General features: G+C 37.6%; 2 protein-coding genes across 2 annotated transcripts; both read left to right on the forward strand.

Annotated features, from left to right (window-relative positions):
• The first annotated feature begins 36,997 nt into the window (after positions 1–36,997).
• LOC145111070 (uncharacterized) lies at positions 36,998–37,405 on the forward strand. Its single transcript, XM_079047372.1, has one exon. It carries the CDS (start codon positions 36,998–37,000, stop codon positions 37,403–37,405), a length of 408 nt encoding a protein of 135 aa, XP_078903498.1.
• A 2,234-nt stretch (positions 37,406–39,639) lies between these two features.
• On the forward strand, positions 39,640–40,524 carry LOC145111071 (uncharacterized). The gene has a single exon (XM_079047374.1). The coding sequence runs from the start codon at positions 39,640–39,642 to the stop codon at positions 40,522–40,524; it is 885 nt and encodes a 294-aa protein (XP_078903500.1).
• The last annotated feature ends 31,565 nt before the right edge of the window (positions 40,525–72,089 follow it).

A 72,089-nucleotide genomic window follows, 5' to 3' on the forward strand; every position in this document is an offset into this window, starting at 1 on the left:
ATTTGCATGGTTATTCACACCTTATTTTGTGATCCTCGGCATCCCAGTCACAAAACTTGAAGGGCACAATCGAGATTGAAACATGCCATTGAAAAGTTCAATGAATCTCAAAGGAATCTAGGAATTTCAAAACCAATTAAACCTAATAATTCATTTCGTTTTCATGGTGGAAATTGGTGAATCGTCATTCACCTACCTTCAAATATATTATAGCTTAGATTACGGCATCCCTCTTCTAAGTTATAATATATTGTGTTGGATCCTAGCCTTAATATTACATTTGGTTGTATTATTAAGGATTCGATATATATAATCTAAACTTGTTTTCTTCTTTTCAGATGTTTTCCAACAACAAAGCTTCGGGCTCTAACCCTACTGGCTCCTTTTCCCTCATGAACCTTTGTGGGAGGGTCATCTTTGATGGTTCCAACTTCATGGATTGGATCCGGAACATCATGATGGTTACTCGTTACGAGGACAAGGAATATGTCCTCGATAAGGAGCTAAAGGAGCTTGATGAGTCCACTGCTACTCCTGAGGAGGTCGCTGAGTATCAGGCACATGAAAGAGATGCCACCAAGGTGGCATGCATCATGATGGCCACCATGACAGCTGAACTCCAAAAGTCCTATGAGGACTATTACCCTTTTGAGATGCACCAGGATCTGATGGAAAGGTACCATCAGAGTGCTCGTCAAGAGCGGTATGAAATAATCTCCTCCATGATCACTACTCGTATGAAGGATAACGAACCAATCACGAGCCACATGCAGAAAATGCAAAGGTATGTGGACCGTCTAATGAAACTGAATGTGAACTTCCCTGAGGAGTTGGCAATTGATATCATTTTGCACTCCTTGCCATCGTGTTATGATCAATTTCGTATGACATACCACATGAACAAGGAGGAAGTCACACTGAGTAAGCTTCAAGGACTTCTGAAGACTGCCGAAAGTGGTCTTAAGAGTAAGTCGGTTGCTACTCCTACTCCTACTACTACCCCTGTTTTGGCTATCGGGCAAGGCAAAGGGAAGAAGAGGAAGCACCCTTCGAAGGGTACCAAGGGAAAGTCCCTTGAAGGCTCCTCATCTGGAACCAAAGGTGGTTCTATCACTCCTTCTGCCATCCCTAAGGATGCTGAATGCTTCTACTGTCAAAATAAGGGGCACTGGAAGCGAAATTGCCCAAAGTACTTGCAGGATGTCAACGATGGGAAAGTGAAACCATCCCATGCAGGTATTTACACTATATTGTCTAATAACTCACCATATTCTAATTCTTGGGTTCTTGATACTGGTTGTGGTATTCACATCTGTTGTGACTTGCAGGGCCTAAGAAGAAGTGAGGATGTGGAGCACAGAAAGATAAACTTAATCATGGGGAACAAGAAGGTTGCACCTGTTACCAAGATTGGAGTTTATACTTTGTTGCTAGATAGTGGGTTAAAGTTAGATTTGAATAAATGTGTGTACTCGTCTGAAATGGCGAGGAATATTATTTCCTTTCATGCTTTGTACAAACAAGGTTTTACCTTTTCTTTTGATAATGAAGTTGGTAGTATTAATGCTTTCTTTAATAATGTTCTTTATTTTAAAGCATTACCTTGTGATGGTGTGTATGAAGCTGTATCGGTTGTAGATAATTTAGGAAATAATGTATTGTGTATTGATTCTTCTACTAGCGTGGATAAAGCATCTTTGTGGCATTGTCGTCTTGGACATGTAAGCAAGAAACGCATAGGTCAGCTCCAAAAGGATGGAGTCTTGGAGTCGTTCCACCTCAAGTCGGATGATAGTTGTGAGTCTTGTCTACTTGGAAAAATGACAAAATCACCCTTCACTGGTACTTGTGCAAGGGGTGAGGGTTTGTTGGACCTTATACATACTGATGTATGTGGACCATTCAAAACCGCCACAAGGGATGCTAATCGCTATTATGTGACTTTTATTGATGATTTTAGTAGATATGGTTATGTCTACTTAATCAAACATAAGTCAGAAACTTTTGAAAGGTTTAAAGAGTTTAAACAGGAAGTAGAAAATCAATTGGGCAGGAACATTAAGATGCTTCGATCCGATCGAGGTGGTGAGTGTCTTAGTACTGAGTTCCTCGACTATCTTAAGGAGTGTGGGATTGTCTCACAATTGACACCTCCCAGGACACCACAGCTGAATGGTGTAGCTGAGAGGCGCAATCGAACTTTGTTGGACATGGTTCGCTCTATGATGAGTCGAGCTTCGCTACCAATCTCTTTTTGGGGGTATGCCTTAGAGACTGCAGCCCACATCCTTAATGTAGTCCCTACAAAGAAGGTTGCCAAAACACCTCATGAAATGTGGACTGGGAAAGTTCCCAATTTGGACCGTATCAAGATTTGGGGTTGCGAGGCTTTCGTGAGGCGCGAAACTCATGAAAAGCTCGAACCTCGAAGTGAAAGGTGTATTTTCATCGGCTACCCACAAAAATACTCTGGTTACCTCTTCTACAGACCCAGTGAGAATGTGGTCTTTGTGGCTAGGAGAGGGGTCTTTCGAGAGAGAGAATTTATAAGCCAAGGAGACAGTGGGAGGCAAATTAACCTTGAAGAAATTCAAGACTCGATTGGTGAAGGAACCTCAGACACTAGCAATCAACTTGAGGAGGAAATTCCTGTTGATCTAGCTGACGAGTCTATACTTCCGAGGCGTTCCACAAGGGTTAGGAACACACCTGAGTTTTATTATGGATTTCATATTACTACGGAAGGTGATACATTTATCAGTGACAGTGCACTGGTAAATCTGGATGAACCTAACAGTGTTAAGGAAGCCATGGCAGGCCCAGAGTCTGCTAAATGGAAGGAGGCTATGGACAGCGAGATACAGTCCATGTATGACAATCAAGTTTGGAACTTGGTTGACAATGTACCAGGCCGTAAGACAGTCGGGTGCAAATGGATCTTCAAGAAGAAGACCGACATGGATGGGAAGGTGCACACTTATAAGGCTCGACTGGTTGCGAAGGGGTTTACTCAGACTCAGGGAATTGATTATGATGAAACCTTTTCACCAGTAGCAAAGATTAAGTCTATTAGGGTTATGCTAGCCATTGCTGCATTTCATGATTATGAAATATGGCAAATGGATGTCAAAACCGCTTTCCTTAACAGAAAGTTGGCTGAGGATGTTTACATGAATCAGCCAGAAGGTTTTGTCAGTGCAGAGTACCCCAATAGAGTGTGCAAGCTTGAGAAATCCATTTATGGATTGAAACAAGCATCTCGAAGTTGGAATCTTTGTTTCGATGAGAAGGTCAAAGAGTTTGGTTTCTCAAGAAGTGAAGATGAGTCATGCGTGTATGTCAGAGCTAGTGGGAGTATAGTTAGTTTTTTGGTACTGTATGTGGATGACATACTGCTCATAGGAAATGACATCCCAACCTTGCAGGAGGTTAAGTCCTGGCTTGGGAAGTGCTTTGCTATGAAGGACCTTGGAGAAGCTACCTATATCCTAGGGATAAGGATATTAAGAGAAAGGAGTAAAAGACTAATTAGACTTAGTCAGAGTATCTACTTGGAGAAGGTGTTAAAAAGGTTCAACATGCAGAATTCCAAGAAAGGAGAATTACCGATCCAAAGCAATGCCAAACTGAGCAAGGCTCAGAGCCCGAGTACAGAAGATGAGATAGCTGAGATGAGTCGATTACCTTATGCTTCCGCTGTTGGTTCGATCATGTATGCTATGACTTGTACTCGTCCTGATGTGGCCTTCGCTTTGAGCATGGTCAGCAGATATCAGGGGAACCCTGGCAAGGCTCATTGGACTGCGGTAAAGAATATTCTCAAGTACCTGCGGAGGACTAAGGATTGGATCCTTACCCTTGGTGGGAGTGATGACTTGAGAGTAGTAGGGTATAGTGATGCTAGCTTTCAGACTGATAGGGATAACTTCCGCTCTCAGTCGGGCTGGGTCTTTACCTTAAATGGAGGGGCAATCACTTGGAAGAGTTCCAAACAGGAGACTGTAGCTGATTCGACTTGTGAATCAGAGTACATAGCAGCGAGTGAAGCGGCAAAGGAGGCGATATGGCTGAGGAACTTCATTGGAGACCTTGGAGTTGTACCAGCTATTAAGGAGCCTATGGAGATTTTCTGTGATAGCAATAGTGCGGTTGCCTTAGCCAAGGAACCAAGAGATCATGGCAGATCCCGACACATTGACAGAAAATATCACTTCATAAGACACAAGATAGAAGAGGGACTCCTCGTGGCAAAGAGGGTATCGTCAGATGAGAACCCTGTGGATCCCCTTACGAAGGGACTGACGAGGGTTAAGCATTTGCAGCATGCGAGGCGCATCGGGCTGAGGGACGATATTAGTTTTACAGATTAGATAGCCTTTTCTGAAACTTGTAAAATGTAATCGACGTTTGATGATGAATAAAATGTGTGATTTATTTATGAGTAAAGTGTTACTATCATTGTCAATTATTTACTATTGTTTCAGTTTTGCATGTTTTGACTTCCAGAATAATTAATTTATTCAAACCTCCACAATCGGTTATACGTCGGAAGTAGGTATGAATCAAGATTGTCATGAATTGGGTTTGTAGATGGCTAAAGGTGTTTAGACATAGCAATGGTTGCTACAACGTTCATGAGTGCTCATAAGTTATGAGTATTGGAATAAACCCACGCTCACTTGTATCACTTCATGGAATTTATCTCGAGTGACCGTGAGACGGTAATATCATATAAGTCTTCAAACCTAGAGATATGAGTTGTTACCTATGAGTTGGTTGTGCATTGATTGCACGTAAACGCATCAGTAACTTGATGTTATAAAACGTGCCTTTGTGTGCAATTCAATAAGTAGTAGCACAAGCATATGAGTCGAAGTTTATCTGTTCCTTCTAGAAATAGAAGCGATATCTGGGCCCCTCGATGATTTTGTGTTGACCCATGTACCAGGCCCGGTGAGAACTAAATTGATGTGTCCAGTTAAGTTCTTTGTCAAACAAATCGGAAATCGAGAAACAACTGCTAGACAATAAGTAAGACATTGTTCCATGTATTTGTCCGGCTGATATCATGAGAACAGAGGATTATATGATCACTTATCTAAAATGGCGCTTCATAGTTCACAAGAGTTTTCGAGAGCTACGATTGCCGGTTGGTTCCTGAAGTAATATAGGCAAATACAGTTATTAGACTTATCCAAGTGGGAGTCTGTTGGATAAGATGTCTAAGTCCATAACTTATTTGGTATATACTTGACCCGACCCGACATGGTCCATTTGGGTTGCACTTCACCCAAACTAGTTATGGATAATTTTATGAGAGTTGTATACTTACGATTTGTTAATATATTATAAGTTATAATATATTAATATAAAGTCATGTTACCTAATTAGTTTTAATCTTGAATTAATTATGAATTAATTTAGTGATTAAAAGGAAGACTAATTAAATCATGGGCTATTATATTTATATAGTGTGGGCTAACACTCATTTGGGAATGGGCTAAGCTTATATGGAAGTCCATGGATGATCCATGGAGCTTTTACCCATGGATCCTTGGAAGAGCAAAATACATGGGTTATTAGGGTTTCACCCTAACCATGTACACTATATAAACAAGCTTATGTTGCATGAAAAAGACACTAATGTGTGTGTAAGTGTGGTGGCCAAAATCAAGAGTTAGTATACTCTCTCATACATTTTCCAAGTTTGTGGTGATTTGTGATTTCCATTTGAGGCATTCACATTATTGGTGCTTGGCTCTCAAACTCCAAGGAATCAACAATCAACAAAAGGTATGTAATTCATCTAGTTCTTTTATGGTTAAAAGTACCCCATGCCATGCTAGATAGGTTATAAACCTTGGAAAATAATATTTTGTATGTATCTTAGACAAACATAGATCCAAGGTTTAATAGGGTTGCATGTACACTTAGGAAGTGTTAGAATGCTCAAAACCCAACATCTATAAGGCTCCAACCTAATTTCTACTACTAGGTCAAGTGCATGATGTGTGTATATGATTCATGAAAAGGTGTCCGAGTCAAAGAGTGACCCGAATATGGATAGTCTCTACAGTTAAGTAGTTATAGAATTCACATATCAATGTGAAATCTAAGTACACCATCCATTGTTTCTATCTGTTTCCAAGTTTCTACTAGGTTATAACTTAGCTTCTAATTACTAAGTCTAATATGTGTTGTGCCTATATGTGCAACTAAGTCTAGTCAAATCTAGAACCGTCTCGAATTTTGACGGTTGTCACATAAACCGCTTAAAGAAAAATTAGAAGCACAAACTAAAGATTTAAGCAGGATTAAAGAAGAATACAACACCAAATGTGTTCACTATCGTTTTGCCAAGGAGAAAATTGCAAACTTGACTGCCGAACTTGATGCATTAAAGGCCAAATTAAAGGATGTTGACTTTAATTTTAAGAAATTCGATGTGTCAAGTGAGGTAGTTGAGTCAATGATAGAAAAAAAAATTAAAGTGGAAAGACAGACAAGGTGAGGGTCTAGGGTATCACAGTGTACCACCTCCCTTCAATGATAACTATACTCCAGCTACTGGAACCAAAGAGATAGAGACACCTGCACAATATGCCAGCCCCATGTAACTGCCTCAATCAAGTCTGAATACTCCGGACCAACTGAGAGTATTAATGTGAACTATACTAATGTTTCTACATCATGTGCAGATAAAGTAACTGTGCAAGATGGGTTCAAGCAGAACAAAAAAGATTCTAGTTGTGCTGAAAATGATTCAAAAACTTGGGATGATAATAATTCCACTGTGGAAAAATTCAAGCCACAAAATTTTGTTAAACAGTCTAATAAATTTATGCCTAGGTCTACAAGAACCGATGAGCTACTTTACAATCCGAAGATTGAAAAACAAGCAAAAATGTTGAAAACGTTAGCCAAACAAGCAAAGCAACAACAACTTGTTCAAGCTTCTTCCTCTTCTTCACTTATCAACATAGAAGATCAAGTTCATACTTCAAGTGATACCGACACCTAACCGAGTTCTCCAATTGTTGGTCATTCCTTTGAAGACATTTCGTTTGAAAACTTCATAGCCATGAATCACACTCCACCTCACAATCCCAACCCAAACCCAAACAATCAACAAAATGCCAATACCTCACCCAAACAACCAAGACAACAACAACAACAACACCAAGAACCTCTCATAGATATGCCACCTTCGAATCAACCCCCTCATCAACCAAATCAACCCAATTATCAACAATCACAATCAAAAAACCAAAACTTCCATCAAAACAACCAACCTCAAAACAATGCTTTTCAAGTTCAACAACAATAAGCATATCAACCAAATAAACTTAATTACCCACAACCTCCAATGTACCAACACCCAATGTACCCACAACAAGAACCCCCTACAACCAATATCCTAACTACCAACCTTATCCACCACAAATGCACAATCACCAACAATACCCATACCCACCTTACCAGCAACCTCCCAATTACATGCAACAATATCCCAATAACCCCAATCCGCCTAATCCCCCTCAAGAGTTGAAACTTAGACAAATGATGGAGACGGATGTTACTCACACACCCCTTGGTATTGTTTATACCGCAAACCACCGACAGATTGAATTGAAGTCAAGTTTCATACATAACCTCACCAAGTTCCATGGTTTGGATAGAGAAGATCCTCAAAGGCATTTGAAGTCCTTTCATATGATATGTGTTAGTATGTTGCCCAGTCATGTGACCTTGGATGATTTCAAGTTAATCGCCTTCCCGCTCACCTTGGAAGATAAAGCTAGAGAGTGGTTATTCAACTTACCACCAGGATCTATTCACACATAGGGAGACTTACTGAAAGCCTTCAATAGCAAGTTCTGTCCCACCTCCCGAATATCAAGTCAAAGAAGTGACATTTTGGGGATTCCTCAAGGGGAGAATGAGACTTTTCATGATTTTTGGGAGCAATTCAACAACTTGTGTACAAGTTGTCCTCAACACAACATACCCAAACAACTACTTCTTCAACAATTTATGAGGGTATGAACGAAAAATATCGAAGGATGATTGATGCTTCAAGTGGTGGTGACATATTCAACAAGACACCTCAAGAGATAAGATCACTTTTTGGTACCATTTCTCAAAATCAAAGACACTTCCGGACTCGAAATGACATGAAGAGAAATTATCCACAAGTTGTTGGTGAACTTAGCAACACCCAACACTTGAAATAAAAGCTCTTGGATTTGACTAATGTGTTAAGTCAAATGGTGGTGGGAAGTGGTCAACAATTGATGGTGTGTGGTATTTATGCAATGATAGGGCATTATACGGATAAGTGTCCCACACTTGGTAGTGAACTGGAGGATGTGAATGTAATGGGAGGATATCAAGGTCAACCAAGACCCATGGGATTTCAAAATACCTACAACCCACATTGGAGGAATAACCCAAACAACCCATACCCACCAAAGCAAAACCCACCAAATGTTATGATGAGACCCCAATATCCACAATACCCATCACAAAAACCTCCATATCCACAAACATCTCACCCCCCTCCAAATTACCAACAACCTCATCAACAAGGCTAATCAAGTGGTAAACGTCAAATGAGTCTTCAAGAACTCGTTACTTCTCTTGCTCAAAGCCAAACCTAATTTCAACAAGAGACCAAGAACACCTTCTCTAATATTGAAGCACAAACTGGAGACATGGTTACCACTCTCAACAAGATGGAACAAAGGGGTAAACTTCCATCTCAAACCGAGAAGAACCCCAATGTGAGTGCAATCACCTTGAAAAATGGGAAAATCGTTGGAGAAAACAACCCTAAAAGAGTTTCAAGAGAAGAAGAAGAGGTTATTATTGTTGAGCCTTCAACGGTGCTAGTTCCTCGAAAGGAACCAGTTATTCCTAACATTGACCAACCTCAATCTTCCAACACGGCCATCAAGCCATTGGTCATACCACCACCTTTTCCCTCCCGGCTGGCTCCCTTAAAGGAAAAGGAGGAAGAGAAAGAGTTCCTTGAACCCTTGCACAAGGTCCAAATCAACATTCCACTATTAGATGCCATAAAGCAAATTCCAAGCTATGCCAAATTTCTCAAGGATTTATGCACCAACAAGAGGAAATTTAAGACAAATGAACAGATTCAAGTCAATGCAATTGTGTCCGCGGTTATCCAAAAGAAGTTACCACCCAAATGCAAGAACCCGTGAATGTTTGCTATCCCTTGCACTATTGGTGATTTTCATCTTGAAAGTGTTGGATAAGGTGTCTAAGTCCATAACAATATTTGAGATGCACTTGACCCGACCCGGCATGGTCCATTTGGGTTGCACTTCACCCGAACAATTTGTATGGATAGTCTTTTGAGAATAGTATGTTTATGATTTATTAATATATTATGAGGTATAATATATTAATATGAAATCATATTATTTAATTAGTATTGATCTTAAATTAATTTAGTGATAAAAAAGGTGACTAATTAAATATGGGCTCTTGTATTTATATAGTGTGGGCTAATGCTTATTTAGAATGGGCCAGGCTTGCATGGAAGTCCATGGATGGTCCATGGAGCTTTTAACCCATGGATCCTTGTAAAGGAAGAGTCATGGGTATTAGGGTTTACATGGATGTAACCCTAATCCTCCACACTATATAAAGGAGTCTTTGGCACTTGATTTGGCACTAGTTGTGTGTGAACAAGAGTGGTGGCCAAATTTCAAGAGTGTGCATTATTCTCTCAAGAGTTTTCCAAGTTTGTGGTGATTTGTGATTTCCATTTGAGGCATACACACTATTGGTGCTAGGCTCTCAAACTCCAAGCAATCAACCACCACAAAAAAGGTATGTCATTCTACTAGTAATTTTATGATTCAAGTTCCCCATGCCATACTAGTTAGGATGTAACCCTTGGAAATTCTTATTTGCATGTATTTTAGAGAAAACATAGATCCAAGGTTTATAGGGTTGCATGTACACCATAGGAGTGTTAGAATGCTCAAAACCCAACAATGGTATCAGAGCCTAGACTTGTTTTCTTGAATACTTGATGCAAACTGTTCAAAAAATCGAAAATCTTGCTGTCTGGATAGTGGACTCGCCGAGTCCATGGGGGGACTCGACGAGTCCAAGCATATCTTCATCCTACTCGTCGAGTAGGTTCATGCACTCGACGAGTAGGAGGCCCTGAGTGCAGATTTTCAAGTTTTTTAGTTGGAATTGGACTAGAATCATTACACTAAACTGTTTTGGACTTATAAAACCTGTTTTTGATTTTGTAATGATTATGCTAATCCAATTTCAAGGGCTATTATCAAAATTTTAATTTTTGTATGTGTTCATATGATTCTTAAAATTGTTGATATGGATGTTCATGAACTTATGAGTTTTGTTAGATCATAGGAATTATTTGCAAATTGTTTGTCAGTTAATTCTTGATCTAGATGTGTTTTAATGGAATCCATAATTTGTCCTCAAGTTATGGATTACCAAAAGTTTTCTTTAAAAGGACAATAAAAACCATAGGTTACACAAGTTGAAGAGTCTTTTTCATCATAAATAGTTTTATGGACTCTATAACTTGTCCTCAAGTTATGGATGACCAAGAGTCTCTTCATTAAAAGTTTTTTTAAACCTTAATTAAACTCATAAGTTATGAAAATCCAAAAGTTTTTGAATTGTTCAAAACTTGCCCTCAAGTTTTAGAATTTGTAAAGTCTAATACACACTTTAGTTCCAACCCTTAGAGTTCTAAAAGTTAAAATTCATGTAACGCCCGTGTTTCTAGGCTAGGCATCAATATTGACATAACAGTCTAGGTTAACATTTGTAACTCATTTTGAAGAAATAAAAAATGAATTATGTGAATTATGTGTTTTATGCTTAATTATTAGGATTTAATTAATTAAGAATAAAAATGAGCGTCAAAAATAAATATTAGATAAAGCCGATATCTATTAAGAAAGTTGTAGTGGTCGTGACAAGGATTACGGATATATAAAGAATACCGAAATCCGAGTTATAACGAAGAAGTTATGACCTGTCGAAGTTTCGCGACAAAACCGGCACGGTGCCGAATGACGTAAAAAGTGAGTTTTTGATAAAGCACTTTTTAGCCTTAGTGATCTAAACAAAAGTCGTAGTGTTCGTTAAACCGATAGTATGTATAAAAAGAACGCCCAAATCTGACTTCGTATGAGGAAGTTATGATTTTTCTAATTTTCAGCTTAGCAGTAGACAGCTAAAAAACTCGAATTTTAGATCGAGTGATTTTTAGCCGACACAACCTACACGAGAATCGAAGGTCTCGTCAATAGTAGTACAACGGTAAAAAGACAGACGAAAACGGACGTCGGATGAAGAAGTTATGAATTTTTAACGGATTTCCTGTCCCGGTCTGTTAAAAATAATAATATAAAAATTAAAATCAAATTTAGCCGACGAAGTCTAAACGAAAGTTGTAGAGCGTAATTTTACCTACGTGTGCATATAAAGAACGTCAAAAATGGAGTCCGTATGCGAAATTATGGATTTTAGAAGTTTTTGCACAAAAATCGAGAAAATTCGCATAGTCATGCTTCGGCCACGTCACCTTCGCTCTATGCGCGCCACGTGTCCGAAATTGCTGAGTCATCCGAAGCCGTGGTGTATCCGAGGAGTGACGTGTGTGCAGCTTCGTCCGAGCCTCGCTCCCCCTGCTGCGTGTCCGACCTTCGCACCACCTGTCCCCCTTCCCTCTTGCTTCGGATCCGAACCTCGGACCTAGACCTCGGTCCAATCAGAGGCCAGCAGCTGGACCGTCGCACGTGCGAGCCATGTGCCTTCTCTTTAGAATCCTCGCCCCTATAAATATAAGGGTGCGAGACCTCCTGGGGATAATTTGGAAATTTGAATTTTTACACCCCTAAACCCATATTTCTTTCATTCCAACTTCCCCCAAAGCCCCGGTATTATACCAAACACCCGAAACACGTCCCGAAGTGCCCGAGAAGCCCGAGAAATTTATCTTTTCGGTTTTGAAGCCCAACCCTCCTAGAGTCCGGTTTCTCAATAAAACTCCCGGTTTTATTAGAAACGATCGTTTTAGGAAACGAAGTGCTGCCCGATTATCATTAAATCAGGTGATTGTGTAGTCACTTTTACCTTACACATAGATATGAAGTATTTTCCTTAAAATACGTGCTATGTATAATTATATTAATTGTTTATTTGAGGTGACTGTTGAATAGATGTTTTATACAAGTTTTAAACTGTATATGTATTTTATCTACAAATATGTTGGGTAAAACATGGGTAGACGAAATAGTCAATGTGTGTTAAAATGGTAAGAGGCCTCGATGTTGTTGTTGTTGTTGTTGTTGTAGTTGTCTAGCGGAGTATAGATGACGACCACAGACCTTTCTAGACAGTCTAGTGGAACACTAGCAGGTCCGCAACTTGTAGGTGTTGGTGAACTAAATGTTCATTGGCGTACTCCATCCCCCTCATGGTTGCCTTTAGGACATGTATGGCTGAGGAGTCCCCTTAGCAGTAGTTGTTGGGTTTTAGTATACTACAACATCCTATGGTGCACATACAATCCTAAATACCTTGGATATATGTTTTCTCTATTATACATGCAAAGGGTTTCCAAGGCATTAAACCTATAACTAGCATGCATTTGACATAAACCATATAATATACTAGTTAGGGAAACATACCTTTTATGTGGCTTGAAGTCTTGATGTATTTGGCCTTAAGAGCTTAGCACCAATAGTATGAAATGCCTCAAATGGAATCACAACACACCTAGGACAAAGGTGGCTCTTGAGAGAGAATTCCATGCACCAAAACACCTCCATATTTCTCTAATAAAAAAAATGCTGATTTTGGCTATGGAGTAACCTATTTATATGTAGGATTCCAAGGGTCATGGGTATAACCCATAATCCATACCCATGGGTTTTATGATCCATGGTTCATGTGGCCCAACTCTTTATGTATCCATACATAAACTTGGTCCAACATGGATCATAAGCCCAACACATATAAATATAACTAATTATCATAATTAGTCCCCATAGATTTAATTAGTCTCTTTTGATCACTAAATTAATTCCAAATTAATTCTTGATCGATACTAATTAAAACATATGATTTCATATTAATATATTATAACTTATAATATATTAATAAACCATAAATAACCTTCTCTCAAAAGTCCATCCTAACAAATTGTCCTGATGATATGCAACCCAAATGGACCATGCTACTCTCGGGTCAAGTACATACCAATAATAGTTATGGGCTTAGAGATCTAATCCAACAGTCTCCCACTTGGATAAGTCTAAAACTATTATTGCAAGTACGAGTTCATAACCCGACTAGCAATCGTAGCTTTTAAAGCCGCTGTCGAACTCTGAACAAATCAATGACGCGTCCATTAGATAAGGGATCATATATTCCTCCATTCTAGATATCATATGGACTGACACATGGATTATAATCATTCTCTCTGTCCATTTGTTGTTTCCTGATTTTCGATTTATGATGACTGACTGATTGAACAAATCAAATCAGTCCTGGCTTGGCCAAGTACTCACATGTGTCATCGCTAAATCATCGAGGGGCCCACAGATATCGCTTTTATCCCGAAGGTAAAAGGAATGGATAAACTTCCACTCATATAGCTTGTTCTACTACTTGTTGAATCATACACAAATGCATGTTTTATAACATCGAGTTACCAAATGCGTTTTCGTGCAATCAATGTATAACCAACTCATAGTAACAACTCATATCTCTAGGTTTGAAGAATATAAGATATTATCGTCTCATGATCACTCATGATAAAATCCATGAAGTGATTCAAATGAGCGCGGGATGAATCCAATACTCAGAACTTATGAGCACTCATGAGTGTTGTAACACCACTTTGTCCACCAACTTGGACCTCTACAAACCAACCCATGACAGTCTTGATTCATATCTACTTTCAACATATGACCGACTGTGGATGGTTTGAATAACTTAATCATTCAGGAAGAGCGACTTAGTTATTCTGGAAGTCAAAACATGCAAAGTGAAACACAAGAAAAAATGAATCAAATATGGTATCAAACCCTATGAATATAAATAAACACTTTTATTTATCACCATACTGATTATTCATTATTTCATTGTTTTGGTTTTATGAACTTTATACCTGAATTAAAAACACTAGTTGTCCCATGCTCCAAGCATGTACACTATGTTTTTCTAAACAATAGCTTTGCCATACCCCAAGTATGCACTCTATGTTTGTCTATGATCCTTACTTTGTGAAATAAACCAATTGAACATAATTTCAATGATTCTAATTTCACACTCCCAAATCCTTATCGAAAAATGTGAGAATTTCAAATTTCTATTATTTATCGAAATCTGTTTAGATTTTAAACTTATATGCACTGACCCTCCTGTAATGAATATGTACAAAGTCACAAAGACTTGTCAACAGTCATTATAAGGTATTCCAATGGAGATCAACTCCATGGAAACTAAGTCTCATATTCAAAGTACATTGCTTTGGACATGCTTCTTGCATTAAGTTTTCTAATCTTACACAGATAACTTCCACCTATGGAGACAACTCCATATTCTCATTTTGACTATCACTTCTGAACAAGAGATGCCTCTTTTCAGAATATGTCAAAATGGTCCTTCCAAAATTAGCACTATACTTCCAACTGTCCCTGAGCAACCAATCTTTGGTAAACCTCAGATTGTCCTCGACAATTGCTTAATCATTTTAGTCATATCCAATTCTAGACCTTTTCCCTTCTTAATGCCTCTGGGCATTTGGAAAAATTTAGAAATGACAAATATTATAGCACATGCAATCGATCCTGTACCCAAAGCAAATGGTACATGATTCATGATGTCTCACATAATGACATGATTCTAGACCAGTTTTTTGCTATAATATTTTTATTTGCCATGTTTTCAAAATTTGACTATGAAGAGGGATGCCGTAATCATAATCGAATTTTGAGAACGCAATATATAGAATTTCCTTAAGTTGAACCAATCCAACATGAAATTCATATATATATTCTTGACTAAAGATGATTAAGGTCTCAATCTAAGCCTTTAGAACTGAAATGAAGTATATCCTCTCCCTTAATTATAGCAAAACAACTTTTTCAATCCCTGTAGCCTCACGAATTGAAACTTTTGTTTTCTATAATTAACATTGCTAACTTGCAACACTAACAATAATTATCATGCTCCCACTAACATGATGATTATTAGCATAACACTTATGCTCCCACTAGCTTTGACATGTACTCAGAAATCAGCTGGACTTCTAGAAATCAATACTTTATTGACTTTCTTACCAAAGTTCAGATTTCTGATACGAGATGCTTTGATAAAACTTTATCAAAATCATACACCTTTCCTTAGATAGCATGCATGTGTGTCTAAACAATTTCAGAACTATGAAAAGGGATGCCGTAATCATAGTCTCAATTGTTTAGACCTTTTGCCATCTGCTTCAAATCTACTTGGTGGAAGTGTTTCCTCACCATCATTTTCATGAATCGGAGAGAAACCTTATGACCCTTAGATTTTATGGTGTATGTGTTCTTATCCATGTGAATCGTCAAAACCATAGTCACAAGACAAGGATAATGACAAATCCAAACTCATATGGACTGAACTTATGCAATCTTAACTTCTTGCCACCTGGCAGTACAGGGCCTGCCATTGCTTCCAAGTTGTTATGCAACCAATTGAGAACTTTCAGAACTCCTATGCAAAGCCAACTTTAACTGGAATGGGCACAGAATATGTCAACACGATAGGTTATAAACCTCAAGTCGTGTGCTAGTGAAGAACCTTAGGTTTTATTCTTTATTAGTTCTTGAAATTCTTTTTAGGATCTTTAAGACTCCCACTATCCTCTTGACATATAAGACTATCTTGCCAAATATTCAAGAGATAGTGCGGATTCTTTATCAAGACAAACACTTCACACAATTGGCCTTAGTTGGTCTTTGTTTTATCCAAAACATCACAACTTACCAATTTCAAATGTACAAGAGTAGGACACTTTTACTATTACATTTGACAAGTGTTTTAAACCTTTCTTTAAGATATGTCACTCAAGTTACAATCTTGGAGTATGACTCTAAGAATTGTTTTGGAACGAAGTATGACTCATCTTCCTGATCTAACCATTTCAACAATTCATGACTCCTCTTCTTAGTCATAAGAATGCACTAAGATGACCTTTAGAGGACTAATTGTGATATGATTTCTAAATCATTAATATGATCACAAACATGATACTAAAGTACTCTCCCATCTTTTCAGATTTGAGAAACTTTTATCTTTCTGCCTAATTTGATTCTTCCCATTCGTTCTGCCATACATTGAGACTTTTCCAATGTTTCAGAATTATACTTAAACTTGTAAGTATAACCATATTTACTAAACTTTAGTAAATCAAATAGTCTTAACGAGCTTTGTGGTGGACATGACCAGTGCACAAGAATGTGTACTCGATCCCTTTAGTCCTTCACTTGACTCACACATCCATGTGAACAAGTAATTAGTCTTGATTTTCCAATGCTTGAAAGTTCTCATTCATCATACTATTCAACTTGCATGATTCCAAGTTTCGTCCAATTGAAACTTGGGTGATGAGGAACTTTCCTGATTTGGTAAATTTAGACACTACCACAAATGAAAGAATCAAATCCATTTTCCAATATTGCTGTCAGTGGAATCATATAAGCAACAATTTTCCACAAATGCCATTGTAAGGATACTTCAAATAAATAAAATTAAACAATTTTATTTTATTTTAAAACTTTGCGGAAAAACTTATCCTTACAATCCACATGGAAAATTGTTGTTATCTGTTCCTTAGCAATATATCATAACTTCTTAAGCAACTGCTCAAAATTCTGATGCGATCGAAATCCACCTTCGCGATCAGAATCAGGATATACTTCCTTTAAGATTTCTCTCTATTCTTTGATTCTTCAAACATCAACATGTGACCCAGTCACATCATGTAATGAGGATCTCAGAATAGAACTTAACAAAGTTAGATAATGGGCTCTACCTGATGTAGAGTCAAACTTATTAACTTTAACATCCTTAGGTAAATTTGGCAGCTTTGCAATCAACGCCCCTTCCTTTGGCAAAATAAACATATGGACCCTTTGGTAATGGGACTATCTCAGACTTAGCCTTTCTCTTTACCATTTGGTCAACCGGGTTGACTATGGCCAATCCCTTTCCATTGGGAAGAGAATGCTTTTTCTGGATTTCCAGTGTCACCATTGTCACTGTCCATAAATTTTTTTGGAAGTTGGTCTTCTAATCAAATTTGCTTTACTATCGTTCCAAATCATTGCTGATTCAGCAGCACCAAGCAAATAGATATGATCATTAAGGTTCATGTCATAGTCTGTTTCATAGTAGTCCAAAGGAACTCACTATGTGACTTAGAAAGTGATTGAACATCCAACTTTCTCAAGACTTTGACACCCAACTCTCCCGGCTTGTCAATATGTGACTTCATCTCTAAGATATGATCACACATAGACCTTGCTTGCCATTAGGGCTTGAGTGACCTTGAACTTGTGGGTTAGGGAGAATAATTGGAGGAGGTGGAGGAAGAGAAGTATGACTTCCATGAGCCAAACTCGGGAAGTCATATTCATTAGGAAAGCTTGGTTTGGGAAGATCATTGTTGTCTAAACCAGACATCAACAATGGGAGAAATTCACGTAAAGTTGATTTAAGTCCTTAATATAACACCCAATATGATATATTAAGGCTAGGACCCAACAAACTATTTTATAACTTGGAAGAGGGATGCCGTAATCCAAGCTATAAAATATTTGAAGGTAGGTGAATGTTGATTCACCAATTTCCACCAAGATAAACGAAATGTATTATTAGGTTTTAATTGGTTTTGAAACTCCTAGATTCTTTTGAGATTCATTGAACTTTTCAATGGCATGTTTCAATCTCTAGTGTGCTCTTCAGGTTTTGTGACTGGGATGCCGAGGATCACAAAACAAGGTGTGAAGTAACCATGCAAATATACTTGGTACCCTTAATATTTACCCCTCAATCGATGTGCCGGTTAACCACACACGCTCCAACGATACTATGATAAACATTAAGTTACCCTTTGCCTACCTTGTTAAGTCCAGGTTAGTGTGTCGGTTAACCACACACGCTCCACTAACAGCTTAAACAAAGTGCAAAGTGTAATTTCATGGATTAGCACCTTATTCACATTTTCTTAAGTAACTAAGACTGGGAATTTATAAAAGGTTTAGTTACTTAGTATTTATCATTAATACTTTTAATGAAGGGAGAATTATAGTCCTTGTCCTACCTGTTCGGCTAACGACCCTCCACTAGTCAAGGAAGCGGTGGGTGAGAGTGGACACCCATTAAACTGCCATTTTATAGGCAGTAACCTTATACCCCCCTTATAGACCGGCTTCGTGAATGAGGCCTACTAATGGTAAGACGACTTGCTCTTATACATATAATATATTAAACTTTTAATATTATAATAGTATAAGGGTGTATTTTAGACATTTAAAATACTTGGTGGTTTAATCTATTAATTAAACTATACTCTTAATTTAATTAAATTTAAACCATGTCATTATGGAATTATTAATTCTCTTTTAATTAAACACTTTAATTATCTATTAATAAAGTCCATATGAGTTAATTTGAACTATTCAACAAAACATCATAATTCCAATTATTAAACTCAAAATTAAAACCATTTAATTAATTGTTTAAGTTATGAACCCAAGAGTTTTAGAATTCAATTCTTTTTTCATAAAAAACTTTTCTCAAATTCCAAAACTTGAGGGAAAGTTTTGTAAATCTTGAAAACCTTTGGATTCCATAACTTGTGGAATTAATGGTGTTTTATGATGAAACTTTCCATGTTCCATAACTTAAGAACAAGTTATAGAATTCTTTAAAACATTAACACAAAATTTTGTAACTCCATAACAACTTTGAATCAAATTTTTTTTTAAAAAAAAACTTTCATATCCATAACTTATGGAAGTTTCAAAAACCCTTAAGATCACAACTTTAAAAAAAACTTTTGAGCTCCAAAATTTTATGACAAAATTTGTAACTCCTTAAAACATTTAGATCAAACTTTTAAAACTAATAAAATAATCGTATCATTTTATCTTTTACTAAATTTGACCTAATTCAACTCATATAACAAATGATTCAAATTTTACAAATAATTCGTTTTTCACAAAACAAGTAATTATCTTAAAATTTGACAAACGTCATGATTTTTTTCCTTTTTTTTCAACTTGAAAATAAAACATTTGCATCAATATAACAGAAAACAACCCATGGCTTTGATACCACTGTTGGGTTTTGAGCATTCTAACACTCCTATGGTGTACATCCAACCCTATAAACCTTGGATCTATGTTTTCTCTATTATACATGCAAATATTAACTATTCCAAGGTTTCATCCTAACTATCATATTTGGAAGCACCTATACTACAAAGTTCTAGTTAGATGACATACCTTTTGATGTAGCTTGATGTCTTCAAGCTTTAAGAGCTTAGCTCCAATAGTGTGGAAGCCTCAAATGGAATCACAAATCACCAAAACACCTTGGAAGAACTAGAGAGAATATGGATGCACACTAAAATCGGCCCATTCTTATTTTCACACACTTGTGCCAATTTTGTGAGCCAAGGACCCCTTTATATATTATGGAGGATTAGGGTTACATCCATGTAAACCCTAATACCCATGACCTTTCATTTACACAGGATCCGTGGGTTAAAAGCTCCATGGACCATCCATGAAAGCTTAGCCCAACCTAAATGAACTTGGCCCATTCCATATATATAAGAGTCCATATTTAATTAGTTCTTTTTGATCACATATTATCAGAAAACCCTTTCCAAGTTGTGCATTTTCGTATATATTTTTACTTTCTGTAACAACCATTTGTACATATAGTTGTATGGCTTGTACAAAACCTTCAAAAACAGAAAAGAGAGAGAGGAGAGAAGAAGTTTTTATGGGCTTTACCCCACCTTCTGATCACACATTTTCAGAAACAGCTTTACTTATTGTTGTTTAAGAAGATTGGAGGAAAAAATAAGTTTTATGAGTTTTTACCTTTTTCTTTGCTCATATTTCATCAGGAAATCCTTTTAGTCGAGGTTCTCTATGTTAATACCCTTTCCATTTACACAGCTGTTTGTACACATAACTGAGTTGTTTGTACATTTCACAAAATCTCAAAAAAAAGAAAAAAAAAAGAGACGTTCGTGATATGTGTTTGGTCAAAAAAGATGTATATAGTTGTCCCCTTTCAATCAAAAAGGGGTACGGGTGCACAGTGCATCAGACAAATGGCAGAGCTGTCTACAAATGTCTACAAAAGTCAGAAACAAAGATGGACCCCACCTCGTCCAATCCCCTATGCACAGAAAATACAAAAGAGCAGGACCCACTGATCGACACATTTTCTCGGGTAGCCAAAGACCTCCTGAAACTCTAGCTTCTCTCTCCGGAGCCCAAACACTACCCGTCACTAACAATTCTGATGACGCGCATCCGATAGCTGCGCCCGATGAGGCACCTTCAGCAGCATCTGCCAACGACCTGGTCCAAAGTGCCTCCGGCTAGGTCGTCATCTCCAGTCGATCCCAGCCGCATGACGTCGCTCTTCCGGTGAAGCAACTTCAACCACCGATCAACCTCCGAGCAAATGCCACCGACAACTGAGACCAAAAACGCTAGTCGACCACTCCGCTTGCTGTCGTTGACTACTTCCCTGTCACGGCTGATCCCCATCATCGCGTCACCATAGGCAATTGCCGAACAATCTTAGCGACGACCCAACAGCTCCACGGTGCCAGTAAAATCGCGCCCCCGCCTTATCCCATGGCCGGTATCCTCCTGCAAGGAACCCCCCATCGTAAGTCTCCGTTTCAACTTTTGGTTACCCACTGCGACAGATCGTAAGGGAAATGGGGGCAGGCGGCTACAAGATGAAAGCAAAAGCAAGTTGGCCCCATATGACGCTTTCGTCGAAAAAATCAATTTAAAAAAAATATATATATAAAAGAAAAACGGAATAAAAACAATGGTGGGCCCAAAGGTGGATTTCATTTAAAAAAAAAAGAGAGAGAGAGATCTCCCTGGACTATTAGATCAATGGCATCCCTTTTATTTCTCACCGGCGAATATTGTGAAGCACGTGAAACAAGCTGCAGGCATCTTCAAAACTAATATAAAAATGGTTGCCCCACATTGGAAGACTCTTTTGTCTTCAATTCGTTTAAAAAAAAAGGGTGAAGGAAAATAATTAATCTTGGGCTAGTTATCTCTTTGGGCTAAGAATTCTACAAATGGGCTGGGACATGTTGGATCTCCCTCAAAATAGCCATTACATATTATTTGGTATACTTTAAAACAAAAATGGGTCGATTTTACAAGAACATAGTTAATCATTTAATACTCGCGCACTGCCAGCTCCGCTCAACAGAATGCGTTGAAACTCGAACTCTCACGACATCTTCAAGAAAAAAACGGGGGAGGGAGAAGAGTAGTACACTACTACTACTACTACTCGTAAAGCATTTCGAAGGAGCCCTGGCAGAAAATCAATTTGCTAATGATTTAAAGAAAATATACTAACTCACAAAATTGGTGTTGTTGTCTTTTCAGAAAATCATTTCAGCACCGCGACACTTAGGGTGCACCAACAACAAACTCACGTAGCAAAGCCCGGTCTATAATGCATTTACAGGGGACTTGTGAAGTGTGCACCGCTGACCAGTCACTCAAAGTTCCCATCCAGTGGGCATAGAAATATAAATCCCCACCCGGTGCTGGCTATGGGTCTCGTCCCTCTCACCAGGGCGCGTGTGCGGCGCTCAGAGCGTCTATTTCTATTAACAACTTTCAGCTGTGACTGGAACACGGGAATCACGGACCAAGTACATTGTATCTATTTACAGACTTCGGGGTCGACAACGGTCTGAGAGACTGTATGGTGAGGTTACGGTTCTTGTAACGTCCGTAGATCTGGGCTACTCAATTTAGAGGCACAATCGAGATTGAAACATGCCATTGAAAAGTTCAATGAATCTCAAAAGATCTAGGAGTTTCAAATCCAATTAAAACCTAATAAATTATTTCGTTTTTCATGGTGGAAATTGGTGAATCGTCATTCGCCTACCTTCAAATATTCTATAGCTTGGATTACAACATCCCTCTTCCAAGTTATAAAATATTGTGTTGGATCCTAGCCTTAATATTTCATATTGGGTGTTATATTAAGGACTTTAAATCAATTATCTTGAATATCTCCCAAAAGGTGTCTGGTTCAGGAAATTATGATCTTCCCAAATCTCTTGGAAGTAGCTTTCCTAATGCAGATGATGTTCCATGGAAATCATATTTCTCTTCCTCCACCACCTCCAATTATTCTCCCTAACCCACAAGTTCTTGAATAGTTCAAAGTCACTCAAGCCCTATTGGCAAGCAAGGTCTATGTGTGCTTACAAATTGACAAGTTGGGAGAGTTGGGTGTCAAAGTCTTGAGAAAGTTGGTTGTTCAATCACTTTCTAAGTCACATAGTGAGTTCCTTTGGGACTACTATGTAACAGACTATGAAATGACCCTAATGATCTTATCTATTTGCTTGGTGCTGCTGAATCAGCAATGATTTGGAGCTCTGGTAAAGCAAATTTGATTAGTAGATCAACTTCCCAAACAACCATGAAAATTGATAATTGGTAACATTGGAAATCAAGAAAAGCTTTTTCTTCCCAATGGAAAGGGATCGGCCATAGTCAACTCGGTTGACCAAATGGTAAAGAGAAAGGCTAAGTTTGAGATAGTCCAGTATACCATTCCCAAAGGGTCCATTTGGTTCTATTGCCAAAGGAAGGGGCATTGGTTGCGAAGATGCCCTAACTGCCTGAAAGATCTGAGAGAAGGTCAAGTCAAAAAGTTTGACTCTGCCTCAGGTAAGTCCACTGTCTAACTCTCTAAAGCTCATATTTGAAGATTCTTAACACATTTTGATGTGTGGCAGGATCAAGCAAAGGGAAGGAAGCTTAAAAGAAGAGTATGCTGAATTTGATCGCGAAGATAGATTTCAATCGCATGGTTCGAAGATCGGATTCTTGAGCTACTACTTAGGAGTTATGATAGATTGCTAGGAAATATGTAATAGCATAGTTTCCATTTAAAGTTGCATTATAAGGAAAAGTTATTTCTGCATTTTATAAATAAATAAAATTTTTGTTTTACTTTATTTTATATCTCCTTGCAATGACATTTATGGAAAGTTAAGGTTTGTATGTTTCTAGCAATACTTGGAATATGAATTTGATTCTTTGATTTGTGGTAGTGTCTAAATTTACCAAATAAGGAAAGATTCTCATCACCCAAGTTTCAATTGGACTGAAACTTGGAATCATGCAAGTGGTTTGGTATGATGAATGAAAGTTTTCACCTTTGGAAAATTAAGATTAATTCCTTGTTCACATATATATGTGAGTCAAGTGAAGGACTAAGGGATCGAGTACACATTCGTGTGCACTGGTCAAGTCCACCACAAAAAGACCGATAAGACTATTTGTCATGATTTACTAAAGTTTAGTAAATATGATTATACTTAATAGGTTAAGTATAATTCGCAAACATTGGAAAAGGTTCGATGTATGGCAGAACGAATGTGAAGAATCAAATTTGGCAGAAAGATAAAAGTTTCTTAAATCTGAAAAGATGGGAGAGTACTTTAGTATCATGTTTTATGATCATCTTAATGATTGTGAGACCATATCATAATTCACCCTCTAGGGGCATCTTAGTGCATTCTTATGGCTAAGAAGAGGATTCATGAATTGTTGGAATGGTTAAAATCAAGAAGATGAATCATACTTCGTTCCAAAAACAAGTCTTAGTGTAGCACCTAGTTTCTGGTATGTATTTCCTTTACTTAAGAATTTTGCATTTTGTCTTGGGACTCGGCGAGTTGGCGGCCCAACTCATCGAGTAAAGCGGTTTAGACCCGGGGTTTAAGTGGTGGACTCGTCGAGTCGGCGGCCGGACTCGACGAGTAGATGCTGTCTGGACAAAAAACCCTAATCTGAGGGTTCGCACCCTATTTAATCATCTCATTTAGCCCTCACTAGTCCCTATTGCTCCCAGAAACCCTCCATAGTGAACCCTAATTGTGTGTGTAAAGATCTAAGGCATTTGTGGTGATTTTTGGTGGTTTTTATCACAAGGAAGAAGGAAGAACTGAGATGGATCAAGAGAAGACCAAAGGAGTCCTTGTTGGTTCATCATTTGCAGTCTCCAGAAGGTATAAAATCTATACCTTGCTTGTTCCTTTGTTAGATCCCTTTTTGGGGAGATTTAGGGCTTTTAAGCCATATTTTGTAACCAACCATGATTGCAAGCATGGTTGGGGGGTCAAGGCTTCAGATCTAGGACCTTGGAGGGGTCACAAGGCAGTTAGGGGTTGCTTTTGCACCCATGGAAGGCTCCATGCATCTTAAGAGCTTCTTTTTGGGCATTTTAGGCTCAAAGTTTCATGCATGCACGTAAAGTTTGTAACTTTACGTGCAAGATCGATCTTAGGGGCATAGATCTATCATCTGGACAAGAGTTGCACATCAGAAATCGAAGAATTAGAGTTGGACGTTATCGACTCGGCGAGTCGTTCTTGGGACTCGGCGAGTCGGAGACTTGACTCCCTTTTTCTGTTAGGGTTCGAAGGAACCCAGTTGGGTGATGTAAGAGTTTTAGAGGATCCAAAGGAGTGACCCAACGTATTGGACTTAGCCTTAGGCCTGGAATTCATGGGACTCGGCGAGTACATGAACAGACTCGACGAGTCCAAGGCAATCTCCCAGCATATGAAGATGAACTCGACGAGTTGTTCATACAACTCGGCGAGTCTAGGACAGGACTTGTTCTTCAGATGAAGATGAACTCGGCGAGTTGTTCATACAACTCGGCGAGTCGGATGAAGGATCATTCGATGTTCGAATAGGAGGAGAACTCGTCGAGTCATTGCCTAACTCGACGAGTAGGGACGGAAATGAGGAAAATTAGATGGATAAGGACTCGACGAGTTGGCGGCCCAACTCGGCGAGTCAGGTCAGCTGGAAGTTGTCTTTGGCTTGAATTTGACTAGGCCAGGGGTAAAATAGTCATTCTACCATAAGAGTAGTTATCAGACTCTGATTGAGTGTTTTGTGGGAATTATAGCTGGAGGATTTCCGGAGCAGCAGCAGCAGACAGAGAGTTCCCGCACAGATCGGCAGCTACTACTACGAGGTGAGTTACCTTCCAGTAGGGGTGGGTCTAAGGCACCAATGCCGGCCCACCAGTAGGTAGTTATGTCTGAGATGATTGTCTTTGTGATAAATATCTTGGTATGTTAATGTGTTATGGTCATGAGATATGCCTGTGTGATATGCTATGTGTGTAGAAGGGATTAGTTGTCCCTACCCAGTTATTCCTAACTGTATGATTACCTCTCGTTACGGTATGCTAGTGCTAGGGGTGAAATAGTCCCCAGTTACCGGTTGAAAGATACTGATGGCGTGTACCGGTTGAAAGATACCGATGATGGTTACCGGTTGAAAGATACCGATGGCAGTTACCAGTTGAAAGATACCGACGGTGTTATGTGGTATGTGGTATGATGGGGGAACTCACTAAGCTTTGTGCTTACAGTTTCAGTTTTGGTTTCAGGTACCTCTTCGTCCAAGGGGAAAGAGCCGGCCTCGTAGCAGCGCATCACACACATGGTTTCCGTATCGGACTTTCTGGGATTGTACTCTGATTTTCATTGTTCCTGATGATATGGTTTTCAAGACATGATTTTATGATTTTATGAATGATGAAAAAGTGACAATGTTTGGTAACATAAATGATGATTTACTTAATTTAAAACTTTTTTTTTGGCCTCAAATTTTGGGATGTTACACTTAGAGTCATACTCTAAGATTGTAACTTGAGTGACACATACTAAAGAAGGTTTATAACACTTGTCAAATGTAATAGTAAAATGTTTTCTACTCTTGTACATTTGAGACTGGTAAGTTGTGATGTTTTGGATAAAACAAAGACCAACTAAGGCCAATAGTGTGAAGTGTTTATCTTGATAAGAATCCACACTGACTCTTGAATATTTGTTTGGTTGTCAAGGAATGGTTCTTGACAAAGAGAAACTTATATGTAAAGAGGACAGTGGTAGTCTTAAAGGTCTTGAAAGTTTCAAGAGCTAATCAAGGATAAAACCTATAGTTTATCGCTAGCACACGACTTAAGGTTTGTAACCTATCGTGTTGACATAATTCTTGTTTCTTTGCCTATTTCGATAAATTTGACTATGTATGTGAGTTATGTGAGTTCTCAAGTGTGTGATTGTGGTTGTGACAAATTCTTATGGATGGGAACACATAATATGGACTTGTGAGAAATGGAAAAAAGGTCTAAACATTATGATTACGACATCCCTCTTCATAATTGTTTAGACACACATGTGAGCTATCTAAGGAAAGATGTATGAGTATGAGAAGCTTAGATAAAGTTTGTCGAAGCATCTCGTATCAGAAGTCTGAACTTCGGTGATGAAAGTCAATGAAGTATTGATTTCTAGAAGTAGATTTCTGAGTATATGTCAAAGCTAGTGGGAGCATAATTGTTATGCTAAATAATTATTATGCCAGTGGGAGCATAATCAATTATGATAAGTATTGTTAATTATAGAAAACAAAAGTTTCGCTTGGAAAAGGTTGTTTTGCTATAATTAAGGGAGAGGAGATTATACTTCATTTCAATCATAAAAGTTTATATTGAGACTTCAATCATCTTTAGTCAAGGATATATATATGAATTTTATGTTGGAATGGTTCAACATAAGGGAATTCTATATATATTGCGTTCTCAAAATTCGATTATGATTACGACATCCCTCTTCATAGTCGATTTTTGAAAACATGGCAAATAAAAAAATATTGTAGCAAAAGACTGATCTAGTATCATGTCTTTATGTGAGACATCATGAATCGTGTCCCATATGCTTCAGGTATAGGATCGATCACATATGCTATAATATTTATCCGTTCTAAATTTTCAAAATGCCTAGAGCATTAAGAGGGAAAAGGAATAGAACCGGTAATGACTGAAATGATAAAGCAATTGTCAAGAACAATATGAGGTTTACCTAAGATTGGTTTCTCATGGACAGTTGGAAGTATGATATTAAATTTGGAAAGGTCCATATTGAAATATTCTAAAAAGAGGTAGCTCTTGTTCAGAAGTGATAGTCAAAATAGGAATATGTAAATGTTTTCCATATTGGGAGTTGGATTTTAATAATCTATGAGAAAGTTAGAAACTTTTATGCAAGAAGGATATTCAAAGGAATGTACTTTGAATGTGAGACTTCGTATCCATGGAATTGATCTCCACTGGAATACTTTGTAATGTCTATTGCCAGGTCCTTGTGACTTTTGTGCATAGTCATTTCAAGAGGATCAATGCATATGAGTTTAAAATCTAACAGATTATAGTAAATGACAAGAATTTGATATTCTTACATTTACAGTAAGGATTTGGGATTATGAAATGAGCATCATTGGAATCATGTTCAATTGATCTACTTCACAAAGTAAGGATCATAGACAAACATAGTTTGCATACTAGGAGTATGGCATGACTATTGTTTAGAAAACATAGTGTACATGCTTGGAGCATGGGACAACTATTGTTTTAATTCAAGTGTTAAGTTGATAAATCGAAACAGAATAATGTGTAATCAATATGGTGATGAATAAAAGGTGTTTTATTTATATCATAAGTGCTGAGACCATATTGGATTCAATTATTCTTGTGTTTCATTTTTCATGTTTTGACTTCCATAATAACTAGGTTATTCTTTCCGCATGACTAAGTTATTCAAACTTCCACAGTCGGTCATACGTCGGAAGTAGGTATGAATTAAGACTATCATGAATTGGGCTTGTAGATGACTAAAGGTGTTTAGCCATAGCAATGGTTGCTACAACATTCATGAGTGCTCATAAGTTCTGAGTATTGGAATAAACCCACGCTCAGTTTCATCACTTCATGGAATTTATCCAGAGTGATCATTAAACGATAATATCATATAAGTCTTCAAACCTAGAGATATGAGTTGTTTCCTATGAGTTGGTTGTGCATTGATTGCACGAAAACGCATCAGTAACTTGATGTTATAAAATGTGCCTTTGTGAATAATTGAACAAGTAGTAGAACAAGTATATGAGTCGAAGTTTATATGTTCCTTCTAGTCCTTGGAGGATTAGAAGCGATATCTGAGCCCCTCGATGATTTTGTTTTGACCTATGTACCAGGCCCGGTCAGAACCTAATTGATGTGTTCAATTTAGTTCTTTGTCAAACAAATCCGAAATCGGAAACAAACTGCTGGACAATAAGTACGACGTTGTTCCATGTATTTGTCTGGCTGATATCTTGAGAACATAGGATTATATGATCACTTATCTAAAATGGCGCTTCATAGTTCAACAGAGTTTTGTGAGCTACGATTGCCGGTTGGTTCATGAAGTTATATCTGCAAATATAGTTATTAGACTTATCCAAGTGGGAGACTGTTGGATAAGGTGTCTAAGTCCATAACAATATTTGAGATTCACTTGACCCAACCCGACATGGTCCATTTGGGTTGCACTTCACCCGAACAATTTGTATGGATAATCTTTTGAGAATAGTATGTTTATGATTTATTCATATATTATGAGGTATAATATATTAATATGAAATCATATTATTTAATTAGTATTGATCTTAAATTAATTTAGTGATAAAAAAGGTGACTTATTAAATATGGGCTCTTGTATTTATATAGTGTGGGCTAATGATTATTTAGAATAGGCTAGGCTTGCATGGAAGTCTATGGATGGTCCATGGAGCTTTTAACCCATGGATCCTTGGAAAGGAAGAGTCATGGGTATGTTGGGTTATGAGCATTCTAACACTCCTAAGTGTACATGCAACCCTAAATACCTTGGATCTATGTTTTCTCTATTATACATACAATTATGAACATCCAAGGTATTATCCTAATCTAGCATACAAAATAATAAATATAACAAGATAGAATACATACCTCTTTGATGTAAAATGTCTTCATGAAGCTTGAGTGCCTAGTGCCCCAAGTGTGACACCTCAAATGGTTCACACAACACCAAATACACTTGGAATAACTTGAGAGAAACTTGAACACTCCTTAAAATCGTCTAGCCCTCACACTCACCCATTAGTCCACGATTTCTTGAGCCATGGCATTCTTTTATATGGTGGCTATTAGGGTTACACCATGTAACTCATAACTTTACCCATTCCTTATGCTCCATGGATTTTCACCTCCATGGAGTATCCATGGGTCACCCCATGGACTTAGTCCAACATAAGGAATCTTGGATCACAAGCCCACATATATAAGAATGAATGATTTACACAATCAACCCATATATTTAATTAGTCTCCTTTTGATCACTTAATTAATTCCAAATTAATTCTTGATCAATACTAATTAAATAACCTTATTAATATATTAGAACTTATAATATATTAACCAAACCTTAAGTGTTATTTCTCTCATTATAGTCTATCCAAATGCATGATGCCATGCAACCCAAATGGACCATGCTGGGTCGGGTCAAGTCTTACCAATTATAGTTATGGACTTAGACATTAATCCAACAGTCTCCCACTTGGATAAGTCTAAAACTATTATTGCGTATGACTTCAGGAACCGATCAGCAATCGTAGCTCTCAAAAGCTTCTATCGAACTCTGACCTTGTCGATGAACTCTGACTTTTGTCAATGACTTGTCCATTAGATAAGGGATCATATATTCTTCCATTCTAGATATCATATGGACTGAGACATGGATTATCAATCATTCTCTCTGTCCATTTGTTGTTTCCTGATTTCCGATTCATGATGACTGACTGATTGAACAAATCAAATCAGTCATGGCTTGGCCAAGCACTCACATGTATCATCTTTAAATCATCGAGGGGCCCACAAATATCGCTTTTATCCCGAAGGTAAAAGGAATGGATAAACTTCGACTCATATGGCTTGTTCTACTACTTGTTGAATCATACACAAAGGCACATTTTATAACATCGAGTTACCAATGCGTTTTCGTGCAATCAATGTATAACCAACTCATAGTAAAAACTCATATCTCTAGGTTTGAAGAATATAAGATATTAACTCATGATCACTCGTGATAAAATCCATGAAGTGATTCAAATGAGCGCGGGTTGAATCCAATACTCAGAACTTATGAGCACTCATGAGTGTTGTAGCACCACTTTGTCCACCAACTTGGACCTCTACAAACCAACCCATGACAGTCTTCATTCATATCTACTTCCAACATATGACCGACTGTGGATGGTTTGAATAACTTAATCATTCAGGAAGAGCGACTTAGTTATTCTGGAAGTCAAAACATGCAAAGTGAAACACAAGAATAAATGAATCAAATATGGTATCAAACCCTATGAATATAAATAAACACTTTTATTTATCACCATACTGATTACTCATTATTCATTTTTTCGGTTTTATCAACTTTATACTTGAATTTAAAACAATAGTTGTCCCATGCTCCAAGCATGTACACTATGTTTTCTAAACACTAGTCATGCCATACACCAAGTATGCATACTATGTTTGTCTATGATCTTTACTTTGTAAAATAGATCAATTGAACATCACTCCAATGATCCTCTTTTCACAGTCCCAAATCCTTACTGCAAATGCAAGAATTCCAAATTCATGCCGTTTACTGAAATCTGTTAGATTCTAAACTTATATGCATTGATCCTCTTAATGATTATGCACGAAGTCAGAAAGACTTGACAACAATCATTACAGAGCATTCCAAAGGAGATCAGCTCCTTGGAAACATCCTTCTTTCATTAAGTTTCCTAATCTTACACAGATTGACTAATTTATAACTTTGAAACATTTCCATATTCCATTTTGACTATCACTTCTGAACAAGAGTTGCCTCCTTACAGATTATGTCAATATGGTCCTTCCAGAATTAACAATATACTTCCAACTGTCCTTGAGCAACCAATCTTTGGTAAACCTTAGATTGTCCTCGACAATTGCTTAATCATTTTAGTCATATCCAATTCTAGACCTTTTCCCTTCATAATGCCCCAGGCATTTGGAAAATTTTAGAAAGGATGAATATAGGACATGTAATCGATCCTATATCCGAAGCATATGGGACACGATTCATGATGTCTCACATAAAGACTAAACCAGTCTTTTGCTATAATATTTCCATTTCAATTTGCCAAGTTCTCAAAATTCAGATTATGAAAAGGGATGCCGTAATCATAATCGAATTTTAGAACGCAAATAATGGACCCATATATAGAATTTCCTTATGTTGAGCCATTCCAACATGAAATTCATATATATATATATATATATATATATATATATATATATATATATCCTTGATTAAATACGATTAAAATCTCAATCTAAGCTTTTAGAATTGAAATGAAGTATAATTTCCTCTCCCTTAATTATAGCAAAACAACTTTTTCAACCCCTGCAACCTCACGAATTAAAACTTTTGTTTTCTATAATTAACATTGCTAACTTGCAACCTTTGTCATAATTATCATGCTCCCACTAACATGATGATTATTATCATAACACTTATGCTCCCACTAGCTTTGACATGTACTCAGAAATCAGCAGACTTTCTTACCAAAGTTCAGATTTCTGATACTAGATTGTTTTGATAAAACTTTATCAAAATCATACACCTCTCTTAGATAGCTCACATGTGTGTCTAAACAATTTTAGAACTATGAAAAGGGATGTCATAATCATAGTCTCAATTGTTTAGACCTTTGCCACTTCTCACAAGTCCATGTTAGTGTGCCGGTAAACCACACACGCTCCACTAACGACTTTGAGAATGCAAATATCACAATTGCTATCTAGCTAAAATCTACTTAGTGAAAGTGTTTCCTCACCATCATTTTCATGAATCGGAGAGAAACCTTATGACACTTAGATTTAATAGTTTATGTGTTCTTATCCATGTGAATTTGTCAAAACCATAATCACAAGACAAGGTTAGTGACAAATCCAAACTCATATTGATTAAACTTGTGCCATCTTAAATTCTTGCCATTTGGCAGCTCAGGTGCATTCCATTGCTTCCAAGTAGTTGTGCAACCAATTGAGAACTCTCAGAACTCCTATGCAAAGCCAACTTGAATAGGCACAAAAATTTCAACACGATAGGTTATAAACCTCAAGTCGTGTGCTAGTGAAGGACTTTAGGTTTTATTCTTGATTAAGTCTTGAAACTTTCAAGAGCTTTAAGACTCCCACTGTCCTCTTGACATATAAGACTCCCTTGTCAAATATTCAAGAGATAGTGCGAATTCTTTATCAAGACTAACACTTTACACAATTGGCCTAAGTTGGTCTCTGTTTTATCCAAAACATCACAACTTACCAATTTCAAATGTACAAGAGTAGATAACCTTTTACTCTTACATTTGACTAGTGTTAACAAACCCTCTTTAAGATATGTCACTCAAGTTACAATCTTGGAGTATGACTCTAAGAATTGTTTTGGAACGAAGTATGACTCATCTTTTTGATTTAACCATTTCAACAATTCATGACTCCTCTTCTTAGTCATAATAATGCACTAAGATGACTTTAGAGGACCAATTGTGATATGGTATCTTAATCATTAAGATGATCATCAACATCATACTAAAGTACTCTCCCATCTTCTCAGATTTGAGAAACTTTTATCTTTCTGCCATACTTTGATTCTTCTTATTCGTTCTGTCTCACATTGAAACTTCTCCAATGCTACAGACTTATACTTAAACTTATAAGTATAACCATATTTACTGAACTTAAGTAAATCATGACGAATAGTCTTCTTGATCTTTTGTGGTGGACTTGACCAGTGCACAAGAATGTGTACTCGATCCCTTAGTCCTTTCCTTATTCACATAAGGAATTAGTCATAATTTTCCAAGCTGAAAGTTCCCATTCATCATACTATACAACTTGCATGATTCCAAGTTTCGGTCCAATGGAACCTTGGGTGATGAGAATCTTTCCTTATTTGGTAATATTAGACACTACCACAACCGAAAGAATCAAATCCATTTTTCCAATATTGCTATCAATGGAATCTTATAAGCAACAACTTTTCACAAATGCCATTGTAAGGATACTAAAAATAAATAAAATCAAAACCTTTTTCTTTTATTTTAAAACTTTATGGAAAAACTTATCCTTACAATCCATATGAAAACCTTGTTGTTATCTATTCCTAAGCAATATAAATATCATAACTCTTAAGTAATAGCCCAAAATTCTGATCACCGAACCATGCGATTGAAATCCATCTTCGCGATCAGAATCAGCATGTACTTAATAGAGTTAGACAATGGACTTTACCTGAAGTAGAGCCAAACTTATTGACTTTAACATCCTTAGGTAAATTTGGCAGCTTCGTAACCACTGCCCCTTCCTTTGGCAATAGTTACCTATGGACCCTTGATAATGGGACTATCTCAGACTTCGCCTCTCTCTTTACCATTAGGTCAACCGAGTTGACTATGGCCGATCCCTTTCCATTGGGAAGAGAGAGCTTTACTGGATATCCAATGTCATCATTGTCAATGTCCATAGCGTTTTAGGAAGTTGATCTTAGCAAATAGATAAGATCATTAAGGGTCTTGTCTTAGTCTGTTTCATAGGATTCCCAAAATAACTCACTATGTGACTTAGAAAGTAGTTGAGTCACCAACTTTCTCAAGACTTTGACACCCAACTCTCCCGGCTTGTCAATATGTGACTACATCTCCAAGATGTGATCACACCTAGACCTTGCCTTGCCAATAGGGCTTGAGTGACCTTAAACTTTTTAGGAACTTGTGGGTTAGGGAGAATAATTGGAGGAGGTGAAAGAAGTATGATATCCATGGGACATCATCTTCATTTAGGAAAGCTTGTTTCAAGAGATTTGGGAAGATCATAAATGTCTAGACCAGACATCTTTTTAGGAGATATTCAAGATAGTTGATTTAAAGTCCTTAATATGACACCCACTATGAAATATTAAGGCTAGGACCCAACAAACTATTTTATAACTTAGAAGAGGGATGCCGTAATCCAAGCTATAAAATATTTGAGGGTAGGTGAATGACGATTTACCAATTTCCACCATGAAAAACGAAATAATTTATTAGGTTTTAATTGGATTTGAAAGTCCTAGATCTTTGAGATTCATTGAACTGTTCAAAGGCATGTTTCAATCTCGAGTGCGCCCTTCAGGTTTTGTGACTGGGATGCCGAGGATCACAAAACAAGGTGTGAATAACCATGCAAATATACTTGGTACCCTTAATATTTACCCCTTAATCAGTGTGTTGGTTAACCACACACGCTCCACCGATACTATGATAAATATTAAGTTACCCTTTGCCTACCTTGTTAAGTCCAGGTTAGTGTGCCGGTTAACCACACACGCTCCACTAACGACTTAAGCAAAGTGCAAAGTGTAATTTCATGGGTTAGCATCAAATTCACATTTTCCTAAGTAACTAAGATTGGGTATTAATAAGAGTTTAGTTACTTAGTATTTATCATTAATACTTTTAATGAAAGGAGAATTATAGTCCTTGTCCTACCCGTTCGGCTAACGACCCTCCACCAGTCAAGGAAGCGGTTGGTGAGAGTGGACATCCATTAAACTGCCATTTTATAGGCAGTAACCTTATACCCCCCTTATAGACCGGCTTCGTGAATGAGGCCTACTAACGGTAAGACTGACTTTACTCTTATACATATATATAAATATTATTAACTTATAATATTATAAAGTATAAGGGTTGAATTTTAACTTTTAAAATTCTAAGGGCTAACTTGGAATTAAAGTATTCATAAGTGAAAACTTTTCAAATTCCAAAACTTGAGGGCAAGTTTTGAAACTATTCAAAACTAGTTAATTCCATAACTTATGAGTTTAAAGTAGTTTTAACTAAAAAAAAAAACTCTTCAAGTTCCATATCTTGAGGACAAGTTATGGAAGACTTTAAACTAATTAATAAAAAAAAATAACTTTTTTTTTATTGTAACTTATGGAAATAATTAAGCTTACACTTTTTTTTTAATTTAATGAAGAGACTCTTGAACCTCCATAACTTGAGGACAAGTTATGGAGTCATAAAACCATTTAATTAGAACTAGACTCTTCATTTTGTAACCTTTGCCAACTTTTATGAGTTTTATGATTCTTAAATGTGACTTTTCATATAACTTGAGGACAAGTTACAAAAACACACTTTGGAATCAACTCTTAGATTAAAATGGATTGAAAACAACTATTTCACACAACTTTTCTATTAATCTAAGAACCTCATAAGAACAAGATAATTCAAATCATCAATCTTCAAGAAATTAGCATGAATATACAAACTAATACAAATCTTGAAATTATGACAATTATCTTAGAAATTGGATTAGCATGAACATTACCACATCAAAAACAAGTTTATAAGTCCAAAAACATCTTAGGGTAATGTTCCTAGTCCAATTCCAGCCAAAACAATCGAATATATGCATCCAACTCGATTTTTCAGCTACTTTTACAAGTATAACAAAAAAAAAAACCAGTCTCTAATACCACTGTTGGGTTATGAGCATTCTAACACTCCTAAGTGTACATGCAACCCTAATTACCTTGGATCTATGTTTTCTCTATTATACATACAATTATGAACATCCAAGGTATTATCCTAATCTAGCATACAAAATAATAAATATAACAAGATAGAATACATACCTCTTTGATGTAGAATGTCTTCATGAAGCTTGAGTGCCTAGTGCCCCAAGTGTGACCCCTCAAATGGTTCACACAACACCAAATACACTTGGAATAACTTGAGAGAAACTTGAACACTCCTTAAAATCGTCTAGCCCTCACACTCACCCATTAGTCCACGATTTCTTGAGCCATGGCATTCTTTTATATGGTGGCTATTAGGGTTACACCATGTAACTCATAACTTTACCCATTCCTTATGCTCCATGGATTTTCACCTCCATGGAGTATCCATGGGTCACCCCATGGACTTAGTCCAACATAAGGAATCTTGGATCACAAGCCCACATATATAAGAATGAATGATTTACACAATCAACCCATATATTTAATTAGTCTCCTTTTGATCACTTAATTAATTCCAAATTAATTCTTGATCAATACTAATTAAATAATCTTATTAATATATTAGAACTTATAATATATTAACCAAACCTTAAGTGTTATTTCTCTCATTATAGTCTATCCAAATGCATGATGCCATGCAACCCAAATGGACCATGATGGGTCGGGTCAAGTCTTACCAATTATTGTTATAGACTTAGACATTAATCCAACAGGGTATTAAGGTTTACATGGATGTAACCCTAATCCTCCACACTATATAAAGGAGTCTTTGGCACTTGATTTGGCACTAGTTGTGTCTGAACAAGAGTGGTGGCCAAATTTCAAGATTGTGCATTATTCTCTCAATAGTTTTCCAAGTTTGTGGTGATTTGTGATTTCCATTTGAGGCATCCACACTATTGGTGCTAGGCTCTCAAACTCCAAACAATCAACCACCACAAAAAAGGTATGTCATTCTACTAGTAATTTTATGATTCAAGTTCCCCATGCCATGCTAGTTAGGATGTAAACCTTGGAAATTCTTATTTGCATGTATTTTAGAGAAAACATAGATCCAAGGTTTATAGGGTTGCATGTACACCATAGGAGTGTTAGAATGCTCAAAACCCAACAGAAAGTGCCATGCTCGATCTTGGAGTCTCAACCAATGTCATTCCATACTTGGTTTTTCAATCTCTCAATATTGGACCTTTGGAAGAAACTGGAGTAATCATTCAATTAGCAGGCAAGTCAAGTGTATTTCCAAGAGGCATGTTGGAGGATGTACTAGTGCAAGTTAATCAACTAGTATTTCCCAGGGACTTCTATGTCATCGACCTTGAAGAGAAGAATCCTTCAAAGTCATCTATGATCCTTCTTGGAAGAACCTTCATGAATACCACTCATATGATTATTTATGTCCATAATGGGAAGATCACCATGGAGTTTGATGGAGAAACCATTCACTTCAACATCTTTGAAGCAATGAGGTACCCTAGCAACATTTCTCCATTGTATCGGGTTGAAGTGATTGAGCCAATCACCCAATAACTATTTGAGTTATCACATGGGGATATTTTGAATATGGTACTCAATATGAGTCTTGATTGTGAAAGTTTGAAGAAACATTGGAAATGTATACACTGGACTCCGAAATTAAAGATATTGTGAAGACTTTAGAAGTTAACAAGTCAACAAGGAAAGATGTCCTTCAATTTGCCTTATTTCATTCTACAAATAAAATGCCCACTTCCATAATCCAACCACCCACACTTGAATTAAAAGTCTTACCTAGCCACTTGAAGTATGCTTAACTAGGTAAAGACGAAACTCTCCTGATGATTATCTTCTCTCAATTGAAGGACTTTGAAGAAAACCAATTGGTTGAAGTTTTGAAAGATCACAAAGAGGCCATGGGGTGGACAATAGCGGATATAAAGGGGATTAGTCCTAATGTATGCACTCACAAGATCCTCATGGAAGATGATTGTAAGCCCAAGAGGGAAGCTCAAAGAAGATTAAATCCTCCAATGATGGAAGTTGTCAAGAAAGAGATAATCAAGCTCCTTGACGCGTACATGATTTACTCCATTTCCGACTCCAAATGGGTTAGTCCGGTTCAAGTGGTTCCCAAGAAAACGGGAATCATGGTTATTGAAAATAACAAGCGAGTAATGGTACCCACTCGAGTTCAAAATGGATGGAGGGTGTGTATCGGTTATAGAAAGCTGAATTCAAGCACACAAAAAGATCATTTCCCCTTCCTTTCATTGACCAAATGCTCGAGAGATTAGCGGGAAAATCGCATTATATTTGGCTTGATGGATACTCGGGTTTTCATCAAATACCCGTTGCCCCCGAAGATCAAGACAAGACGACTTTTACATGCCTTGTTGGCACATTTTCCTACAAGCGGATGCCATTTGGATTATGCAATGCCCCCGCCACATTCCAACAATGCATGGTGAGCATCTTCTCCGAGTATGTTGAGAATATAATTGAAGTGTTCGTGGATGACTTCACCGTATATGGAAATTTGTTTGATGAATGCTTGGATAACCTTAAGAAGATTTTGAAAAGATGCATTGAGAAGAAGTTGGTATTAAACTTTGAGAAGTGTCACTTCATGGTCAATCAAGGCATCATCTTGGAACACGTCGTCTCCAAAAAGGGAATTGAAGTTGATAAAGCCAAAATTGATGTCATACAAACCCTTCCTTACCCATCATATGTTAGAGAAGTGAGATCTTTCTTGGGCCATGCGGGATTCTACAGGAGATTTATCAAAGATTTCTCGAAGATCACAAGACCGATGTGCCTCCTTCTCCAAAAAGATGTTGACTTTGACTGCAATGTAGCATGTCATGAAGCCTTTGACAAACTTAAAGACCTACTCACATCCGCTCCCATTATGCAACCTCCAAATTGGGAGCTTCCTTTAGAAATCATGTGCGATGCAAGCAATTTTGCCATTGGTGCGGTTTTAGGTCAAAAGGAGGGCAAAGCATCACAAGTTATCTACTATACCTCCAAAACCTTGGATAATGATCAAGCCAATTATTCTACCATCGAGAATGAACTTCTAGCCATTGTCTTCTCATTTGAGAAATTTGACAATACCTTCTCGGGACATAAATGATTGTATCATCTGACCATACGACCTTGAAGTATCTAATGACCAAGAAATATGACAAGCCACAGTTAATTCGGTGGATTCTTCTTTTACAGGAGTTCAATCTTGAGATAAAGGACAAAAGTGGTGCCGAAAACCTAGTTGCGGATCACTTAAGTCGTTTAAATATTGATGGCTCCTCTTCTTCCATCCTTGATGAATTTCCCGATGAACACCTCTTCTATCTTTCAAACACAATTCCTTGGTATGCGGATATCGTCAATTACTTGGTTACTAAAGAAATTCCCCACACATTTACCAAGTACCAAAAGTCCAAGTTAAAGAGTGAATCCTAATACTACGTGTGGGATGACCCTTATATTTGGAAACATTCTCCACATCAACTAATACGGAGGTGTGTTCACCAAAATGAGGTCGAATCAATCTTGAAGTTTTGTCATGAGTATGCATGCAGAGGCCATTTTGGTCAAAACAAAACCATGCGGAAGGTGTTAGAATGTGGACTCTATTGGCAAACAATGTCAAGCGATACCTATCTATTTTTCAAGAGTTGTGATAGATGTCAAAGAATGGGAACCGTATCCATGAAGCACGAAATGATTCAAAAACCTATCCTCATTTGTGAGATCTTTGATGTATGCGGATCGATTTCATGGTCCCATTCCCCGTCTCTTTCGGTTATACTTATATACTCTTGGCGGTTGATTACGTCTCAAAGTGGGTTGAAGCAAAGGCTACAAGGCATGATGATTCTAAAACTGTAATTGACTTCTTGAAGTCAAATATTTTTTCAAGATATGGTGTACCAAGAGCCTTGGTGAGTGGTAGGGGCACTCATTTTTGCAACATAATGATGGAAGCCATGATGAAGAGATATGGTGTCATACACCGGATATCAACCGCCTACCATCCAAAAACAAATGGCCAAGCCGAAGTGTCAAATAGAGAAGTCAATCAAATTCTTGAAAAAATGGTCAACACCACACAAAAAGATTGGAGCTTGAAGTTAGATGATGCATTGTGGGTGTATCGGACCACCTACAAAACTCCAATTGGCATGTCTCCATTTCGAATCGTATATGGAAAGTTTTGTCATTTACCGGTGGAATTGGAACACAACGCATATTGGGCGAGTAAAAAGTGTAATTTCAATATTGAAGAAACCGGGAAGCACCGAAAGATGCAACTTCAAAAAATCAAAGAGTTGAGGAACGAGTCTTATGAAAATGCTAGCATCTACAAAGATAAGACAAAAGCGTTTCATGACAAGCACATCACTCGAAATAATTTTATTCCGAGACAAAAATTTCTTCTTTATCCTTCGTGGTTAAAGCTATTCCCGGGAAAATTTCGATCTCGATGGCACATACCTTTTATTGTTATAAAAGTGTTTGATCATGGTGCGGTTGAAATTAGGAGTTTGGAAAGGAATCAAATATTCAAAGTGCATGGGCACCGTTTGAAACCATTTTATGAAGGCTTTGACATGGGAGAATTCAACAACATAACAATGGAAACTCCGATTTATGAAGGGTGACGAAAGCGGGGCTATGTCTTGGCAAAGACGTTAAATAAATGCATTGTGAATAAATAATCCCCGCTTGAAGTTTCGATGTTTCTAGGCTTAAAGTTGGTAAAAAATAAGCATCTTGAGGTTTAGCAATGATCTTGGTAACGTATGGAAGAAAATCGGAGCTTGTGGAGAGTAAAATTACAAAAAAAAAATAGTGTCAAATATCCAATTTGCGCGGCTTGACTGCTTCCCCGCGCACACGTTGCGCGACCCAGCCTAATCAAACAAATATGAGCTCAAAATTACTCCAACACGAGATGTATTATGAGGTGCGTGCGCGACTGCTCCACCACTCGCGTAGGTTTTGCGCAGCCTGACTCCCACCCTCGCAACGTCTTGCACGGCCTGCCTCCCACCCTCGCAGACTATTGCGTGGCCAAGATCAACAGCCATCCCTTTGCGCGACCTACACACCAGCCCTATACCGCCCCCGACCCGTGCCAAACCCGATTGCCAGGCCCATTTCCGACCCAACCTTATAACCCCTTCACCCATCGGACCCCCCCTAAACCCTTCCCCCTTGTGACTCCCATCCATAGCGAACACAACAACCGTCGCTCTCCCATCTTCTGTTGCCGCCGAAGAAGACCCTCTGCCTCTGCCGCTACCGTCGCAACCTGATGTGCCACCAGCCGCTACAGAAGACCACTTCCTCTGCCAGTCTACAACAGCCGATAGTCCCTTCCCCTTCACCGGCATATCAATGTTTCCCCATCCTCCTCCCTTCGTCACGGGAGCCTCTAAACGCACCACCACCGCCGTCCTCCTTGCTGCTACCACCGACGCAAACCACCACCTTGTGTACGCCACCAAGCGTTGACAACGACCAGTGCCACCACAACCTTTAATCGCCGCCTCCACCATTTTCCTACCCCTCACTGGAAAAAAGTAAAACCACCGTATCTCCAGCAATTCTTCACCAAATTCGATATTTCTTTGGGCATTGTTCTTCAAACACTTCCGTGCACACCGATCTACAGTCCATTTCGCCAAATTTGCTCGCAGGAAAAGCTATCTCTGCCACCGGCCACCGTCTGCCGCCGCCGCCGGCCGCCGCACCTCATTTTGACGAAAGTTTTCAATTTTTTTTCTCACCGAAGATTCAAAAGACTCAACCTTGCGGTTCAAATTCAAGCTTGGGGTGCGGTTTTAGCATTTTTCCTTTTGGGTTTCGACACTCGAATTTGGTATATTACTTTTAATTTTCTTGCATTCAATTTCTAATTTTGAAAGACTTATGTCATGCATTAGGGTGCTTAGAATTGACTTGCTTTGAATTCATTGGATTATATTACCTTGAATTGTGCCAAATTGCAAGTTTGTAGTGTTTGCCCGATTTATATTTATATTTATATTTTTATTTGGATTGATTGGATTGGTGTGAGGCGAGTGTGAGGGATAATCTTGGTCAAGTTTTTGTCTTTGCTAGGTTCTATTAACAGGTTCAATGGGAAAGAACAAAACCATTCACACATCTCATGGTTCTTCCCGCAAAGCTCAATCGTCGAGATCATCCAAAAAAGTCTCAACTGAGCATGGCGATCGTGATGGTAACTCGGTACTCAATAGTGCACAAATCAAGCAATTCAAGTCAAACCCCTAAAAACTTGCAATCTGAGACACTAAATTTTACCACCGGGAATCTATGATCAACCTTGGCCTTGACGATTGCTTGTAACAGTTGTTCCTCAACATGGGTTAGCGTGATTACCTAGCTCTTTCCGCGTGCACATACAAGAAACCCACACTCGAGTTCCTTTCCACTTATTCACGGGATGACACGACAGAGGTTCTCACATTTAGACTTCAGGGTTGGCAGCACCGACTCACCTACGACACCCTCAACACTATCATGGGCACATACGACAACCAAAACACCGACATCTATAGTTATCAATGGACTCAATTCAAGAGCTTGAACAAAGTAAAGTTTTGGACTCAAATCACCAGTCTTCCAAACTTCAATTTAAGTCGACAAAAAGACCCTTACATCATCCATCCTTGTTGGAGAATCGCCCACCGGATTCTTTCAACTACCATCTTTGGTTGTCACGAGCCGGGACAAATGGTTTGGGTGTGGGCCTTCAATTTCCCGAGTCTGAGTATGTGCTAGTGGATGACCCGCCTATCTACCTCCTTGACTGCGTAGCTCTCCCTCGGATGGAATTGTTGCTACCTACCAGCAATTTCCATTACTCTTTGCTCAATCATGCCAAGGAATCTGTCTACATCTTACCTCTCTCCAGAATTTCAGCCTTTACCAACAAGGACACCGAAACTTGGTTCTTACCTGAAGAGTGATGTATTGATGATGAAGCAGGTGATGATGATGACGTACAGGTCAACACTGCCAATGTTGATAGCCCATTTGAGGCCGAAGACCATTATGACCTCCCAATCCAAGAACTGCCATCGCCCTTTCATGATCAGCCTTTGGGAGCACACTTCAAGCCACAATATGAGTACCAGTCCTATCAACAACACAACGAGCCGGGACCCGAGTTTCCTCTTGATATATAGAGTCAGCTTGCTGCCTTGCGTTGTCAGGGCAACCGGAATGAAGCAGCCATTCAGTGCATCGAGGAGCATCAAGCTCGCGCCAACAGCTACATGGAGGATCTTTGGCATCATTTTCGGCCTGAAGGCGTTTACCGTCCTCGCAGGCTTCCTCCACCTTGATCCTGGTACGATCCTTCCTTACTCTCATGCTAAGCATTGAGGACAATGCTTAATTTTAAGCTTGGGGTAAGGTATTCTTATATTTTATTTTTGATTGAATTTAGGTTGTATATAGTTGCATTTAGAGTAAGTCATTTAGGTCATTCATAAAAATTGCCTAAAAAATTTAAAAATGTTGCATATTTTGTTTCTTTCTTTTCTAATTTTCATACTTTTTAGATGCATTCTAGTTTAAGTTCATGCATTTTTGTTCTCTCTTGTATTCTCATCCCTATAGGTACCATAGCGCCGAGTCATAAGTATTGAATCATAGATTGGTCCTAAGTCTTGATGTGGAATTGCTTGTATTGGATAAATAGGACACGCTTTGAGCCTCACAAACCACTTTGAGACCATTTGTGTGGGGGTCAGATGCATGTAGCTTGATTAGGTCTACGTGTGGAGGGATGTGGTTGGTCAAGTCGATGTGTGCGAGAAAAAATTAGTCCGGTAAGGTATTTTGAAGACATTGAAGACTCGCATCTTGGTTTTGGGGGGGAATACCCATTAGTACTCCTGAGTCTCGTCCGAGCCTTACTTAGTTAGATTCTAACCACCTTTTTAAGATAGGTCATCATTTTTATAGGGGTCTAGAGTAGATAGTTAGAAAGATTTTTTTATCACACCTTGCATTGAGGTGCTTGATGAACTTTGAGGCGGGTCCCCCAATTCACATTTTTTGGACCAAGTTTTTTCTATAACACCCATTTTTGAGTCATTTCCCACCCTTTTTAGTAGATCTTGACACATTGTCAATGATCATTAGGTGTTCATGTTAGCCTCTATCTATTACTGCATTTTCACTATTGGAGTCCTATGTTATATGGTGAAATTCCTTAGACCTTCCAAGAAGAAAGACAAGAAGAAAACACAAAAAATGAAGAAATTGGAAAAGCGAAGACAAAAAGAAACGATAAAAGAAGATTCAAGAAAATCAACAAAAAGAAAGAAGCAAAATGAAGAAAAAAAAGAAGAAAAAAGAAGAAAAAAAAGAAGAAAAAAAAAGAAGAAAAAAAAGAAAAAAGAAAAAGAAAAAAAGGAGAGAAATGAGAAGACAGAAGATCGAGCAGCAAGGAGACCGAAGACCAAATAACAGAAGTTCAAGATTGAAGATTTAAGTTGTTAGGTTTAGATTTAGGTTAAGTAGATTTTTCATTATTTTTATTTTATTTTTTATTTTGGTGAGTAAAGGTAATGAAGATGAGACGGTATACTGTAAAGGACAGTACAAGGGAGAAGCCCTTGAAGTTAGATGTTTTCCCGAAGGCCGTGCTGCAAACCCTATTTCGTTACTATACACTTTAGCCTGACAAATGTAGGAATCATCGTGTGTGAAGAGGGGTCTTTCCTTCATGCATTATGGTCTGCATTGGTGATTTAAAGTGCCCCCACTACGCGCATCCTCTATTTCCTTTGTCTTGCACACCGCGACTACATTCAAACGTGATCTATTCGCCCTTCAAGTGGTTCGAGAATGTGGTTTATGGATCTAAAGCAAGGAAATTTTTGAAGATGTGTAGGGTGCATGCAAGACTGATTCTGACCATGTTGACTGATGTTGACCAAGTTCTATGGTATCTTTCTTTTTCCATTTTTAGTTTAGTTCATGTCGAGCTCATTTTAGTCTTGTTCTAACTTGAGGACAAGTTAGGTTTAAGCTTGGGGTGATTTGTAGTTTATTTTATTTCCTTTTCTTTATCATGGATCGTGCCGGGTACTTTCTATTTTGTATGAGATATTTTGAAGGGTTTTGGAGCTCGTTGTGGTTGCGGTTTGACTGCAGTTGGGATTGGTGGGCTTTTTTGATACATTATTGGGCATTACGGATCCATCAAAGGAGATTTGGGCTTAAAACGTTGAAGACTTGGATGAAGTGGGCTTGTGAAGATGGGTCATGGATTCTTATTTTGAGCTTGGACTATCCATATTTAAAGCTTGAAGATGATTGGTCAAATTTGAATCATGTGATGTATGGAGGGGACCAAGGGAATCTTGGGTAGTTGGGTGTGTATTGGAGAAAAATATGCCAATAGCATTCCAGCAATATTTGTGAGGGTGGAGTCTTAGTTGCGCAACACTTGTGAGGGTACCCGTGCAACTACACACTTTTGGGCATTTTGGTCATTTTGCTCACCATTCACTTGGGTGGTTAGGTCTAGCAGCTCATTCTTCGATTTGGCACCATTGGAGACCATTGGAGGCGATTTTTGGAGCTTGATACTCATTCTTCTCATCTTTCTAAGTAATTGGTAGATTCTTGATGCAAAAACACTTTTGTGATTGTTATTTTCTTGCCATGAGTGGCTAGTTCTCTATTTTGGTTAACTTTGGCTAAAACCCTTTGATATTTGTGGGTTTTGAAGGATTCATGCTTAATTGTCATTTATCTTATGTTTATGATTATAGTTCATATTTCTTATGGTTGTTTAATACTTTGATCATGAGCTTAGTACTTGAATGAGCAATTGTTGGTTTATTTCTTTGGTTTAGCATTGAATCATTGAATTTACTTAGAAAAAGGGATTTATGATGGTAGAAATCATCTCTAGCTTATGATTCATGACTCCTTTATGAATGTGTAAGCATTGGCATCCTCTAGGAATTGCGGATTCCTTCATTCTTAAGACTAATCAACTTCTTGGGCTTAATTGCTTCAATAGAATCCTTGGTTTTTGTTTAAGAAGGTGTGTTGTGGGCTTCCCCAACCTCCCTACTACCTATGAGGGATCTTGGAATATCATGCTTCATGATTGCTATAACCACTTTGGGATGAATTATAAGCTTCATATTGAATTCTAATGATAAACACACAAATGTTCATCGTATTGAATTGCCTTGGTTAACCAATTCTCTCCAATATTTTAGCATCTCACCATCTTGCTTAATTGCAAGATTTTTAGTTATTCAAGTCTTTTAGTTTTCAAGCAATCACAACACCCCCTCTTTAGTTTAATTGTAGTTAGTTTTATTACATTAGTTCTATTGGATTGCATTGGTGATTGGATACAACCATTTCCCCGAGGATCGATACCCCTTTATACCATTATATTGTGTTTTATTTGCAAACAAAGGGTGTAATTTGATTAGTGGACTTGACATCCCACCAGTAACTAAACTATTTTGAAAAATCCCACACTAGTTACTTTAAGAAAAATGTGAAATAGTATGCTAATCCATGAAATTGAACATTATGCTTTATATGTAGTTAGTGGAGCGTGGGTGGTATACCAACACACTAATAGTGACTAAAAAGAGTAGTAATGGGCATCTTGAAAATTATCATTGTTGATGGAGCGTGTGTGGTTAACCCACACACCAATGAGAGATGATAAAAGACCTCGAGATTGCCAATCACATTTGCATGTGTATTCACATCTTGTTTGTGATCCTCGATACCCCAGTCACAAATAGAAAAGCATAATCCGAGATTATACATACCATTGATAGATTTAATGAATCTCGAAAGATCTAGGAATTTCATTTTGATTGAAATTGGTAGATTTCCTTTACATACCTTTATAAACAACTTATTGTGATTGATGAGTCCACTACTACTCCTGAAGAGATTGCCTCCTATAAGAAACATTATGACGATGCTACTAAGGTTGCTTGCATCATGGTTGCCACCATGGTTCCTCAGTTGAAAAGGTTCTATGAGGACTACTGGCCATACGAGATGAACTTGGATCTTGTGGAAAAGTTTCATAAGAGAGCTCTTTAATAAAAGTATGAGCTCGTCAAAGACCTAATGACTTGCAAGATAAAGGAAGGAGAGTCGGTCTGGAGTCATGTGCAAAGAATGTAGAGATACGTAAAGCGCATTGAGAGGCTAAATGTGAATTTTGACAGGGAGTTGCCGATTGCCATGGTCCTTAACTCCTTCCCACCTTGTTATGATCAGTTGATTTTGGCTTATCATTTGAACAATACTGAAACCACATTGGCCCAACTCCACAACCTATTGCAGAAAGCATATCGTCAAGCGAGGATCTGAATTCACTGAAGAACGAGAGGATCAGATAGAACCAAAGTACTCACCTCCTTTCCTAGTTCCCAATAACCATTCAAAATTCGAATTTCAGAATGAAATTACCTCTAACGGGGGGATGATGTCACAACTCCTAATTTTATACCCAACATGGTCTAAACCCTAACCAAGTACTAGTGTAAACTATATTGCAAACCTTGTTGCATGGTGTCTTCTATAACTTTAGGGCTTGTTTATAGAGCTAACGAAGAAGCATGGATTGAAACCTAAACTAAATTAGGATAGTATAATTCAACATTTAGCAAAAGATTGAGGCTTAATCATGAAATAACACACCATAGGTGTGTTCACATCCAAGAACTCAAAAAGAAAAAGAGTTCACGACCTAGTGTAGTTAAGGGAAAGGAGTTCACGACCCTAGACTTCTAGAAGGGGGAGTTCACTGTCCAAAGAATGAAGCCTCAAGTAGTTCACGGCCTAAATAATTAAGGGGAGAAGTGTTCACAGTCCATTTAATTCATCCTAAGGTGGTTCAAGGTCTAGGATTGTAATCCAAAGGGTGTTCACGGTCTAAATGAGGCCGCAAACTCAATCTTGGACTAGGCTTGGCCGTGAACACCAAAGGCCCAAGCCTTTTAAGTCCGTAAACCCCTCCTACATATATGTGTTCAGACATGAACCCAATTCATTTCTCACACTTTACACCGTAAACTCTCTCAATTCTCTCTCAAGTATCATCCGAAAACACCCCTTTTCTCTCAATCATCAAGTGTTTACGCCCAAAATCTTCAAATCTTCATATTTCCCCACCAAGAACATTCAACCCTCATTCAAATCTTCAAGCAATCTCCAAATCTTCATAATTCTCAAGATCCAACCGTGAACCCAATAAACCCAACCGTAAACCCCTATTTTGCAACCAAAAACACTTTGCAACATTTCCAAATTATTCAAATTAATTATAAGTCTTTCTTATAATTAAATTATTATTTAACACATTACTTAAATTAATTTATAATTAATTTAAATACGACGTCGAATATAATTATTTTAGGAGAACGTTATTCGCACGTACGCTTACCTGAGGATCGCTTCTACCGCTTCTCTATCCAAAATACGAACACATAACGAAGATGAGTTCATACCACTACGTTTTCACTATTTTTCCAATGTTTTAGGGGGGGGGGGGGGGAATACAAGTAAAACACAAAATAATTTTGTGTTAACTTTCAAAAGATTTCAAACAGTTTTTGTCACACCCCCAAACCGAAACGACAGAAACGTTCGGGGCGGAGGACATCATGTTTAGTATCACAAGACATGCATCATAGTAATCAAAATAACAAACAACCATTTCATTAGAAAGAAAGTGTTTACAAAGTATGTGATTCACATAAGATAGACTACAAAAGTAAATAACAAAACAAGACACGAAGCTACTATGCTCAATCTTCTGAATCTCAGCGTGCGTACCTGTCTACTAGTTTCCTGAGAATACAAGTTATTTTGAAAGAGCAGATCAACATTTAAGCTGGTGAGTTCATAAAATTTTAGTGATGTAAAGTAAGTTGAAAGTTCTTTTAGAAAAGTTCGCATGTTCCTCCAGAAGATCCTATATCTTCTGATATGATGGAAGATAAGTAAAAATGACTCTACAATCCATTCTATGAGTACTAAATGAATACAAGTTATATAAAACCCAGAGTAAACAAACAATCGGTTGTGTGAATCTACCCTAAGCCCACAACCAAACAAGGAACAGGAAATGAGGCGGAAGTCACACATCCCATTGTTTGTTAGGTCTTCATTTTATATAACCCTGGTGTATTACTTGGTACTAATGGAGTTAACTGTAATAGTTCCTTTATATTTGATGAAAACATTCTTTAAGAAAAACCCTTATTTTCTTTAGTAAAAATAGTAACCACAATAGTTCCTTCTATAATCACTTAGTTTATACTGGCTATATATAATCTAATACCGAACGGATAGTTAATTGTGTGAATCTGCCCTATGCCCACAACCAAACAAGGAACAGGAAGTAAGGCGGAAATCACACATCCAACTACCTATCGGATATGAAATATATATAACCCTGATGTATAAACTAAGGTATTATAGAATTAACCACTTAAGTTCCTTTAAGTTATACTGGTTTAATAAAATGGATTAAACCCTTTACTGGTAAGTTTCTAGTTTAGCCTACTAAATGTTCTATCTGAAAAGTATGTTTTTTTACTAGGAAACGATGTATTGAATTTGTATACTATGACCTGACCTATACCTGGTACTCCTTATGATTACTTGGTGTATACAAAAAATATATATAGCTAAGGTCGATTAGATAGTAGACTGGTTGAATCTGCTCTAAGCCCACAACCAAACAAGGAATAGGAAATGAAGCGGAAAGCACACATCCTACTATTTGTCGGACCCGATTAATATATATCCCTGATTTATAAACTAAGGAATCATAAAGTTAGCATTATAGGCCCCTTTCTACTGAAAGTTCATGTTACTAGGAAGTTATGTGGCCTTGTTCCATTGTTTGGACGACTACTAGAAGTAATGAAATCATGTACTTTCAACGCCTTTATCGTTACTGTTGTGAGTTTTGTATATACTTATGTGTTTTATTTATTATTGTCTGGTACTTTGTAAATGTACCCCTTTATAAATAAACCCGGTACTTTTTAGATGTACCCCATATATAACTCCAGTACTTCGTAGATGTATCCCATATATATATAAATCATGGCATATTATAGATTCACCATATATATATATATATATATATATATATATATATATATATATATATATATATATATATATCCATTATACCACTTTTATTATCATCTTTTGTTTAGAACAATGAGTTAATGATACGTTCCCTTCCTGGGTTATTAGGAATAATTAGTATAATTGTGTTAATCATGATTTGTTCTTCTGTTATAGTATATTGTATGTTCCTCCCTGTTTCTCTTTATAGTATGTTCCTCCCTGTCCTAGTTATAGTATGTATTGAACCCCTAAACTATACCTATTATAGTTTACTAGTATGTTTACTTGAACTGTTACTGACTTGAATAAAAGACTCATTTATCTACTGAGTTATGATTGTACTTTAAAAACGGTGTTTTATAAACAATAAAGTAACATAACTTAAAAAGTGTTTTTGAAATGGTTTTGATCACTTATAAAGCATAAGAAATTCTTTGAATATGATAGTTATCATAATTATCATTGTGTTCAACTTGTATTCCCCCCCTTAAAATAATTTAAAACAGTTAAAAGATCGATTATAGGGGTATGAACTCACCTTATGTGGGTGACTCAATTGTAGATTCGCGTAAGGATGAGAAGTTCCACGAACAAATTCCCGAGACACAAACGATTCCTAAATGTTATATAATGGAATATATAGGCATGTAACTAGTGTTTAACACAATTAACATGCAAGGAAACACCCTTCGGGACTAGGAAACACTTGCACTAAGTGTTAGAATCACATGTGATTCATCAAAGGGGGTTTAAGGATACAACATGGAGTGTACGGCCAATGGGTGTACGGCCATATGAGTGTATGGCCATACCCTCATGGAAAACATGCAAAAGAGGGTGTTTCAACCATGGGGAAGCTAGTAGGTCTATTGCTCAACAAGAATATGAACTAAGTTCTCATTTTAGAGGGCCTTTTGGAGTGTTTTGAGGTGTGTACGGCCACACCAAGTGTGTACGGCCGTACACTCTCCAAGTTGGATGCATTTTTGGGTTTTAATCAAAGGGGTTTAAGGGTTCAAGAGTGCTAAGGGGTAACAAGTGACTAGCAAGTGTTTAAGGCCTAAGGTTATGGTCTTAACAAGGGTGTACGACCATAGATAGAATGTACGACCGTACACTCTTGATGTTCTTGATTTTGATGATGTTTAAAGGCTTTGAATCATGGATCAGTACTAGCTAATGCAAGGAATCAACTAACAATGAAAGGAATGCTTACTTTCTTGAAGATCTAGGTGAAAAAGCTCGATGATAGTTGAGAGAGAACTCAAGTTGTTGACTTGGAAGTTCAAGAAATGAATAAAAATGAAGGGATAGCCTATATATGGGAAGTGGTGTACGGCCTCATTGAGTGTACGGCCGTACACCCATGTGTACGGCTGTACACTCCTCTTGAAGGAGTGTATGGCTTGATTTCAAAGTTGAGAATCTAGGCTAACACTTACCTAAACCCAAAACTTGATTGTACTAGGATTAGAACCCTTAAAATGATCCTTAACAATGCTAATTGATAGCAAAAATGAGTCTGACTCTCGGTTGAATTGAATGGCTGGACTTACAAGGCAAAAAATTTCGGGTTGTCACAGTTTTAAAGCATATCAAGTCGTTTCAACTGATTCAAGCTATTTTAAATTGTATTTCAAACTACTGCAAATGTTTTATACTTTTATTTCCCAAAGTACATCCTTATATATATGCCTTCTGCTTATATGCATATTATATTATCTAAATAAAGTTTTAACCCTTTTGTAACTTGTCGAGCAAAAGGGTACCTAACTCATGATTTTAACATGTTATTCAAACTGTTAAATTACTAAGACTTTCATTGCATACCGAACCTACATTTAAGCTATAATGGGTACACCTAAGATGCACTATCGGTTTGACCAACACTCCTCCGAATCAACTTAACACGTGTGTCGATAAGAAATCCCGACGACGTCATCCGACCTAGATTGGATTGTTCCTCACCATACCACTCACGTGTTCTATCGAAACGACCCTTCACTTTAATCGACCGACTAACAAAGATCTCGTCGCTTTTAACGAAAAACTAGATACGAACCTTAGAATCATCTCTCGCTTCAAACCTCCGAAGTACTCATGCGATGAGTACCATACCTTCTGAAACCCTCCTGGAGTATTCCCCGCAGACCTTTTGGGAATACCACATATGAAGAAAGTCAAGTTCAAACACAAAGGCTAGGGACAAATATGGTTAACCTATCATTATTATGTGTATACGCGAGGATGGTATATAATTAAGATGTTACAGACTTAGGATGTGTGTTTCCACCCTATCTCATGTTCATTGTCTGGTTGTGGACTTGGGGCAGAGTCACCCCTCCGACCGTCTTACAAATCTTAATTATATACGACTTGTATACACGAGGCGATGATGGATGAACCAAGTATAAGTCCTACCATGAACTTCAGGACGAAAGCTGCCCAGAACTACGAGCAGATATCCTACTAGTTGGATAAGTATATACAAGTAAGCCAAACCCACACACCCTCCATCAATCAGAACAACAAACTCAACAGTGAAGATCCGCTAGATCGTCAAGCGAGGATCTGAATTCACTGAAGAATGACAGGATCAGATAGAACCAAAGTGCTCACCTCCTTTCCTAGTTCCCAGTAAGCATTCAGAATTCGAATTTCGGGACAACATTCCCTCTAACAGGGGGATGATGTGACAACTCCTAGTTTTAGACCCAGCATGGTCTAAACCCTAACCAAGTACTAGTGTAAACTATATTGCAAACCTTGTTGCATGGTATCTTCTATAACCCTAGGGCTTGTTTATAGAGCTAAGAAAGAAGCATAGATTGAAACCTAAACTAAATTAGGATAGTGTAATTCAACCTTTAGCAAAATATTAAGGTTTAATCATGAAATTACACACCATAGGTTTGTTGACGACCATGTACAATGAAGATCCAACAGACAATGAAGAACTATTATTGTTAACTCTATAAGTACCTAGTGAATGCGTTAGGGTTATATACAATGAAGATCCGACACACAGTGGAATGTGTGATTTCCGCCTCATTTCCTGTTCCTTGTTTGGTTGTGGGCTTAGGGAAGAAGCACACAGTCGGTTGTCTGCTCGGTCCAAATTGTATATAGCTTGTATTCACTAAGTACTTGTAGAAGGAACTAGCATGGGTCACATTTCTTACCTTCATTACATAAGAAAATATAGGATTTTCTGGAGGAACACACTAAGGTTTTCAACGAACAAAGAACATGTTTTCTAAAACAAAATGCTTATGAACTCACCAACTTTAATGTTGACACTTTCAAAACCACTTGTATTCTCAGGTTACTAGTAGACAGGTACACGTACAGGGTTCCAGACGATGGAGCATAGTAACTTCAAGTATCGTGTTTCTATTTAGTTTTGTGGTTAATCATATGTGATTCAAATACAATGTAAACACTATATTATCAATACATTGGTTGTTGTTACTTTGATTACTCTTATTCAATTGTTGTGATACTATACACGATGTCCTCCGCCCCCAAACGTTTCTGTCGTTCCTGTTTGGGGGTGTGACAATTGACAATTCATTACCTCTTCGCCAATCCAGTAGAGCTAGCATGCCATCTGAGTTCTATGGTTTTCATATAACTACAGATGGTAACATGTTTTTCCGTGGTCGTACATTGGTAAATTTGGATGACCCAGCTAACTACAAGGAAGCGATGGCAGGCCCTAAGGCTACCAAGTGGAAAGAGTTAATGGATAGTGAGATCAACTCCATGTATTATAACCAAGTTTGGAATTTGGTTGATCATGTAGCAGGTCGAAAGATAGTTATGTTCAAATGGATCTTCAAGAAGAAGACCAACATGGATGGAAAGGTACACACTTTCAAGGCACGACTGGTTGCTAAGGTCTTTACTCAAACCCCAGGGATTGACTATGATGATACCTTCTCACCAGTGGCCAAGATATAGTCTATTAGGTAATGCTCACCATAGCTGCATTTCATGACTATGAAATATGGCAGATTGATGTCAAAAGTACTTTCCTTAACGGGAAGTTGGCTAAAGATTTTTACATGAGTCAGCCAGAGGGTTTTGTAGATGCAAAGTTTCCTAATAGAGTGTGTAAGCTTAAAAAATCCATTTAAGGATTAAAACAAGCATCTCGTAGCTGGAAACTTTGACTCCATGAGAAAGTCAAAGAAATTGGTTTCTCTAGCAGTCAGGATGAGTCATGTGTGTATGTCAAGGCTAGTGGGAGTATAGTGACCTTTCTAGTCTTGTATGTTGATGACATACATACTTCTCATAGGAAACAACACTCCAAATATGCAAGAAGTAAATTCTTGGCTCACAAAGTGTTTTGCTATGAAGGATCTGGGATAGGCAGCCTATATTCTTGGGATAATAATTTTAAGGGATAGAAAGAAAAGACTAATTGGTCTCAGTCAGAATACATACTTCGATAAGATACTAAAACGTTTTAGTATGGAAAACTCCAAGAAAGTAGAGCTACCTATTCAAAGTAATGCCAAGTTGAGTAAGACTCAAATCCCTAGTACATAAGAAGATATAGCGGAAATGAGTCGAGTTCCATATGCTTCGGCTGTAGGATCGATCATGTACGCTATGACATGTACTCGCCCTGATGTATCTTTTGCTTTAAGCTTGGTTAGTCAATTTCATGGAAATCCTGGTAGAGGTCATTGGATAGAAATGAAGAACATTCTCAAGTATATGAGAAGGAAAAAGGAGATTGTTCTACTCCTTGGTGACAGTGATACGTTGAGAGTTAGTGCGTATAGTGATGCTATCTTTCAAATAGATAGACACAACTTTCGCCAGCAGATTTTGGTCCAACTGTGAAGCTAGCAACCACTTTGAAAGCAACCCTTTGGAATGTAGAGACCCAGATAAAGGAGAAAGGTCTGGAGAGAGCTGAAACTGGAGAGAAAAGGAAGTTTAAAGGATCTTCAAGGCCTGATAAGAAGAGTAGCTTTTCAAAGTCTGGCTCCAAAAACAAGAGGTATAGGGATAAAAAGAAGGCGAATTGGTGTGAGAATTTCAAGAAGAAACACTTTGAGAGATGCAGCTATGAGGTAACTTGCTTCAACTATGGAAGGACCGGTTACTACGCTAACAACTGCACCCAAATCATGTGTTACATATGTGGAGAAACAAGGCATCTTAGTGTTGGATAAGATATCTAAGTCCGTAACTATATTTGGTATAACTTGACCCGACCCGGCATGGTCCATTTGGGATGCACTTCACCTAACAATTTGTATGGATATATTTTTGAGAATAAGATGTTTATGATCCATTAATATATTATAAGTTATAATATATTAATATTATTTAATTAGTGTTGATCAAGAATTGATTTTTTGGAATTAATTTAATGATCAAATGAAACTAATTAAATATGGACTCTTGCATATAGATGAAATGGGCTAAGATTTATTTAGGATGGGCTAAGAGTATATGGAAGTCCATGGATAGTCCATGCAGATTTTAACCCATGGATCATAGGTAAATGAAGAGTCATGGGTATTAGGGTGTAACCCTAATCCTCCATAGTATATAAAGAGGTCCTTGGTTCTAGAATTGGCACTGTTGGTGCTAGCCTCTAAAACTCCAAGCAATCAACCACAAAAGAAAGGTATGTTATTCTACTTAAAGTTTTATATTACAAGTACCCCATAACATGCTAGTTAGGTTGTAAACCTTGGAAATCAAATTTGCATGTATTTTAGAGAAAACATAGATCCAAGGTTTCTAGGGTTGCACGTACACCATAGGAGTGTTAGAATGCTCAAAACCCAACAGTGGTATCAAAGCCAAACTTGTTTTCTTGATACTTGATGCAAACTTGTTGAAAAAGCTCAAAAATCTACTATCTGCAGCATGAACTCGCCGAATCCATGGGGGGACTCGACGAGTCCATGTGATAATTCATCCTACTCGTCGAGTAGGTTCTTGCACTCGACGAGTAGGAGCCCCTGAATGCAGATTTTCGAGTTTAGCTGCTAGAAATGGACTAGAAACATTACCCTAAATTGTTTTGGTGTTTTAAAACTTGTTTTAGATGGTGTAATGCTTATGCTAATCCATTTACAATGGCTAATATCAAAATTCCATGTTTTATATATGTTAATATGATTCTTGAAATTTTGATATGAATGTTCATGTTCTTATGAGTTATGGTTAGATGGAGTCCATAACTTGTCCTCAAGTTATGGATAACCAAAAGTCACTGCTTTAAAAGTGTCATTAAAGCATAAGAGGTTACATAAGATGAAGAGTCTTAATTTTAATGGACCATTAAACTTATAAGTTATGAAATGAAAAGTCTTGAATAGTTTCAATACTTGCCCTCAAGTTTTGGAATTTGTAAAGTCTCACTCATTAATACTTTAAATTCCAAATTGAACCTTAGAATTTTAAAAGTTTAAAATTCAACCCTTATACTTCTATAATATTAAAAGTTTAATTATTATATATATATGTATAAGAATAAGTCAGTCTTACCGTTAGTAGGCCTCATTCACGAAGTCAGTCTATAAGGGGGGTATAAGGTTGTTGCCTATAAAATGACATCTTAATGGATGTCCACTCTCACCCACCTCTTCCTTGACTGGTGGAGGGTCGTTAGCCGAACAGGTAGGATAGGACCTTAATCCTCATTAAAATTATAATGAAATTATAAAGTAATTAAACCTTTATTAATTCCCAATCTTAGTTACTTTAGGAAAAATGTGAAATAGGTGCAAACCCATGAAATTACACTTTGTACCTTAACAAGTCGTTAGTGGAGTGTGTGTGGTTAACCGGCACACTAACAAGGACTAGTGAGAGTGGCAAAGGGTGACTTAAGTTTTATCATAGATCGGTGGAGCGCGTAGGGTTAACCGACACATCTATTAGGTGATAAAACTAAGGGTACCAAGTCAATTTGCATGGTTATTCACACATTGTTTGTGATCCTCGGCATCCCAGTCACAAACTTGAGAGGGGACAATCGAGATTTAAACATGCCATTGAAATTTCAATGTATCTCAAAAGATCTAGGAGTTTCAAATTCAATTAAAACTTAATAATTTATTTTGTTTATAATGGTGGAAATTGGTAAATCGTCATTTACCTACCTTCAAATATTTTATAGCTTGGATTACGGTATCCCTCTTCCAAGTTATGAAATAGTTTGTAAGATCCTAGCCTTAATATTTCATTTGGGTGACTTATTAAGGACTTCTTATTTAATTAAAACTTGTCCTTCTTTCTTTCAGATGTCATCCAACACTACTACTGGCTCAAACCCTACAGGCTCTTTTTCCCTCATGAACTTGTGTGGGAAAGTCACTTTGATGGTTCTAAGTTCAATGAATGGATTAGGAACATCAGAATGATTACCCGCTATGACGACAAGGAATATGTCCTTGACAAGGAGCTTAAGGTTATCAATGAGTCCACTGCTACTCCTGAGGAGATTGCGGAGTATGCTGCACATGAGAGGGATGCTACTAAAGTGTCCTGCGTTATGTTGGCTACTATGACTACCGAACTCCAAAAATCCTATGAAGATTTCTACCCCTATGAGATGCACCTGGATCTGATGGAAAGGTACCATCAGAGCGCACGTCAAGAGAGTTATGAAATCATCTCCTCCATGATAACAGCCACGATGAAGGATGGTGAACCTATCACCGGTCACTTGCAGAAAATACAGAGGTTCGTGGACCGGTTGCCGAAGCTTAATGTGGACTTCCCTGAGGACATGGCGATTGATTTCATTCTTCATTCCTTACCTCGAGGTTATGATCAGTTTCGTATGACTTATCATATGAACAAGGAGGAAGTCACACTTAGCAAACTTCAAGGACTTTTAAGGACCGCTGAAAGTGGCCTTAAAGGTAAATCGGTTGTTACTTCTACTCCTACTCCTACACCAACCCCTGTTCTGGCAATTGGGCAGGGAAAGGGGAAGAATAGGACGACCCCTTCGAAGGGTACCAAGAAAAAGTCCCTTGATGGCTCCTCTTCAAGTGGGACCAAGAAAGGTCTCATTCCTCCTTCTTCAAACCCAAAGGAAGCACAATTATTTTACTGCCATGAAAAGGGGCACTGGAAGCGAAGCTGCCCTAAGTACTTACAGGATGTAAAGGATGGGAAAGTTAAACCCACCCATGCAGGTATTTATACCATATTCTCTAATAACTCATTGCATACTAACTCTTGGGTGCTTGATACAGGTTATGGTATTCACATTTGTATTGATTTTAAGGGCCTAAGAAGTAGTGAAGAAGTGGAGCACAGGAAGCTAAACTTAATCATGGGAAATAGGAAAGCATCACATGTGACCAAGACTGGAGTTTATTATTTATTGCTTAATAATGGGTTAACTTTAGATTTGAATAAATGTTGTTACTCGTCAGAAATGGCGAGAAATATTATTTCCTTTCAGAGTTTGTACAAGCAAGGATTCACATTTTATTTTGACAATAAAATTGGTGCTATTGATGCTTTTTATAATGATGTGTTTTAGTTTAAAGCATTACCTTGTGATGGTGTATATGAAACAGTGTTGATTGTAGACAACTTAGGAAATAATGTATTTCATATTGATTATTCTATTACTTTGGATAAAGTATCCTTGTGGCATTGTCGTCTTGGACATGTCAACAAGAAGCGCATAGGCCAACTCCAAAAGGCTGGAGTTTTGGAATCATTTGACTTAAAATCAGATGATAGTTACGAGTCTTGTTAACTTGGAAAAATGACAAACTCACCCTTCACTGGTTCTTATGAGAGGGGTGAAGGTTTGTTGGATCTCATACACACAGATGTGTGTGGACCCTTCAAAACCGCCACTAGGGATGCTAATCGCTACTATGTGACTTTTACTGATGATTATAGTAGATATGGATATATCTACTTAATCAAGCATAAGTCAGAAACCTTTGAAAAGTTCAAAGAGTTCAAGCAGGAAGTGGAGAATCAACTACGTAGGAACATCAAGATGCTCCGATCCGATCGGGGAGGAGAGTATCTTAGTATTGAGTTCCTTGACTATCTTAAGGAATGTGGGATTGTCTCACAATTGGCACCTCTTAGAACACCACAGCTGAACGGTGTGGCTGAGAGGCGCAATCGAACCTTGTTGGACATGATTCATTCCATGATGAGTTGAGCTTCGTTACCAATCTCATTCTGGGGGTATGCCTTAGAGACTGTCGCCCACATCCTTAATCTAGTCCCTACAAAGAAGGTTGCCAAAACACCTCATGAGATGTGGACCGAAAAAGTTCCCAATCTGGACCACATCAAGATTTGGGGTTGCAAGGCTTTCGTGAGGCACGAGTCTCACGACAAGCTCGAACCTCGAAGCGAGAGGTGTATTTTAATTGGCTACCCACATAAATCCATTGGTTACCTCTTCTACAGACCCAATGAGAATGTGGTCTTTGTGGAAAGGAGATAAGTCTTTCATGAGATAGAATTTATAAGCCAAGGAGACAGTGGGAGGCAAATTGATCTTGAAGAGCTTCAAGAGTTAAGCGGTGAAGGAACCTCAAACACTAGCGACCAACCTGAGGAGAAAACTCCTATTGAAACGGTAGATGAGTCCGTACCTCCGAGGCGTTCCACTAGACTTAGGAACACACCTAATTTTAATTATGGTTATCATATCACTACTGAAGGTGATACATTTATCAGTGACAATACACTGATAGATTTGGATGAACCTAATAATTACAAGGAAACCATGGCAGGCCTCGAGTCTGCTATATGGAAGGAGGCTATGGACAACGAGATTCAATCCATGTATGACAATCAAGTTTGGAACATGGTTGAAAATGTACCAGGTCCTAAGACAGTTGGGTGCAAATGGATCTTCAAGAAGAAGACCGACATGGATGGGAAGGTGCACACTTACAAAGCGCGACTGGTGGCGAAGGGCTTTACTCAAACTCCGGGAGTTGACTATGATGAGACCTTCTCACCGGTAGAGAAGATTAAGTCTATTAGGGTTCTGCTAGCCATAGCTGCATTTCATGATTATGAAATATGGCAAATGGATGTCAAAACCGCTTTCCCTAATGTAAAGTTGGCTAAGGATGTTTACATGGCTCAACCAGAGGGTTTTGTTGATGCAAAGTACCCTAATAGAGTGTGTAAGCTTGAGAAATCCATTTATGGATTGAAACAAGCATCTAGCAGATGGAATCTTTTCTTCGATGAGAAAGTCAAGGAGTTTGGTTTTTCAAGGAGCGAGGATGAGTCATGTGTATATGTTAGGGCTAGTGGGAGTATAGTTAGCTTTTTGGTACAGTATGTGGATGACATACTACTCATAGGAAATGACATCCCAACTTTGCAGGAGGTTAAGTCCTGGATGGGGAAGTGCTTCGCTATGAAGGACCTTAGAGAAGCTACCTATATCATAGGGATAAGGATACTGAGAGACATGAGTAAAAGAATAATTAGACTTAGTCAGAGTACCTACTTGGATAAGGTGTTGAAAAGGTTCAACATGGAGAATTCCAAGAAAGGAGACTTACCGATCCAGCACAATGCCAGACTGAGTAAAACTCAGAGTCCAAGTACAGAGGCTGAGATAGCAGAGATGAGTCGATTACCATATGCTTCCGCTGTTGGCTCAGTCATGTATGCTATGACTTGTACTCGCCCTGATGTGTCCTTTGCTTTGAGCATGGTCAGCCGATATCAGGGAAACCCTGGCAAGGCTCACTGGACTGCGGTAAAGAACATTCTCAAGTACCTACGGAGGACTAAGGACTGGGTTCTTACCCTTGGTGGGAGTGATGACTTGAGAGTAGTAGGGTATAGTGATGCTAGCTTTCAGACTGATAGGGATAATTTCCGCTCTCAGTCAGGCTGGGTCTTTACCCTAAATGGAGGAGCAATTACTTGGAAAAGTTCCAAGCAGGAGACAGTAGCTCATTCTACTTGTGAATCAGAGTACATAGCAGCAAGTGAAGTGGCAAAGGAGGCGATATGGCTGAAGAACTTCATTGGAGACCTTGGAGTTGTACCAGCTATACAGGAGCCTATGGAGATTTTTTTGTGACAACAATAGTGCGGTTGCCTTAGCCAAGGAACCAATAGATCATGGTAGATCCAGACACATTGAAAATAAATATCACTTCATAAGACACAAAATAGAAGGACTCCTCGTGGAAAAGAGGGTATCGTCAGAAGAGAATCCTGCAGATCCCCTCACGAACGGACTGACTAGGGTTAGGCATTTGCAGAATGCGAGAAGCATCGGGCTGAGGGACGATATTAGTTTAAATAATTAGATAGTTTTCTGAAACTTGTAAAATGTAATTAAGATTTGATGATTAAATAAAAGTTGTTATTTATTTATGAGTAAATTGTTACCATCCTATGTTGATCGTTTACTATTGTTTCAATTTTACATGTTTTGACTTCCAGAATAATTATTTTATTCAAACTCTCCACAGTCGGTCATACGTTGGAAGTAGGTATTGAATTAAGACTGTCATGAATCTGGCTTGTAAGATTTGTCTAAGGTGCATTAGACATAGCAATGGTTGCTACAGCATTCATGAGTGCTCATAAGTTCTGAATATTGGATTAAACCCACGCTCACTTGTATCACTTCATGGAATTTATCTCGAGTGATGGTGAGACAGTAATATCATATATATCTTCAAACCTAGAGATATGAGTCGTTGACTATGAGTTGGTTATCCATTGATTGTACGAAAACGTGTCAGTAACTTGATGTCATAAAACATGCTTTTGTGCATAATTCAACTGGTAGTTAGTACAAGCATATGAGTCAAATTTCATCTGTTCCTTCTAGCAATAGAAGAGATTTATGGGCCCCTCCATGATTTGGTTTTGACTTTTGTGTCGGGCCCGGTCTGAACCTAATTGATGTGTTCAATTTAGTTTTATGTCAAACAAATCAGAGATCGAGAAACAACTGTTGGACAATAAGTACGACATTGTTCCATGTATTTGTCCGGCTGATGTCTTGAGAACAGAGGATTATATGATCACTTATCTAAAATGGCACTTCATAGGTCAACAGAGTTTTAAAAGAGCTATGATGGCTGGTTGGTTCCTTAAGTTAGACTTGAAACTATAGTTATCAGACTTATCCAAGTGGGAGACTGTTGGATAAGATGTCTAAGTCCGTAACTATATTTGTTATAACTTGACCCGACCCGGCATGGTCCATTTGGGTTGCACTTCACCTAACAATTTGTATGGATATATTTTTTAGAATAAGATGTTTATGATCCATTAATATATTATAATTTATAATATATTAATATTATTTAATTAGTATTGATCAAGAATTGATTTTTTGGAATTAATTTAATGATCAAATGAAACTAATTAAATATGGACTCTTGCATATATATGAAATGGGTTAATATTTATTTAGGATGGGATAAGAGAATGTGGAAGTCCATGCATAGTCCATGGAGCTTTTAACCCATGGATACTAGGTAAATGAAGAGTCATGGGTATTAGGGTGTAACCCTAATCCTCCATAGTATATAAAAAGGTCCTTGGTTCTAGAATTGGCACTAGTTTGTGTGAGAAACAAGGGTGGGCCGATTCTAGCAAGCATTAGATTCTCTCAAGTATTTCCAAGTTGATTTGGGATATTTGTGACACCACTTGAGGCATCCACACTATTGGTGCTAGGCTCTAAAACTCCAAGCAATCAACCACAAAAGAAATGCATGCTATTCTACTTAATGTTTTATATTACAAGTACCCCATTACATGCTAGTTAGGTTGTAAACCTTGGAAATTAAATTTGCATGTATTTTAGAGAAAACATAGATCCAAGGTTTCTAGGGTTGAATGTACTGTTGGGTTTTGAGCATTCTAACACTCCTATGGTGTACATGCAACCCTATAAACCTTGGATCTATGTTTTCTCTATTATACATGCAAATATTAACTATTCCAAGGTTTCATCCTAACTAGCATATTATGAAGCACATGTACTACAAAGTTCTAGTTAGATGACATACCTTTTGATGTAGCTTGATGTCTTCAAGATTTAAGAGCTTAGCTCCAATAGTGTGGAAGCCTCAAATGGAATCACAAATCACCAAAACACCTTGGAAGAACTAGAGAGAATATGTATGCACACTAAAATCGGCCCACTCTTATTTTCAAACACTTGTGCCAATTTTGTGAGCCAAGGACCCCTTTATATATTATGGAGGATTAGGGTTACATCCATGTAAACCCTAATACCCATGACCTTTCATTTACATAGGATCCATGGGTTAAAAGCTCCATGGACCATCCATGAAAGCTTAGCCCAACCTAAATGAACTTGGCCCATTCCATATATATAAGAGTCCATATTTAATTAGTTCTTTTTGATCACTTAATTAATTCTAAATTAATTCTTGATCAATACTAATTAAATAATATGATTCCATATTAATATATTAGAGCTTATAATATATTAATATAAATCATAAATATACTATTCTCAAAAGACTATCCATATAAATTGTGCCGGTGAAGTGCAACCCAAATGGACCATGCCGGGTCGGGTCAAGTACATACCAAATATAGTTATGGACTTAGAAATTAATCCAACAGTCTCCCACTTGGATAAGTCTAAAACTGTTATTGAGTATGACTTCAAAACCTAACTGGCAATCGTAGCTCTTAAAGCCGCTGTCGAACTCTGACCTTGTCAATGACTTGTCCATTAGATAAGGGATCATATATTCCTCCATTCTAGATATCATATGGACTGAGACATGGATTATAATCATTCTCTCTGTCCATTTGTTGTTTCCCGATTTTCGATTTTATGATGACTGGCTGATTGAACAAATCAAATCAGTCCTGGCTTGGCCAAGCACTCACATGTCTCATTGCTAACTCATCGAGGGGCCCACATATATCGCTTTTATCCCGAAGGTAAAAGGAATGGATAAACTTCGACTCATATGGCTTGTTCTACTACTTGTTGAATCATACACAAAGGCACGTTTTATAACATCGAGTTACCAATGTGTTTTCGTGCAATCAATATATAACCAACTCATAGTAACAACTCATATCTCTAGTTTTTAAGAATATAAGATATTATCGTCTCATGATCACTCATGATAAAATCCATAAAGTGATTCAAATGAGCGTGGGTTGAATCCAATACTCAGAACTTATGAGCACTCATGAGTGTTGTAGCACCACTTTGTCCACCAACTTGGACCTCTACAAACCAACCCATGACAGTCTTGATTCATATCTACTACCAACATATGACCGACTGTGGATGGTTTGAATAACTTAATCATTCAGGAAGAGCGACTTAGTTATTCTGGAAGTCAAAACATGCAAAGTGAAACACAAGAATAAATGAATCAAATATGGTATCAAACCCTATGAATATAAATAAACACTTTTATTTATCACCATACTGATTACTCATTATTCATTATTTCGGTTTTATCAACTTTATACTTGAATTAAAAACACTAGTTGTCCCATGCTCCAAGCATGTACACTATGTTTTTCGTAAACAATAGCTTTGCCATACACCAATTATGCACTATATGTTTGTCTATGATCCTTACTTTGTGAAATAAACCAATTGAACATAATTTCAATGAATCTAATTTCACACTCCCAAATCCTTATCGAAAAATGTGAGAATTTCAAATTCCTATCATTTATCGAAATCTGTTTAGATTTTAAACTTATATGCACTGACCCTCCTGTAATGAATATGTACAAAGTCACAAAGACTTGTCAACAGTCATTATAAGGTATTCCAATGGAGATCAACTCCATGGAAACTAAGTCTCATATTCAAAGTACATTGCTTTGGACATGCTTCTCGCATTAAGTTTTCTAATCTTACACAGATAACTTCCACCTATGGAGACAACTCCATATTCTCATTTTGACTATCACTTCTGAATAAGAGATACCTCTTTTCAGAATATGTCAATATGGTCCTTCCAAAATTAGCACTATACTTCCAACTGTCCCTGAGCAACCAATCTTTGGTAAACCTCAGATTGTCCTCGACAATTGCTTAATCATTTTAGTCATATCCAATTCTAGACCTTTTCCCTTCTTAATGCCTCTGGGTATTTTGGAAAAATTTAGAAATGACAAATATTATAGCACATGCAATCGATCCTGTACCCAAAGCAAATGGTACACGATTCATGATGTCTCACATAAAGACATGATTCTAGACCAGTCTGATACGAGATGCTTTGATAAAACTTTATCAAAATCATACACCTTTCCTTAGATAGCATGCATGTGTGTCTAAACAATTTCAGAACTATGAAAAGGGATGTCGTAATCATAGTCTCAATTGTTTAGACCTTTTGCCATCTGCTTCAAATCTACTTGGTGGAAGTGTTTCCTCACCATGATTTTCATGAATCGGAGAGAAACCTTATGACCCTTAGATTTTATGGTGTATGTGTTCTTATCCATGTGAATCGTCAAAACCATAGTCACAAGACAAGGATAATGACAAATCCAAACTCATATGGACTGAACTTATCAATCTTAACTTCTTGCCACCTGGGAGTACAGGGCCTGCCATTGCTTCCAAGTTGTTATGCAGCCAATTGAGAATTTTCAGAACTCCTATGCAAAGCCAACTTTAACTGGAATGGGCACAGAATATGTCAACACGATAGGTTATAAACCTCAAGTCGTGTGCTAGTGAAGAACCTCAGGTTTTATTCTTGATTAGTTCTTGAAATTCTTTTTAGGATCTTTAAGACTCCCACTATCCTCTTGACATATAAGACTATCTTGCCAAATATTCAAGAGATAGTGCGGATTCTTTATCAAGACAAACACTTCACACAATTGGCCTTAGTTGGTCTTTGTTTTATCCAAAACATCACAACTTACCAATTTCAAATGTACAAGAGTGGGACACTTTTACTCTTACATTTGACAAGTGTTTTAAACCTTTCTTTAAGATATGTCACTCAAGTTACAATCTTGGAGTATGACTCTAAGAATTGTTTTGGAACGAAGTATGACTCATCTTCCTGATCTAACCATTTCAACAATTCATGACTCCTCTTCTTAGTCATAATAATGCACTAAGATGACCTTTAGAGGACTAATTGTGATATGATTTCTAAATCATTAAGATGATCACAAACATGATACTAAAGTACTCTCCCATCTTTTCAGATTTGAGAAACTTTTATCTTTCTGCCTAATTTGATTCTTCCTATTCGTTCTGCCATACATTGAGACTTTTCCAATGTTTCAGAATTATACTTAAACTTGTAAGTATAACCATATTTACTAAACTTTAGTAAATCAAATAGTCTTAACGAGCTTTGTGGTGGACATGACCAGTGCACAAGAATGTGTACTCGATCCCTTTAGTCCTTCACTTGACTCACACATCCATGTGAACAAGTAATTAGTCTTGATTTTCCAATGCTTGAAAGTTCTCATTCATCATACTATTCAACTTGCATGATTCCAAGTTTCAGTCCAATTGAAACTTTGGTGATGAAGAACTTTCCTGATTTGGTAAATTTAGACACTACCACAAATGAAAGAATCAAATCCATTTTCCAATATTGCTGTCAGTGGAATCATATAAGCAACAATTTTCCACAAATGCCATTGTAAGGATACTTCAAATAAATAAAATTAAACAATTTTCTTTTATTTTAAAACTTTGTGGAAAAACTTATCCTTACAATCCACATGGAAAATTGTTGTTATCTATTCCTTAGCAATATATCATAACTTCTTAAGCAACTGCTCAAAATTCTGATGCGATCGAAATCCACCTTCGCGATCAGAATCAGCATATACTTCCGTTAAGATTTCTCTCTATTCTTTGATTCTTAAAACATCAACATGTGACCCAGTCGCATCATGTAATGAGGATCTTAGAATAGAACTTAACAGAGTTAGATAATGGGATCTACCTGATGTAGAGTCAAACTTGTTGACTTTAACATCCTTAGGTAAATTTGGCAGCTTTGCAATCAACGCCCCTTCCTTTGGCAAAATAAACATATGGACCCTTTGGTAATGGGACTATCTCAGACTTAGCCTTTCTCTTTACCATTTGGTCAACGGGGTTGACTATGGTCAATCCCTTTCCATTGGGAAGAGAATGCTTTTTCTGGATTTCTAGTGTCACCATTGTCACTGTCCATAAAGTTTTTGGGAAGTTGATCTTCTAATCAAATTTGCTTTACTATCGTTCCAAATCATTGCTGATTCAGCAGCACCAAGCAAATAGATATGATCATTAAGGTTCATGTCATAGTCTGTTTCATAGTAGTCCCAGAGGAACTCACTATGTGACTTAGAAAGTGATTGAACATCCAACTTTCTCAAGACTTTGACACCCAACTCTCCCGGCTTGTCAATATGTGACTTCATCTCTAAGATGTGATCACACATAGACCTTGCTTGCCATTAGGGCTTGAGTGACCTTGAACTTGTGGGTTAGGGAGAATAATTGGAGGAGGTAGAGGAAGAGAAGTATGACTTCCATGAGCCAAACTCGGGAAGTCATATTCATTAGGAAAGCTTGGTTTGGGAAGATCATTGTTGTCTAAACCAGACATCAACAATGGGAGAAATTCACGTAAAGTTGATTTAAGTCCTTAATATAACACCCAATATGATATATTAAGGCTAGGACCCAACAAACTATTTTATAACTTGGAAGAGGGATGCCGTAATCCAAGCTATAAAATATTTAAAGGTAGGTGAATGACGATTCACCAATTTCCACCAAGATAAACTAAATGTATTATTAGGTTTTAATTGGTTTTGAAACTCCTAGATTCTTTTGAGATTCATTGAACTTTTCAATGGCATGTTTCAATCTCGAGTGTGCTCTTCAGGTTTTGTGACTGAGATGCCGAGGATCACAAAACAAGGTGTGAAGTAACCATGCAAATATACTTGGTACCTTTAATATTTACCCCTCAATCGATGTGCCGGTTAACCACACACGCTCCAACGATACTATGATAAACATTAAGTTACCCTTTGCCTACCTTGTTAAGTCTAGGTTAGTGTGCCGGTTAACCACACACGCTCCACTAACAGCTTAAACAAAGTGCAAAGTGTAATTTCATGGATTAGCACCTTATTCACATTTTCTTAAGTAACTAAGACTGGGAATTTATAAAAGGTTTAGTTACTTAGTATTTATCATTAATACTTTTAATGAAGAGAGAATTATAGTCCTTGTCCTACCTGTTCGGCTAACGACCCTCCACCAGTCAAGGAAGCGGTGGGTGAGAGTGGACACCCATTAAACTGCCATTTTATAGGCAGTAACCTTATTCCCCCCTTATAGACCGGCTTCGTGAATGAGGCATACTAATGGTAAGACGACTTGCTCTTGTACATATAATATATTAAACTTTTAATATTATAATAGTATAAGGGTGTATTTTAGACATTTAAAATACTTGGTGGTTTAATCTATTAATTAAACTATACTCTTAATTTAATTAAATTTAAACCATGTCATTATGGAATTATTAATTCTCTTTTAATTAAACACTTTAATTATCTATTAATAAAGTCCATAAGAGTTAATTTGAACTATTCAACAAAACATCATAATTCCAATTATTAAACTCAAAATTAAAACCATTTAATTAATTGTTTAAGTTATGAACCCAAGAGTTTTAGAATTCAATTCTTTTTCTCATAAAAAACTTTTCTCAAATTCCAAAACTTGAGGGTAAGTTTTGCAAATCTTGAAAACCTTTGGATTCCATAACTTATGGAATTAATGTTGTTTTATGATGAAACTTTTCATGTTCCATAACTTAAGAACAGGTTATGGAATTCTTTAAAACATTAACACCAAATTTTGTAACTCCATAACAACTTTGAATCAAATTTTTTTTAAAAAAAAAAACTTTCATATCCATAACTTATGGAAGTTTCAAAAACCTTTAAGATCACAACTTTAAAAAAAAGTTTTGAGCTCCAAAATTTTATGACAAAATTTGTAACTCCTTAAAACATTTAGATCAAACTTTTAAAACTAATAAAATAATCATATCATTTTATCTTTTACTAAATTTGACCTAATTCAACTCATATAACAAATGATTCAAATTTTACAAATAATTCGTTTTTCACAAAACAAGTAATTATCTTAAAATTTGACAAACGTCATGATTTTTTTCCTTTTTTTTTCAACTTGAAAATAAAACATTTGCATCAATATAACAGAAAACAACCCATGGCTTTGATACCACTGTTGGGTTTTGAGCATTCTAACACTCCTATGGTGTACATCCAACCCTATAAACCTTGGATCTATGTTTTCTCTATTATACATGCAAATATTAACTATTCCAAGGTTTCATCCTAACTAGCATATTAGGAAGCACCTATACTACAAAGTTCTAATTAGATGACATACCTTTTGATGTAGCTTGATGTCTTCAAGCTTTAAGAGCTTAGCTCCAATAGTGTGGAAGCCTCAAATGGAATCACAAATCACCATAACACCTTGGAAGAACTAGAGAGAATATGTATGCACACTAAAATCGGCCCACTCTTATTTTCACACACTTGTGCCAATTTTGTTAGCCAAGGACCCCTTTATATATTATGGAGGATTAGGGTTACATCCATGTAAACCCTAATACCCATGACCTTTCATTTACATAGGATCCATGGGTTAAAAGCTCCATGGACCATCCATGAAAGCTTAGCCCAACCTAAATGAACTTGGCCCATTCCATATATATATAAGAGTCCATATTTAATTAGTTCTTTTTGATCACATATTATCAGAAAACCCTTTCCAAGTTGTGCATTTTCGTATATATTTTTACTTTCTGTAACAACCATTTGTACATATAGTTGTATGGCTTGTACAAAACCTTCAAAAACAGAAAAGAGAGAGAGGAGAGAAGAAGTTTTTATGGGTTTTACCCCACCTTCTGATCACACATTTTAAGAAACTGCTTTACTTATTGTTGTTTAAGAAGATTGGAGGAAAAAATAAGTTTTATGAGTTTTTACCTTTTTCTTTGCTCATATTTCATCAGGAAATCCTTTTAGTCGAGGTTCTATATGTTAATACCCTTTCCATTTACACAGCTGTTTGTACACATAACTGAGTTGTTTGTACATTTCACAAAATCTCAAAAAAAAAGAAAAAAAAAGAGAGACGTTCGTGATATGTGTTTGGTCAAAAAAGCTGTATATAGTTGTCCCCTTTCAATCAAAAATGGGTACGGGTGCACAGTGCATCAGACAAATGGCAGAGCTATCTACAAATGTCTACAAAAGTCAGAAACAAAGATGGACCCCACCTCGTCCAATCCCCTATGCACAGAAAATACAAAAGAGCAGGACCCACTGATCGACACATTTTCCCGGGTAGCCAAAGACCTCCTGAAACTCCAGCTTCTCTCTCCGGAGCCCAAACACTACCCGTCACTAACAATTCCGATGACGCGCATCCGACACCTGCTTCCGGTGAGGCACCTTCAGCAGCATCTGCCAGCGACCTGGTCCAAAGTGCCTCCGGCTAGGTCGTCATCTTCAGTCGATCCCAGCCGCATGACGTCGCTCTTCCGGTGAAGCAACTTCAACCACCGATCAATCTCCGAGCAAATGCGACCGACAACTGAGACCAAAAATGCTAGTCGACCACTCCGCTTGCTGTCGTCGACTACTTCCCTGTCACTGCTGGTCCTCATCATCGCGTCACCATAGGCAATTGCCGAACAATCTTAGCGACGACCCAACAGCTCCACGGTGCCAGTAAAATCACGCCCCCGCCTTACCCCATGGCCGGTATCTTCCTGCAAGGAACCCCCCATCGCAAGTCTCCGTTTCAACTTTTGGTTACCCACTGCGACAGATCGTAAGGGAAATGGGGGCAGGCGACTACAAGATGAAAGCAAAAGCAAGTTGGCCCCATATGACGCTTTCGTCGAAAAAATCAATTTAAAAAAAATATATATATAAAAGAAAAACGGAATAAAAACAATGGTGGGCCCAAAAGGTGGATTTCATTTAAAAAAAGAGAGAGAGAGAGAGAGAGATCTCCCTGGAGTATTAGATCAATGTCATCCCTTTTATTTCTCACCGGCGAATATTGTGAAGCATGTGAAACAAGCTGCAGGCATCTTCAAAACTAATATAAAAATGGTTGCCCCACATTTGGAAGACTCTTTTGTCTTCAATTCGTTTAAAAAAAAGGGTGAAGGAAAATAATTAATCTTGGGATAGTTATCTCTTTGGGCTAAGAATTCTACAAATGGGTTGGGACATGTTGGATCTCCCTCAAAATAGCCATTACATATTATTTGGTATACTTTAAAACAAAAATGGGTCGATTTTACAAGAACATAGTTAATCATTTAATACTCGCGCACCGCAAGCTCCGCTCAACAGAATGCGTTGAAACTCGAACTCTCACGACATCTTCAAGAAAAAAAACGGGGGAGGGAGAAGAGTAGTACACTACTACTACTACTACTCGTAAAGCATTTCGAAAGAGCCCTGGCAGAAAATCAATTAGCTTATGATTTAAAGAAAATATACTAACTCACAAAATTGGTGTTGTTGTCTTTTCAGAAAATCACTTCAGCACCGCGACACTCACGGTGCGCCAACAACAAACTCACGTAGCAAAGCCCGGTCTGTAAAGCATTTACAGGGGTCTTGTGAAGTGTGCACCGCTGACCAGTCACTCAAAGTTCCCATCCAGTGGGCATAGAAATATAAATCCCCACCCGGTGCTGGCTATGGGTCTCGTCCCTCTCACCAGGGCGCGTGTGCGGCGCTCAGGGCGTCTATTTCTATTAACAACTTTCAGTTGTGACTGGAACGCGGGAATCACGGACCAAGTACATTGTATCTATTTACAGACTTCGGGGCTCGACAACGGTCTGAGAGACTGTATGGTGAGGTTACGGTTCTTGTAACGTCCGTAGATCCGGGCTACTCAATTTAGAGGCAATGCGTGTCGAAAACGAATTTTCGGCAAAATATT

This window comes from Lactuca virosa, chromosome 5 (assembly GCF_052849685.1).
Source record: "Lactuca virosa cultivar CGN04683 chromosome 5, Lactuca_virosa_CGN04683_v6, whole genome shotgun sequence".
NCBI lineage: Eukaryota > Viridiplantae > Streptophyta > Magnoliopsida > Asterales > Asteraceae > Lactuca > Lactuca virosa.

Excerpts from the sequence above, each read along its gene's own strand:
- LOC145111070 (XM_079047372.1), top strand. The coding sequence starts at position 36,998 with ATGCTCGATCTTGGAGTCTCAACCAATGTCATTCCATACTTGGTTTTT.
- LOC145111071 (XM_079047374.1), top strand. The coding sequence starts at position 39,640 with ATGGTCCCATTCCCCGTCTCTTTCGGTTATACTTATATACTCTTGGCG.